Genomic DNA, 72,089 nt, shown 5'->3' with positions numbered 1-72,089 from the left:
TGGAGCTGAAGTTGCAGATGGTTGTGAGGTGCCATGTAAGTGCTTCAGATCAAACAAAGGTCTTCTGGGGGGTGGAGCTGGGGGAGAATGACAATTTATCATCAGTCCTTCCTGGGAGGGTATGTTTTCTCTAATGCAGGAGGAAGGGGCATGGGGATTCCCTTATGTGTCTGATATACACAAAAAGTGGTGCTATAGTGTCATTTGAAAATGGACCTAAGATTTTTTGATTCAAAAAAAGAAGCATTTTGAAAACTCTAGAACATATATTGGAGCTTTTAAAATAATTATAACTCATATGCAAAAAAAATGGAAGACAGAAAGGGAGAAAAACTAGAAAATAAGCCTAAAAGATTTATAAATTTGATCGTCAAATCTAATTCTGTCACAAATAATTTTAAGTAAAAATTATCAAAATATACTTTTAAAAGATAGAGTAACCATGCATAATTTCTCATCCCCTAAGTCCTGGCATATTAGAGGCAAGGGCAAGAAGACGTCGATAAATTTGAATATAGCCTGGTCTACATCGTAAATTCTAGGCCATGCTGATCTACAATATAAGACCCTGCCTGAAAAATTCAATAGATTAGATTTTCAAAGATGCAACTACATTCTATCTATCCATTTAAATAAATATAAAGATACACACGAACCAAAAGTTAAGAAATTGAGGATTGTGAGGGCTAGCAAGATGGCTCAGAGGGGAAGGTCTCCATCCACAGATACACTCACTCACAGATGAAAACATGCATGCATTCATATGTGCACACCACACACACATACATATGAAACAGAAAGACAAAACAGAGACACACTGAGATATTGTCAGACTCATTTTTCCAGAAAAAAACATAGGATACAGATGCCCCTGTGCCCATTTCTGATCTAATTTATTGTACTCATTTTTCTTAAATTGTGTGGCCTAGAGGAGCATGTTAATTTAGACTCAATGTTTATCAAATCTCTGTCCCAGAAGCAAACACCTTCTGACTTTAAACTTTGACATTCAACACATCAAGAACTGTATCACAAGTAGGCCTACAAGCTTTCCACCTCAAACAAGTGACAAGAAACTTTGTTCTAACTACCCTCCTCACTGTCCTCCCCCTTGGAAAAGTGGCCCCCATCTTTGAAGGATGCATTTTGTATCACAATTTGACGGTGGGATAAAATGGTTGGGTTTTATGCAGGTTATTTATTTCATAAACCCATTATGACATGGCCCTGAAACAAAGATGTATCTTGAGCATTCTTTCTGTCCCTCCTGTCCTGCCCTTCGCAGGCTTGGATACAGCTCCCTGTATTCCCATTGAACCTGTCACACAAGGGCTCTGAGGTGACCTGATAATCTAAGGATGGCACTCAGAACCTAAAGTGCATCACAGAAGCCCACAAGGACTGTGCCTGGTCCTGTGCCAAGGCTCAAACACTAGAAATAGCCTGTTCCATGAGGAAACATCTGTCACTCTGAGGGAAAGTTCTGCTGAGCCACATCTTCACTCACTAGTGTCTTAGGCAAGGTTGCCATCACTGAGAAGAGACACCGTGACCATGGCAACTCTTTTATAGGAAAACACTTAAGTGAGGCTCTCTTAAACTTCTCAGAGGTTTAGCCCATTATCATCCTGGCGGAAAGCATGGTGGCACTCAGGTAGACATGGTGCTGGAGACGGAGCTGAGCGTTCTACAGCTGCATCCTCAGACAGGAAAAGGAGACTGCCACACTAGGCCTAGCTTGAGCATAGGAGACTTCAAAGCCCACCTCCACAGTGACACACTTCCTCCCACAAGGTCACACCTGCTCCAATAAGGCCCCACTAGTGCCACTCCCTAAGGTCAAGCATCCACACATACGGGGGGTGGGGGGGCACTCCTGTTCAGACCACTGCAACTAGAAAAACTGTCTTCAAAAAGGTCAGGGCTCAGCAGCAGGTGGGCTCCCTCCAAACTCCTGATCTGGATATGTTGCTGATGAACATGTGACCAACAAGCACCTGTGAGTGAAGGCTGAAGGAATTGTCAACTTTACTCATGTGGAGCTGAAACTAAATACACCCATCTCCTATCTTACACTCTTTGGATCAAATCCATTATTATGTCACTTTATAAAAATAAACACGTTCCCACCCTCCACATCGCAGACCATAACCATAGGCTAACTCTGATGCCTCTTCTCACCTCCAAGACTTACGCATGTACATGCCGTGCATACACATACAATTAAATAATTTCTAAATAATTTTTAAAATTCTGCAAGACATCTTACGTACCTATAAGCTGAAAATATATCTAAGAGGTAGACGTGTCAGATGAAGTCACTGGACCTGCACATCTCTTTTTCTGCAGTGCCTGTTCTCCTCAGGGGTGGGGCTCTTCCTTACTACACTTCTCTGAAGTTGAGAAGCCTCTGCACACAGACAGGACAGACTTACAGGATTTGTTTTGTTTTGATTGACAAGTGCCAAGCTCTGGGTACCATCCTCATTGCAAGCATATTGGCACAGTTTTAGAAATCTCTTCACTTTAAATGCCTACATTTATTTCTGAGCTCTTTCTTTGAAGTACTATGTGGTTTAATTACAAAAGTGTCCTATCATATGGTCTCATGATATAAAACTGCTGTAACTAAAACCATTTGATTTGGTAGGAATGGTCTCTTCCAAAATAATGCTGTGAGAAAGGTTATCCACATGGAGAAAAATAAAATTAGACACCTAACCTCACCTGCATCCAAAAAATCAACCTGAAAGAATTGTAGTGTTAAAAATAAGCCTCCAGAGACTCGGCCTCCCACCAGTCAGGAGAGGAGGATCCATCTTGGTTCCGTACTCCAGGAATCGGACAGACTGAGGTACACAAACATAATCCGAGGCCAACACCGCGGTGGTCTGAGCCCGACGGGCGTTGGCCTGCACCCAGGCCCTGGGCGGGTCGGGGGGCCATCGGGGTGCCAACCCAACCAGGAGGTTTTTTGCCCAGGCCTGCGAGCGCGCCGCCGCCATTTTGCCTGCAGGACGACAGAGAGCTCAGGCGGGCAGACCTGTAACAGGCATAGCCTAAGGCTAACAAAGCGGGGGTCCAGGCCCCAAAAGGCACAGGACTGACCCCAAGAACTGGGCGGCTTGGTGGGCCATCTGTGAGTCAACCCGCCCAGGTGATTGTTAGCAAAGCAGACTCTCCCGGCGCTTTCAGGGAGCGCGGGCGCACACGCCCGCCATCCTAGTCACCTGGCAAACCCAATTAACAGTCAAAGCCGTAGGGGAACTTTGCTCGGACCTTGGCCTCCCAGGCTTTTGCCTGGACTCAGGGACTGGGCGGCCAGGCTAACCTTGTGTGCGATAGCCCGGTTGGCAGATCGGCTGCCCAGCGGAGTGAGCGGAACTCAGGGGAGGTCACAGTAGCATACACCGTCAGCACTCCCTGGGAGTGCACACGGGCTCCATCTGCTCCGCAGACACAATCTGGGGCAAGGCCTCAGGCAGAAGGCCTTAGCTCTACTCTCTCCGCTTCCGGATCCAGATCAGTCTGGGCGGCAGCATTACATCTCCAAGTCCTGCAAGTGGCTAGCTGGGCTTCCGGGCGGCCAGCTGGGAGAAGTCAGTGTGCTCCAGTGAATCCAGCGGGCCCCAGCGGGAGCCTTCGGGTGCCTGCTTTGGGATCTGAACAGCCTGGGCAGCAGCACACTGTCTACAAGCAGTGCAGGAGGTAAGCTGTGCACCAGAGGCCAACTGGGAAGGGGCAGCTTGCACTGGTGAGTCCAGCACTGACAAGATAAACTAACACCAGTGAGATCTAGATGGCAAAAGGCAAACGCAGGAACGTCACTAACAGAAATCAAGGCAATATGGCAACATCTGAACCCAATTCTCCTCTACCAACATGTCCTGGATACCCCATCACACCAGTAAAACAAGATTTGGATTTAAAATCACTGGTCATGATGCTGGTACAGGAACACATGAAGGTCATACGTAAAGAAATTCAGGAGACAATGGATCAAAAGGTAGAAGCCCTTGCAAGGGAAACACAAAAATCATTGAAAGAAATCCAGGAGAATACAAAAGCCAACAAGGAGGAAATGCAAAAAACACTTAAAGAAATACAGGAGAACTTTGCTCAACAGGCTGAGGTCATGAAAGACGAAACACAAAAATCTCTTAAAGAAATACAGGAGAACTTTGGTCAACAGGCTGAGCTCATGAATGAGAAAACACAAAAATCTCTTAAAGAATTACAGGAAAACACAAACATGCAAGTGAAGGAGCTAAGCAAAACCATCCAGGATCTAAAATCAGAAGTAGAAACAACTAAGAAAACTCAAAGGGAGACAACTTTGGAGATAGAAAGCCTTGGGAAGAAATCAGGGGACAGAGATACAAATATAAACAACAGAATACAAGAGATAGAAGAAAGAATCTCAGATGCTGAAGATTCCATAGAAACCATGGACTCAACAGTTAAAGAAAATGCAAAATGCAAAAAGCTTGTAACCCAAAATATCCAGGAAATCCAGGACACAATGAGAAGACCAAACCTAAGGATTATAGGCATAGAGGAGAGTGAAGATTTACAACTTAAAGGGCCAGCAAATATCTTCAATAAAATTATGGAAGAAAACTTCCCTAACCTAAAGAGAGAGATGCCCATGAATATACAAGAAGCCTACAGAACTCCAAACAGACTGGACCAGAACAGAAATACTTCCCGTCACATAATAATCAAAACACCAAATGTTCTAAACAAAGAAAGAATACTAAAGGCAGTAAGAGAAAAAGGCCAAGTAACATATAAAGGAAGACCTATCAGAATCACAGCAGACTTTTCACCTGAGACTATGAAGGCTAGAAGGTCCTGGGCAGATCTCATGCAGACTCTAAGAGAACACAAATGCCAACCAAAACTACTATATCCAGCAAAACTCTCAATCACCATAGATGGAGAAACTAAGATATTTCATGACAAAACCAAGTTTACCCAATATCTATCCACAAACGCGGCCCTAAAAAGGATAATAGGAGGACAACACCAATACAAGGAGGGAAACTTCACCCTGGAAAAAGCAAGATAGTAACCTTTCATCAAACCCAAAAGAAGTTAAGCATTCAAATTTAAAAAATAACGTCAAAAATGATAGGAAGTAACAATCACTATTCCTTAATATCTCTTAACATCAATGGACTTAATGCCCCAATAAAAAGACACAGACTAACTGAATGGATACGTAAACAGGACCCTACATTTTGCTGCTTACAGGAAACACACCTCAGGGTCAAAGACAAACACTACCTTAGAGTAAAAGGCTGGAAGACAATTTTACAAGCAAATGGTCTCAGGAAACAAGCTGGAGTAGCCATTTTAATATCAGATAAAATTGACTTTCAACCCAAAGTCATCAAAAGAGACCCTGAGGGACACTTCTTGCTGGTCAAAGGAAAAATGCAAAAAGAAGAACTGACAATCCTGAACATCTATGCCCCAAATGTAAGGGCACCCTCTTTTGTAAAAGAAACTTTATTAAAACTAAAAGCACACATTGCACCTAACACAATAATTGTGGGTGACTTCAACACTGCACTTTCCTCAATGGACCGATCAGGAAAACAGAAACTAAACAGGGACACAATGAAACTAATTGAAGCTTTGGACCAATTAGATTTAACAGATATATATAGAACATTCTATCCTAAAACAAAAGAATATACCTTTTTCTCAGCACCTCATGGTACCTTCTCCAAAATCGACCATATAATTGGTCACAAGACAGACCTCAACAAATATAAGAAGATCGAACTAATCCCATGCCTCCTATCTGATCACTATGGAGTAAAAGTGGTCTTCAATAGCAACAGAAACAACAGAAAGCCCACATACACGTGGAAACTGAACAATACTCTACTCAATGATACCTTGGTCAAGGAAGAAATAAAGAAAGAAATTAAAGACTTTTTAGAACACAATGAAAATGAAAACACAACATACCCAAATCTATGGGACACAATGAAAGCAGTGCTAAGAGGAAAACTCATAGCCCTGAGTGCCTCCAAAAAGAAAATGGAGAGAGCATACATTACCAGCTTAATGACACACCTGAAAGCCCTGGAACAAAAAGAAGCTATTTCGCCCAGGAGGAGTAGAAGGCAGGAAATCATCAAACTCAGGGCCGAAATCAATCAAGTAGAAACAAAGAGAACCATACAAAAAATCAACAATACCAGGAGCTGGTTCTTTGAGAAAATCAACAAGATAGATAAACCCTTAGCCAGAATGACCAAAGGGCACAGAGAAAGTATCCAAATTAACAAACTTAGAAATGAAAAGGGAGATATAACAACGGAAACTGAGGAAATCCAAAAAATCATCAGATCCTACTACAAGAGCCTATACTCAACACAACTGGAGAATCTGGAGGAAATGGACAATTTCCTTGACAGATACCAAATACCAAAATTAAATCAGGACCAACTAGACCATCTAAACAGTCCCATAATGCCTAAAGAAATAGAAGGAGTCATAGAAAGTCTTCCAACCAAAAAAAGCACAGGACCAGATGGCTTCAGTGCAGAATTCTACCAGACCTTCAAACAAGAGTTAACACCAATACTCTTCAAACTATTCCACAAAATAGAAACAGAAGGAACACTACCCAATTCCTTCTACGAAGCCACAATTACGCTGATACCAAAGCCACACAAAGATCCAACAAAGAAAGAGAACTTCAGACCAATTTCCCTTATGAACATCGATGCAAAAATACTCAATAAAATTCTTGCCAACCGAATCCAAGAACACATCAAAACGATCATCCACCATGATCAAGTAGGCTTTATCCCGGGAATGCAGGGTTGGTTCAATATACGGAAATCCATCAATACAATCCACTACATAAACAAACTCAAAGAACAAAACCACATGGTCATTTCATTGGATGCTGAAAAAGCATTTGACAAAATTCAGCATCCCTTCATGCTTAAAGTCTTGGAGAGAATAGGAATTCAAGGCCCATACCTAAACATAGTAAAAGCAATATACAGCAAACCGGTAGCCAGCATCAAACTAAATGGAGAGAAACTTGAAGCAATCCCACTGAAATCAGGGACCAGACAAGGCTGCCCCCTTTCTCCTTATCTTTTCAATATTGTACTTGAGGTACTAGCTCGGGCAATTCGACAACATAAGGAGGTCAAAGGGATACAAATTGGAAAGGAAGAAGTCAAACTATCATTATTTGCAGACGACATGATCGTCTACCTAAGTGACCCAAAGAACTCCACTAGAGAACTCCTACAGCTGATAAACAACTTCAGCAAAGTGGCAGGTTATAAAGTCAACTCAAGCAAATCAGTGGCCTTCCTATACTCAAAGGATAAGCAGGCTGAGAAAGAAATTAGGGAAATGACCCCCTTCACAATAGCCACAAACAGTATAAAGTATCTTGGGGTGACTCTTACCAAACATGTGAAAGATCTGTATGACAAGAACTTCAAGACTCTGAAGAAGGAAATGGAAGAAGACCTCAAAAAATGGGAAAACCTCCCATGCTCATGGATCGGCAGAATCAATATAGTTAAAATGGCCATTTTGCCTAAAGCACTATACAGATTCAATGCAATACCCATCAAAATCCCAACTCAATTCTTCACAGAGCTAGAAAGAGCAATTATCAAATTCATCTGGAACAACAAAAAACCCAGGATAGCTAAAACTATTCTCAGCAACAAAAGGAAATCTGGGGGAATCAGTATCCCTGACCTCAAGCAATACTACAGAGCAATAGTGTTAAAAACTGCATGGTATTGGTACAGTGACAGACAGGAGGATCAATGGAACAGGATTGAAGATCCAGAAATGAACCCACACACCTATGGCCACTTGATCCTCGACAAAGAGGCTGAAAACATCCAATGGAAAAAAGATAGCCTTTTCAACAAATGGTGCTGGTTCAACTGGAGGTCAGCATGCAGAAGAATGCGAATTGATCCATCCTTGTCTCCTTGTACTAAGCTCAAATCCAAATGGATCAAGGACCTCCACATAAAGCCAGACACTCTGAAGCTAATAGAAAAAAAACTGGGGAAGACCCTTGAGGACATCGGTACAGGGAGAAAGTTTCTGAACAGAACTCCAATAGCGTATGCTCTAAGAGCAAGAATTGACAAATGGGACCTCATAAAATTACAAAGTTTCTGTAAGGCAAAGGACACCATCAAGAGGACAAATCGGCAACCAACAAATTGGGAAAAGATCTTCACCAATCCTACATCAGATAGAGGGCTAATATCCAATATATATAAAGAACTCAAGAAGTTAGACTCCAGAAAACCAAACAACCCTATTAAAAAATGGGGTACAGAGTTAAACAAAGAATTCTCACCTGAAGAACTTCGGATGGCGGAGAAGCATCTTAAAAAATGCTCAACTTCATTAGTCATTAGGGAAATGCAAATCAAAACAACCCTAAGATTTCATCTTACACCAGTCAGAATGGCTAAGATTAAAAATTCAGGAGACAGCAGGTGTTGGAGAGGGTGTGGAGAAAGAGGAACACTCCTCCACTGCTGGTGGGGTTGCAAATTGGTACAACCACTCTGGAAATCAATCTGGCGGTTCCTCCGAAAACTGGGCACCTTACTTCCAGAAGATCCTGCTATACCACTCCTGGGCATATACCCAGAAGACTCCCCACCATGTAATAAGGATACATGTTCTACTATGTTCATAGCAGCCCTATTTGTAATTGCCAGATGCTGGAAAGAACCCAGGTATCCCTCAACAGAAGAGTGGATGCAAAAAATGTGGTATATCTACACAATGGAGTACTATTCAGCCATTAGAAACAATGAATTCATGAAATTCTTAGGCAAATGGATGGAGCTAGAGAATATCATACTAAGTGAGGTAACCCAGACTCAAAAGGTGAATCATGGTATGCACTCACTAATAAGTGGATATTAACCTAGAAAACTGGAATACCCAAAACATAATCCACACATCAAATGAGGTACAAGAAGAAAGGAGGAGTGGCCCCTGGTTCTGGAAAGACTCAGTGAAACAGTATTCAGCAAAACCAGAACGGGGAAGTGGGAAGGGGTGGGTGGGAGGACAGGGGAAGAGAAGGGGGCTTGCGGGACTTTCGGGGAGTGGGGGGGCTAGAAAAGGGGAAATCATTTGAAATGTAAATAAATTATATCGAATAAAAAAAAAAAAAAAAAGAACTCAAAAAAAAAAAAAATAAGCCTCCAAACAGTAAACATATTGAAAGAAAAAATATACAGAAATACTCCATGTTTTGTGGCTAGGAGTGATCAATCACAGGTCAAATCACAGGCAGCTAAGCAAACATGGTCAAATAAGATTATAACAAAGCAAAAATACCACACAGTGAAAAGTTCATTAATGTAATGAACAAGAAGGAGAAAATATTTGCAAATATTAATGTTAAAAGAAACACTGTTAAAATCTATCCCTTACTTCCAGGCAGTGGTAGTGCACGCCTTAAATCTAGCACTTGGAAGGCAGAGGCAGGCAGATTTCTGAGTTAGAGACCAGTTGATCTATGGAGTGAGTTCCAGGACATCCAGGGCTAAACAGAGAAATGCTGTCTTAAAAAATTTATCCCTAGTGCTAATTGAGGGTGTGTCCATTGTCTAATTGGCATGTGTATGTCTTTTGATAAATATCTGTTCATGTACTCTACCCATACTTAATATCTTTTATTTTCTTGCAATGGATGGAATTCCTTATATATCTGAATATTTATGAATATGCTCTTCTCAAAAATAAAAACAACTTGGAAGTATATAAAGATATATATTAGAAATATAGACAACAATGAACAAGAGTCTCACATGCAAAATTTCAGTGAAAGAAGTCAGGTACAGGCACGCCTTGGGCACAAACTTCACAGCCAGTCCCACAACACCCAGAGGAATTTTCACTCCTGGTCAGTCTAACACTCCTAGGATCATAGGATCAGAGGTGAGGAGGACACAACATCTACCCCAACACCAACACCAGGAGGAACTTGGACAAGCAAGGAATGCACCCAGGAACTCTGCCTGAATAGTGGCTTGTGTTCCTTCCAGACTGGGCTGGTGCCCTGAGCAGACCTTGGGCACAAACTCTGCAGCCAGTTCCATAACACCAGAGGAAACTCTACTCGCTGGCATTTAACTGGCCCAGGATCATAGGATCACAGGATCACAGGAGCTTGCTCGCACTAGGACCTCAAGGTTCCAGAGGCAGCTTGAAACCCATTAGCTCTGACACACCCAGGATCTCAGGATCACAGGATCACAGAATCACAGGATCACAGAGACAGCAGAACTCTGAGGAGTTCTGACACAAGCAAGATCACAGGAAGGACAGGCTCCAGTCAGATATAGCGAGGGCAGATAGCACTAGAGATAATCAGATGGCAGGAGGCAAGCATAAGAACATAAGCAACATCTGCAAGTGGCTGGACCCCAAGGAGCTGGCCAGACAGCTGTGTCAAGCCCTGCTCCAAAGCTTCAGCACCATGCATGAGCTGGTAAACTATGTCACAGTGGAGCACGTGGGCTGCCCTCAACTACAATCATGTGTACACCGATGAGAAACCCTTCCCCTTCCCAATCCTGGGCTGTGGCAAGGTCTTCGCTCGCTCCAAGAACCGCAAGATCCACAAGCACACTCATACAGGGGGAAAGCCTTTCAAATGGGAATTCAATGGTTGTGATATGAAGTTTGCCAATAGCAGCAATCAAAAGAAACACTCCCAATGTCCACACCAGTGACAAGCCCTAATACTCTAAGGTTCAAGGCTGTGACAAATCTTATACCCACCCAAGCTCACTGAGGAAGAACATGAAGATTCAATGCAAGTCCTACCCCCTTCTCTTGGAGATCTTGATTACTCATCTGTAGGGACCCCCTGGGTGACCCTTTGTCCCCTGTGCTGGACCCAACCAGGAGTTGATCCAGCACTCTGTCCCCTCAGCTGACCAACCTCAATGAGTGGTTTGTTTGCCAGGCCAACGGGACCCCAAGTCATCTCCACAAACCTTCCAGCAATGGAACCATCTCTGAGTCTGAAGATGAAGAAATGTATAAGAACCCTGAAGTCATGTGGATGATACGTTAGAATTATTATTAATAAGTGAGGCAGTGAGTGGGGGTCCTTGGACCATGTCCTAAGCTGAAACAATGCTGAGCCTGAGACAAATTGGTGACTCAGACTTGCCACTGGGTCTAATTAGCCCTACTTATTCAGTATGAAACCCTATGGTTTTTGTCCATTTAATTAATTTAAGATATTTGGTTTTTAGGGGTTTCTTTTGTTACTTGGGTTTTTTTTTCATCTTTCTCCTAAAAAAAAATAAACATAACTACAAAATAAAACAGGACCAGGAATGTAGCTCAGTGGTAGAGCACTTGCCTAACTAACATGCATGAGGGGCTAAGTTAAGTTAATTTTCTAGCACTGGAGGGGAAAAATAATAGCAAAAAAAAGCAACCAAGTTGGCCTATACATTTCTGGGGTGACAGGCCTGGTGTTAGATTCTATCAAGAGAAATGAGTGCAGAAATTGAGATATACACTGCCAATACAATGTGTGTGAGAGAGAGAGACAGACAGAGAGAAGCAGAGACAGAGACAGAGAGACAGAGCTTGAGTGAGCTTGAATGTGCTTACATGTACATGTGTGTACATGTGTGTGCATGTGTGTGTGTATTAAACATGGAAAAATATTAAGTCAGAACTTAACACATCAACCAGGTCCTCCCCATGTCCCAGAGTGCCTTTCAGATGCCTTCGGCACCATAATGAGGGTTGCTTTTGAGCATTCTGATAGAGATTTAATTCTGCAAAGGCCTCTTGATTATAAAACACACACTTGCTGCATTGACAACACATCCTGGACTGTGCCTGTATCCAAAAGTCTTTGTATAACAAACAAACAAAATTTTGATTTCTAATATTTATCCTTTTAATTCCTCTGCTTTTATTATCAACCTCAATGTAACATGATACTTTTATACAGGATGGTTCCTTCAGTATCTTGCGTGATTAAAGAAAAGAAAAGGGTCAGGCCAGGTGCAGCCCCCTTAATATAGCTCTGTATGCCATGCTTCTGTGACTGTTCAAGCAGAGACAGAGAGGAGCTGCTGAGACAGACAACTGGGAAGCTCTGATCTTTTATAAACCACAAGTAATTCAACTGCTTTCTCTTTTCTCTGCTGGGTTGTGTTGTTTTGATTTTAAATCGGGAATTTCAGATGCTTCCTCCTGGCGGTATCCAAATGTTTTGGCTAATAAAGAGTTATTGTTTTGACCATAAGCTCTTTGGGATGCCAACATGCACAGTGATATCTAAGGAAGAGTTAGTATTGCATCCTATCCATTTTTAAAAGAATTAAAAAAAAAACAGGTCAATTCCTCTTTTATACTTACTGTATTGACTTTTTAATTTTAAAAAAAAGGTCTTTATTTTTAATGCATTTTCTTTCATGCATGCCACAAGGACCAAATCTTCTTCTGTTTGTAATGACAGTGTGAAGTGCATGGTTTATTTTACAAGAGAAGTTATTGCTATACATGTTACAATTTTTAAAACATTTATAATTAACTGCCAAACGCTGATGATTGTGTGACCTTTGCCAGAACTCTCAAGCCAGGATACAAAGGGTTAAGGACCTAATACAATAACTGTTAGTTTATGTCCAGTTGGTACAATACATCTCCTGTGCAAACTGTAGCCCATCAGAAACACCATATACATATGCTAAAGGTACTAATTTATCCTCAGAGACCCTGAAGACATCTCCTACTCCATGATTTGTAGCAATTTTGTTTTGTGTGCTGGCAGTGGTTAATGAAGTCTTCTCCTTGTTAATAACTTGTCTGTGAATACTTTTATTTGTACAGTTTTTAATGAATTTATTTCTAGAGATCTTTATCTTTCTCTGGAAGAGTTCAAAGCACACCAAAGAAATATATTATACATTTTGGTGGAAGATTATCATTTATGATCCATTGTTTATTAAAGAAAGGGAAAGAAAGTGGGAAATATAAAATATGTTTGTAAGCTTACTTGAATGGACAAGGTAATGTGGAAAATCAAGACTCTTCCTGCACAGCTTTTTGCCTCGTGTTGATGAGATTATGTATAGTTTATAGATATATTAGTACAGTGCTTAGTGCTGTTACATGAACACCTTTTAATGTTGTCTTCAGATTGTTACAGTAAATGTGAAACATGTACACACTCCTTTACAAAGAGAGAAACATACAACTTGAATTTAAAATAATCCTGCATTTTAAAGGTTTATTTGATTTTTTTTGTTATTCAATTTCAAATAGAAAAGATAAGGTATGCACGTGGGTAGGATAACTTGCCCTTGAACATACAAGCCTACAGAACTCCAAATAGACTAGACCAGAAAAGAAATTCCTACTGTCACATAATAATCAAAACACCAAATGTAATAAACAAAGAAAGAATATTAAAATCAGTAAGGGAAAATTATGAAGTAACATATAAAGGCAGACCTATCAGAATTACACCAGACTTCTTACCAGAAACTATGAAAGCTAGAAGATCCTGTGCAGATGCCATACAGACCCTAAGAGAACACAGATGCTAGCCAAGGCTGCTATACCCAGCAAAACTCTCAATTACCATAGACCGAGAAGAGATATTCCATAGTAAAACCAAATTTACACAATATCTTTCCACAAATCCAGCCCTATAAAGGATAATAGATGGAAAACACCAATACAGGGAGGGAAACTACACCCTTAAAAAAAACAAGAAAATAATCCTTCAACAAACCCAAAGGAAGATAACCACAAAAACATAATTCCACCTCCAAAAATGAAAATAACAAGAAGTAACAATCACTTTTCCTTAATATCTCTTAACATCAGGAGACTCAATTCCCCAATAAAAAGACATAGACTAACAAATTGGATACATAAAAAGGGCTCAGAATTTTGCTGGATACGGGAAATGCACCTCAGTGAAAAAGACAGACACTATCTCAGAGTGAAAGGTTGGAAAACAATTTTTAAAGCAAGTGGTACCAGAAAACAAGCTGGAGTAGCCATTCTAATAGCAAATAAAATCAACTTTCAATGAAAAGTTATCAAAAAGGATAAAGAAGAACACTTCATACTGTCAAAGAAGATTCCACTTCACACCAATCAGAATGGCTAAGATCAAAAACTCAGGTAACAGCAGATGCTAGGGAGGATGTGGAGAAAGAGGAACTCTCCTCCATTGTTGGTGGGATTGCACGCTGGTACAAGCACTCTGGAATTCAGTCTCGCAGTTCCTCAGAAAATTGGACATAGTGTTACCTGACGACCCAGCTATACTACTCCTGGGCTTATACCCAAATGATTCTCCAACATATAACAAGGACACATACTCCTGGTTCATAGTTCATAACAGCCTTAATTACAATAGCCAGAAACTGGACAGAACCCAGATGTTCTCCAACAGAGGAATGGATATAGAAAAGGTGGTACATTTACCCAGTGGAATACTACTCAGCTATTAAAAATCATGAATTCAAAAAAAAAAATCATGAATTCATTAAATTCTAAGGCAAATGGATGGTACTAGAAAATATCATTCTGAGTGAGGTAACCGAAGCACAAAAGAACACACATGGTATGCACTCATTGATAAATGGATATTAGCCCAGAAGCTCGGAATACCCAAGATACAATTCACAGAACACATGAAGCTCAAGAAGGAAGACCAAAGTGTGGTTGCTTCAGACCTTCTTAGAAAGGGGAACAAAGTACTCATGGGAGCAAATTGGAGACAAAATGTAGAGCAGAGACTGAAGGAAAGGCCATCCAGAGACTGTCCCACCTGGGGATTCATCCCATACAGTCACCAAACCCCAACACTATTGTGGATGCCAAGAAATGCTTGCTGAAAGGAGCCTGGTATAACTGTCTTCTGAGAGGCCCTGCCAGAGCCTTACAAATACAGAGGTGAATGCTCACAGCCAACCATTGGACTGAACGTGAGATCTCCAATGGACGTGTTAGAAAAAGAACTGAAGGAGCTGAAGGCGTCTGCAACCCCATAGGACGAACATCAATATCAACCAACCAGACACGCCAGAGCTCCCAGGAACTAAGCCACCAACAAAGGAGTCCACATGGCTCCAGCTGCATACGTAGAAGAGGATGGCCTGGTCAGGCATCAATGGGAAGAGAGGTCCTTGGTCTTATGAAGGCTCGATAGATGCCCCAGTGTAGGGGAACGGAGGGTGGGGAGGCAGGAGTGGGTGGGTGGGTGTTGGAACGTCCTCATAGAAGCAGGAGGATGGGAATGGGATAAGGGGTTGTCTTAGTCTGGGTTTCTATGCCCGCAGGAACATCATGACTGAGAAGCAAGATGGGGAAGAAAGGGTTTATCTAGCTTACACTTCCACAGAGCTGTTCATCACCAAAGAAAGTCAGGAATGGAACTCAAGCAGGTCAGGAAGCAGGAGCTGATGCAGAGTCTGTGGAGGGATGTTTCTTACAGACTTGCTTCCCCTGGTTTGCTCAGCATGCTTTCTTATAGAACCCAAGACTACCAGTCCTGAGGTGGCACCACCCACAATAGGATCTCCCTCACTTGATTACTAATTCAGAAAAAATGCCTTACAGCTGGATCTCATGGAGGCATTTCCTCAACTGAAGCTCCTTTCTCTGTGACAACTCCAGCTTGTGTCAAGTTGACACACAAAACCAGACAATGCAGGGGTTTCCAGGAGGAGAGGAAACTGGGAAAAAGGAAAACGTGTGAAATGTAAATAAAGAAAATATCCAAAAAACAAAAACAGTCTCCCAAAAGAAGCTAGATGCAAAAGTCAGTCTGTCAGATGGGTAGCTATGCTGCCTGCTGCGAAGATTCCCACCAGACCCCCACTGAGGGCGTGGATTGGGAGGGGGTAAAAAAAAGAACTGAGCTGAAGCTCATGTTTTACTTGATCAGAGTTTTGTTTACAGGAACTTCTTCACAGAGCAAAAGATACACTTCAGATTTCCATGTGTTCCCTTTCCTGTTTCCACAATGGCCTTGACAAAACTCAAGAACAAACTGGATCAGAGTAGATGCTATAGAGAAAGCATCAATAATGGAGGAGCATTAAAGTGTGTGCGTGTGCACATGTACAAACACACACACACATACACACACACACACATACACACACACACACACACACACACACACACAACTTATTTATTTTCCTTTCTCTGTCATTAGACAGTACCCTGCTGCATAGCCCAGGCCGGTCGCACACTCATTTCCCCCTCCCCCTCCCCAGCACCATCAGTGCTGGACTCTGCTTTCTGTTCCCCAGTCTAGATGCATTGGGACATGTGACAGATTTGGTTGTAAGTGAAAGAGACTGAGCTGGAGGCTCCAGGTGACCATCTATGGCACATACTCAAAAACCCATCATTCAAACAATGCCATCCTTGCATCTGTATGGCAAGACGAGACTGTGGGTGACCAAATGTTTGGAGACAGTACCAGATACAAGGGTTCACAGGGCTTGGTTGATGCTTCTAAAAACCCCAAGTACATGGACAAGGAAAATGATGAGCTCAGGGCATTTAATTTCATCTTTGTGGTCTCCATAGTATACAGACATCTGTATCTTAAAATAAATGTCTGTCTCATAGACTCAAGACTGAGATTTTTGAAAATCAAACCACAGTTTTATTGTACCAACTATTATTTTTATGTGACCTCAGGAAACATTCTGTTTTAAGTTCTCCAAGATAACCCACAGGGACCCTGAGAAGTCTTAGTCCACAGGACCTGGCAGGAACCAAACCAATTCCCAGAGCCAGCTCCCCAGACAGGTCAAAGCATGCTCTTGCCTTTCCCAGATGGACTGGTTGATGCTTTTAAGAATCCTAAGAACAAGGACAAGGAAAATGATGAGTTCAGAGCATTTGATTTCATGTTTGTGGTCTCCATAGCATACAGATATTTGTGTCTCAAAATAAATATCTGTCTCACAGACTCAAGCCTGAGGTTTTTGAAAATCAAACCATAGTTTCTCCTTTCCCAGATGAACCATTTCACATTATTTAAGACATGCAAAGAGAATCAGACAGATTCATCCGTCCACACCTCCAACAAGTCCTTGCCAGGACAGCTGCCTTATTGCCCAACAGACTGTCCTACTGTCCATCTCACCACTTGATGACCTCGGGACACAGACAGTAAGCATCAGTACACCAGGTAAGAGCTGAGGGAGATAAAACAAAATCTCCTCTGTGCCTCATTGTGAGATGTGTGCATTGTGGATCAATCAACTTGTGTTTCTTTTAGGAAACTTGAAGGTCTAAAAATTAGAGTGTAAAATTATTACACAGCTGAGCATTCTTTCTATCATAACCACTCTGGGTATAATTTCATCACTGTGTCATAGTATATAACCATCAACTGGGCACAAGACAAGACTCATGCTTGCTGAGCAAACTTGGTTATGGATTGGAATACCAGCTTCTCTAAAGTTCTGTTTCTAAAGTTGTCCAAGTGTCTTCTGTCTAGCTCAGAATATTGGCAGTGGCTTGATGGTATAAGATTGTCAGCCCAGCTACTTCTGAGGCAGAGGCAGGGGCATTGCAAGTTTAAGGCTTTCTTGACCAGAGAGTGAACTCAAGGCCAGTTAACTGATGACTAACTCTGTAAGACTTTATCTTAAGCCATCTTCTCAACTGTACTCACAGATGTCAGTGGTTAGCCATCTGAGTTTTCAGGATCGTGAGTTGCTTTCTCTGGTTCAAGACAGCAGAGGAAAGACACGGCCTTTTCTGTATTTCACAGACCAAGTAGGGCTGGGACTGACTCTGCTGCCATAGGTGAAACTTGTCTCCAAAAATTGAAACAAATTGACACAGAAGATCAAACAAATTTGCTAAGCTGGTAAAACACACTGCTTTTGGAAATCCTCCAGTTGTAAGAGGGTTCTGCTGAGGAAGGAAGTTTCACATCCTTGTTAGACATGGATTCCTAAGGGCTGGGGTCACTGGGTAGGTGGTGGTGGGCTGTACAGAGAGCGCCTCACTAGACTGTATCTACATTCAGTCTTTTTGGAGATGTTTGGAGACATGAAGGAGAAAGCAGTGCATCTTCACTTGGAAAACTGAGGGGCAACAGAATGAGAACATAGCCTAGGTGTCTGAAGAGCAGGGGTCAGGGCATCACAGGAGACAAGACGACAAGGAAGAACTCAGACAAGGCAATCTAAGACAACTCCAAGTAGGGCCCACCCTGAGAGGAACACACCGCTATTCCCCTTGAGCTCAAGTAGCTCTCTTGACCCTCTCTAGCACATAGAATTACCCTAAATAAAAGGCACAATGATACTTTGTGAGAGAATTTGAGCTCTTCTCTTCAGACTTAACTCTGTTATATTTTGAAACCTAAGATCTAGATAAATATACAAATCAGAGACAGAGACAGAAACAGAGAGAGACAGAGACAGAGAGAGGGAGAGAGAGAATATATAGATATGCAGAAATAGATATATAAATATATATGAATATAAATATTGATATACAGAGAGAATTAACTACATACACACATATATATATATACACATAATTGTAAACAAATTTTAGTGAATACATGAGACTGCTTCTCACCCTCAAGGCCATGCAAAACTTAAGAGCAAGAAAACTTTGAGTCTCCTCTCCCACTTCCTGTTCCCGATTCAACTCTGTCCTCCTCTCCTTTCTTTCGCTTGTTCTTCTCTCCTCTCCCTCCCTGTATTCACTTTTACCCCTCCTCCTCCTCCTCCTCCCTAATCCAATTCCACCCTTAATTCATCAAAATGCCATTTTGTTAGGCTGATTCATCATCTTAGTTTTCTGATAAAAGCTATGTCTCTGTAGTCAACATGGACCTGCACACATGACTGGAACCTGCCCGTTGTTTCTCTTCCCTCCCTCAGCTGTGTGTGGCACTGCATCTGAACACAATTTCAGCAGACATGTGCAACCACACAACAGTGACTCACTTCATCCTCAGGGGCTTCTCAGATGTCCCACAGCTGAGATTGGTGGTCATCCCATTTTTCTTGCTCATTTATACATTTGGCCTCCTGGGGAACCTCTCCATCATTACAGCTGTGATGAGAGACAGTCGGCTCCACTCTCCCATGTACTTCTTCCTGAAGAACTTGTCTTTCCTGGACATGTGCTACACCTCAACCACCATCCCCAAGGCAGTGGTTATATCCTTCACAGGCTCAGGGGTCGTCTCCTATCTCGAATGTGTAGCACAGCTTTACATGATTTTTACATTTGCGTGTACTGAATGCTTTCTGCTCACAGCCATGGCTTATGACCGGTGCCTGGCCATCCTCAGACCACTGCTCTATGGAACCATCATGAGCCAGAAATATTGTTCTGCATTGGTGGTCACTGCCTGGGTAGGTGGGGCCTGCTACTCAGCCTTCCATACATTGAACACCTTCTCGCTTCCCTACTGTGGACCCAATGTGGTTGAACACTTCTTCTGTGACATGCCTCTTGTCATGAGACTCTCCTGTGCTGACTACCATCTCAGTGAGGAGGTGGGATTTGCTGTCAGCAGCTGTATTGCCATGAGCGCCTTCGCCCTCACAGTGGTCTCCTATATTGGCATTGTGGCCACAGTTCTTCGCATCCCCTCAGTGGATGGCAGGTGGAAAGCCTTTTGTACCTGCTCCTCTCACCTCACCACAGTCATCCTGTTTTATGGAACAGGAAGCTTTGTGTACCTGAGGCCTGCCTCTCAGTACTCCCCGACTCTGGGTCGCCTGGCATCTATTTTCTACTCTCTAGTCACACCTTCCTTGAATCCAGTTGTCTACTGTCTGAGGAACAAAGATATGAAGTTAGCTCTACAGAAACTTTATTGTGGGAGGAAGAACTGAGTCCTTGAAGACCACAGTGTCTGACTCTGATGGTTGTCAGAGCCAAGTGTTTCATCCACACACACTTTTCCATTCCTGTGATACTTGACATCTCTGAAGAAAGCAGTTCCAGATCATGCTGGAAGTCACCACAGTCCCTGAATTGATCTTTTAGCTCCAGAGAATTCTGCATCCTCTTCTTGCCTGCATTGGCTCCCAGACCCATGAGGACTCCCTGACATGTAAGATACCCATGTAAACAGTAACAGTGATAGAGTAAAAAATGTGTCTTAGCATGTTCTAAAAACAGTAAAACTGAATGAATTGAATCAAGTGAAAAATGTGTTCCTAGATAGATTCTTAAGATAGAAATACAAGAAGAAAAAAAAATGTCAAGAGACCTCTCGTCTGTATTCAGTGACAAAGCTGTTGCTGGTTGGTGATCCACTGACCTGCTTTCCAACTACCCGGGCTTATACTACAGGGTGGCTTAGACAGTCATTCACTCTCCTCCTCGTCTCTGTCTGCAGAACCTGAATTTAGACACAAGGATATGGCCAGCCAGCTGGGGCTGCTTGACTCCTGCTTCCCAGGCTCTGGAGCTACAGAAGAACTCTTAGGAACACTGGGTTTACTGAGTGACTTGGAAGTACCTTTATGGAAAATACTTGTTCCCCTTAACCAACTCCTGTTTCTCTGCCTCTCTTTTGCTGTGAATACCATACTTCTGTTAGATTTCCACTGGATATCTTCAACCAGGCAGAAGAGGGAGTGTCCTATGTCAGTGCTAAGCCTCATCACCATAATTCTCAGATGTGCTTTTTGGGTTTCGCACACTTTGGGCACAGCCATTTCCACTGCCAAAGTCACTGTCTCCCAACAGGCTCCACAATGGGATCTTCTTTTCCCACAGAACTTTGTCTCTTGGCTGAAGGCTTTACCAATGTGCATATGTAATGTTGGAGTCTGTCCTTCTATTTACAGTGAAATTCTTAAGTTTCTTTCCAATTACAAATTCGCTCAGATCAGTCCATGGGAATGTGGCCTCATCCCATACATGGTCAGGATTGCTCTTTTGCTGTTGTTCTCTGTTTGGTTCTCTTTTCTTTAGTTTATTTTTATTTTATGTGTATGGGTGTTTTGCCTCCTTGTCTGTCCATGCACCATTTTGTGCCTTAGCTCTGTGAATATCAGTAGAGAGTATCAGTTCCTGGAGCTGAAGTTGCAGATGGTTGCGAGGTGCCATGTAAGTGCTTCAGATCAAACAAAGGTCTTCTGGGGGAGCAGCTGATGCTCTGACCCATCTCTCGAGGCTCTTGTTTCTCATTATAAGACCCAGTATGTAGTCAAGAATGAACATCAGCTCAATTTTCTGCCTCAGATTCCCAAGAGGAGGGGTTATTGTGAGGACTCACAGGGTTTCCTGATCAAGAAGACGGCTGTGTCCGATTTTATTCATTTGTAAGAATCACGGAGTCCCAGCTCACTATCTTGGGGTATTTATTAAACTTTGATTCTCAAAACTGACATTAGTGTTGGTTACTATGAATCTCAACTCTAACATCTAAAATTTAACATTTAAAATAAATGGAAACTGACTTTCTTCTCAAAAGACATGTGACCACAATTTGTGATTAAACCTTTCCCTCTCTTAGATTATCATCAAGTTATACAGAAATCAGTATGTTTTCCCATGTAGTCAGTCTGACAGAATCCAATCGACATGGAGAATGTGAAGCACACAATTTATCATCAGTGCTTCCTGGGAGGGTATGTTTTCTCTATGCAGGAGGAAGGAACATGGGGATTCCCTTATGTGTCTGTTTTACACAAAAAGTGGTGCTATGGCGTCATTTGAAAATGGGCCTAAGATTTTTTGATTCAAAAAAAAGAAGCATTTTGAAAACTCTAGAACATATATTGGAACTTTTAAAATAAGTATAACTCATATGCAAAAAAAATGGAAGACAGAACGGGAGAAAAACTAGAAAATACGTCTAAAAGATTTATAAATTTGATCCTTAAATCTAATTCTGTCACTAATAATTTTAAGTATAAATTATCAAAATATACTTTTAAAAGAGTAACCATGCATAATTTCTCATCCCCTAAGTCCTAGCATTTTAGAGGAAAGAGCAAAAAAATGTCTATAAATTTGAGTATAGCCTGATCTACATAGTAAATTCTTGGCCATGCTGGTCTGCAATGTAAGACCCTGCCTGAAAAATTCAATAGATTAGATTTTCAAAGATGTAACTACATTATATCTATCCATTTAAATAAATATAAAAATACACACAAACCAAAAGTTAAGAAATTGAGGATTGTGAGGGCTAGCAAGATGGCTCAGAGGGGAGGCCTCCATCCACAGATACACTCACTCACAGATGCAAACATGCATGCATTCATATGTGCACACCACACACACATATATATGAAACAAAAACAGAACAGAGACACACTGAGATACTGTCAGACTCATTTTTCCAGAAAAAAACATAGGATACAGATGCCCCTGTGCCCATTTCTGATCTAATTTATTGTACTCATTTTTCTTAAATTGTGTGGCCTAGAGGAAGGAGCATGTTAATTTAGACACGTTGTTTATCAAATCTCTGTCCCAGAAGCAAACACCTTCTGACTTTAAACTTTGACACTCAACATTTAAAGAACTGTATCTCAAGTAGGCCTACAAGCTTTCCACCTCAAACAAGTGACAGGAAACTTTGTTCTAACTACCCTCCTCACTGTCCTCCCCCTTGGAAAAGTGGCCCCCATCTTTCAAGGATACATTTTGTATCACAATTTCACGGTGGTATAAAATAGTTGGGATTCACGCAGGTTATTTATTTCATAAACCCATTATGACATGGCCCTGAAACAAAGATGTATCTCGAGCATTCTTTCTGTCCCTCCTGTCCTGCCCTTCCCAGGCTTGGATACAGCTCCTTGTATTCCCATTGAACCTGTCACACATGGACTCTGAAGTAACCTGATAATCTAAGGATGGCACTCAGAACCTAAAGTGCATCACAGAAGCCCACAAGGACTGTGCCTGGTCCTGCACCAAGGCTCAAACACTAGAAATAGCCTGTTCCATGAGGAAACATCTGTCACTCTGAGGGAAAGTTCTGCTGAGCCACATCTTCACTCATGAGTGTCTTAGTCAAGGTTGCCATCACTGACAAGAGACACCGTGACCATGGCAACTCTTTTATAGGAAAACACTTAAGTGAGGCTCTCTTACACTTCTCAGAGGTTTAGCCCATTATCATCCTGGCGGAAAGCATGGTGGCACTCAGGTAGACATGGTGCTGGAGACGGAGCTGAGCATTCTACAGCTGGACCCTCAGACAGGAAAAGGAGACTGCCACACTAGGCCTAGCTTGAGCATAGGAGACTTCAAAGCCCACCTCCACAGTGACACACTTCCTCCCACAAGGTCACACCTGCTCCAATAAGGCCCCAATAGTGCCACTCCCTATAAACAAGCATCCACACATACGGTGGGGGGGTGGGCCCATTCCTGTTCAGACCACTGCAGCTAGAAACACTGTCTTCAAAAAGGTCAGGGCTCAGCAGCAGTTGGACTCCCTCCAAAATCGTGATCTGGATATGTTGCTGATGAACATGTGACCAACAAGCACCTATGAGCGAGGCCTGAAGGAATTGTCAACTTTACTCATGTGGAGCTGAAACTAAATATACCCATCTCCTATCTTACACTCTTTGGATCAAATCCATTATTATGTCACTTTATAAAAATAAACACGTTCCCACCCTCCACATCTCAGACTATAACCATAGGCTAACTCTGATGCCTCTTCTCACCTCCAAGACTTACGCATGTACATGCCATGCGAACACATACAATTAAATAATTTCTGAATAATTTTTAAAATTCTGCAAGACATCTTACGTACCTATAAGCTGAAAATATATCTAAGAGGTAGACGTGTCAGATGAAGTCACTGGACCTGCACATCTCTTTTTCTGCAGTGCCTGTTCTCCTCAGGGGTGGGGCTCTTTCCTTACTACACTTCTCTGAAGTTGAGAAGCCTCTGCACACAGACAGGACAGACTTACAGGATTTGTTTTGTTTTGATTGACAAGTGCCAAGTTCTGGGTACCATCCTCATTGCAAGCATATTGGCACAGTTTTAGAAATCTCTTCACTTTAAATGCCTACATTCATTTCTGAGCTCTTTCTTTGAAGTACTATGTGGTTTAATTACAAAAGTGTCCTATCATATGGTCTCATGATATAAAACTGCTGTAACTAAAACCATTTGATTTGGTAGGAATGGTCTCTTCCAAAATAATGCTGTGAGAAAGGTTATCCACATGGAGAAAAATAAAATTAGACACCTAACCTCACCTGCATCCAAAAAATCAACCTGAAAGAATTGTAGTGTTAAAAATAAGCCTCCAAACAGTAAACATATTGAAAGAAAAATATACAGAAATACTCCATGTTTTGTGGCAAGATGGGGAATAAAGGGTTTATTCAGCTTACACTTCCACAGAGCTGTTCATCACCAAAGAAAGTCAGGAATAGAACTCAAGCAGGTCAGGAAGCAGGAGCTGATGTAAAGGCTGTGGAGGGATGTTACTTACAGGCTTGCTTCCCCTGGCTTGCTCAGCATGCTTTCTTATAGACCCTAAGACTACCAGTCCTGAGGTGGTACCACCCACAATGGGATCTCCCCCACTTGATTACTAATTGAAAAAAATGCCTTACAGCTGGATCTCATGGAGGCATTTCCTCAACTGAAGCTCCTTTCTCTGTGACAACTCCAGCTTGTGTCAAGTTGACACACAAAACCAGATAATACAGAGGTTTCCAGGAGAGGAAACTGGGAAAAAGGATAACATGTGAAATGTAAATAAAGAAAATATCCAAAAAACAAAAAAAAAAAGTCACCCAAAAGAAGCTAGACGCAAATGTCAGTCTGTCAGATGGGTAGCTATGCCGCCTACTGCGAAGATTCCCACCAGCCCCCCACTGAGGGCGTGGATTGGGAGGAGGTATGAAAGACAATTGAGCTGAAGCTCATGTTTTGCTTGATCAGAGTTTTATTTACATGAACTTCTTCACAGAGCAAAACATCACAGACATTTACACTTCAGATTTCCATGTATTCCCTTTCCTCTTTATGTTTCTACAATGGCCTTGGCAAAACTCAAGAACAAACTGTATCAGAGTAGATTCTATAGAGAAGGCATCAATAATGGAGGAGCATTAAAGTGTGTGTGCGTGCGTATGAACAAACACACACACACACACACACACACCACTTATTTATTTTGCTTTCTCTGTCATTAGACAGGATCCTGCTGCATAACCGAGGCTGGTCTCACACTCATTTCTCCCTGCCCCTCCCCAGCCCCATCAGTGCTGGTCTCTGCTTTCGGGTCCCCAGTCTAGATGAATTGGGACATGTGACAGATTTGGTTGTAAGTGAAAGAGACTGAGCTGGAGGCTCCAGGTGACCATCTATGGCACATACTCACAAACCCATCATTCAAACAATGCCATCCTTGCATCTGTATGGCAAGACGAGACTGTGGGTGACCAAATGTTTGGAGACAGTACCAGATACAAGGGTGCACAGGGCTTGGTTGATGCTTCTAAAAACCCCAAGTACATGGACAAGGAAAATGATGAGCTCAGGGCATTTAATTTCATCTTTGTGGTCTCCATAATATATAAACATCTGTATCTTAAAATAAATGTCTGTCTAATAGACTCAAGACTGGGGTTTTTGAAAATCAAACCACAGTTTTATTGTACCAACTATTATTTTTATGTGACCTCAGGAAACATTCTGTTTTAAGTTCTCCAAGATAACCCACAGGGACCCTGAGAAGTCTTAGTCCACAGGACCTGGCAGGAACCAAACCAATTCCCAGAGCCAGCTCCCCAGACAGGTCAAAGCACGCTCTTGCCTTTCCCAGATGGACTGGTTGATGCTTTTAAGAATCCTAGGAACAAGGACAAGGAAAATGATGAGTTCAGAGCATTTGATTTCATGTTTGTAGTCTCCATAGCATACAGATATTTGTGTCTCAAAATAAATATCTGTCTCACAGACTCAAGCCTGAGGTTTTTGAAAATCAAATCATAGTTTCTCCTTTCCCAGATGAACCATTTCACATTATTTAAGACATGCAAAGAGAATCAGACAGATTCATCCGTCCACACCTCCAACAAGTCCTTGCCAGGACAGCTGCCTTATTTCCCGACAGATTGTCCTACTGTCCATCTCACCACTTGATGACCTCGGGACACAGACAGTGAGTATCATCCCACCAGGTGAGTGCTGAGGGAAATAAAACTAAATTTCCTCTGTGCCTCATTGTGAGATGTGTGCACTGTGGATCAATCAACTTGTGTTTCTTTTAGGAAAGTTGGAGGTCTAAAAATTAGAGTGTAAAATTATTAAAAAACTGAGCATTCTTTCTATCATAACCACTCTGGGTATAATTTCATCACTGTGTCATAGTATATAATCATCAACTGGGCACAAGACAAGCTGCATGCTTCTTGCTTAGCAGACTTGGTTACAGATTGGAATACCAGCTTCTCTAAAGTTCTGTTTCTAAAGTTGTCCAAGTGTCTTCTGTCTACCTCAGAATATTGGCAGTGGCTTGATGGTATAAGATTGTCAGCCCAGCTACTTCTGAGGCAGAGGCAGGGGCATTGCAAGTTTAAGGCCTTCTTGACCAGAGAGTGAACTCAAGGCCAGTTAACTGATGACTAACTCAGTAAGACTTTATCTTAAGCCATCTTCTCAACTGTGGTGAGCCATCTGTGTTTTCAGAATCGTGAGTTGCTTTCTCTGGTTCAAGGCAACAGAGGAAGGACATGGCCTCTTGTGTATGTCACAGACTAAGTAGGCTGGGACTGACTCTGCTGCTATAGGTGAAACTTGTCTCCAAAAAAGGAAGACAAATTGACACAGAAGATCAAACAAATTTATTAATCTGGTACAACACACCAGCTACTAATAGAAACTGTCAGGTCCTCAGAGGATTCTGCTGAGAAAAAAGTTTCACATCCATGTTAGTCATGGATTCCTGAGAGCTGGGGTCACATAGTCCCCAGCCTGAATAGCAGGAGTCAGGGCATCGCAGGAGACAAGATGACAAGGGAAACCTCAGACAAGGCTATTTTAGACAACTCCAACTGTGGCCCACCCTGACAGGAACACCCTCTGCTTGAGCTCAGGCAGCCCACTCGACCCTGTCCAGCACCTAGAAATCCCTGAAACAAAAGTCAGAATGATACTTGAGGCCAGGATTGGAGGTCTTTGCCTCAGGCTTAACTCTATTCTATTTGAAAACTAAGAGAGAGAGAGAGAGAGAGAGAGAGAGAGAGAGAGAGAGAGAGAGAGAGAGAGAGAGAGAGAGAGAGAGAGAGAGAGAGAGAGAATGTATTTCTATAGATATATAATTATGTAGATACATATAAATATAGATAGATACTGATACAGAGAGACTCAGCTACGGACATATATACACACATAAGTGTAAAAGCATTTTAATGAATACATGAGACTGCTTCTACCTGAAGCCATGCAAAACTTAAGAGCAAGGGAACTTTGACATCTCCTCTCCCCCTTCCTGCTCCCCATTCCACTATCTCCTCCATTCCTCTTCTGCTTTCTTCTTGTTGTTCTTACCTCTCTCTCCTTCCCTCTATTCTCTTGCCCCCTCCTGCTCCTCCATCATCAAATCCCCCTCCCCTTAATTGAGTCATCAAAATGCCATTTAGTTAGGCTGCTTCATTGTCTTAGTTTTCTGATAAAAGACTCCACAGTCAACATGAACCTCTACAGACATATTCTGAGCCTGCCTGTTATTTTTGTCCCCTCCCTCAGTTGTGTGTGGCACTGCATCTGAACACAATTTGAGCAGACATGTGCAACCACACAACAGTGACTCACTTCATCCTCAGGGGCTTCTCAGATGTCCCACAGCTGAGATTGGTGGTCATCCCATTTTTCTTGCTCGTTTATACATTTGGCCTCCTGGGGAACCTCTCCATCATCACGGCTGTGATGAGAGACAGTCGGCTCCACTCTCCCATGTACTTCTTCCTGAAGAACTTGTCTTTCCTGGACATGTGCTACACCTCAGCCACCGTCCCCAAGGCAGTGGTTGTATCCTTCACAGGCTTAGGGGTCATCTCCTATCTCGAGTGTGTAGCACAGCTTTATATATTTATCACACTCTGTGCTACTGAATGTTTTCTGCTCACAGCCATGGCTTATGACCGGTGCCTGGCCATCCTCAGACCACTGCTCTATGGAACCATCATGAGCCAGAAATATTGTTCTGCATTGGTGGTCACGGCCTGGGTGAGTGGCGCCTGCTACTCAGCCTTCCATACATTCAACACCTTCTCCCTCCCCTACTGTGGACCCAATGTGGTTGAACACTTCTTCTGTGACATGCCTCCTGTCATGAGACTCTCCTGCACTGATTACCATCTCAGTGAGAAGGTGGGGTTTGCTGTCAGCAGCTGCATTATCATGAGCGCCTTCGCCCTCACAGTGGTCTCCTATATTGGCATTGTGGCCACAGTTCTTCGCATCCCCTCAGTGGATGGCAGGTGGAAAGCCTTTTCTACCTGCTCCTCTCACCTCACCACAGTCATCCTGTTTTATGGAACTGGAAGCTTTGTGTACCTGAGGCCGGCCTCTCAGTACTCCCCGACGCTGGATCCCCTGGCATCTATTTTCTACTCTGTAGTCACACCTTCCTTGAATCCAGTTGTCTACTGTCTGAGGAACAAAGATATGAAGTATGCTCTACAGAAACTTTATTGTGGGAGGAAGAACTGAGACCTTGAAGACTACAATGTGTGGCTCTGATGGCTGTTGTTGGAGTCAAGTGTTTCACCCACACACTCACTCCTTTCCCTTCCTGTGATGCTTGCTATTGCTGATGAAACCAGTTCCTGAACATGCCAGAAGCCACCTGATTCCCTACCTTTCAGCTCCAGAGAATTCTCTATCCTCTTCTGGACTCCATGGGCACCCAGATGCATATGCCCTTACCGACACATAGATAACCATATAAATAGTGACATTTAAAAAAATGTGTCTCACAATTTTCTAAAAGTAAGAAAACTGAATGACTTTAGTTAAGTGAAAAATAAATACCTAGATATAGTCTTAAGATAGAAAGACAAAAGCCCGGCGGTGGTGGCACACGCCTGTAATCCCAGCACTCTGGGAGGCAGAGGCAGGTGGATTTCTGAGTTCGAGGCCAGCCTGGTCTACAAAGTGAGATCCAGGACAGCCAGGGCTACACAGAGAAACCCTCTTTCAAAAACACCAATTCCAAAACAAACAAACAAACAAACAAAAAGGATAGAAAGACAAGCAAAAAAAACTGTCCGCCACCAGAGCCCTCTGGTCTGTATTCAGTGACGAAGCTGTTGCTGGTTGGTGTTCCACTAACCTGCTTTCCAACTACCCAGGCTTATACTACAGGGTGTCTTAGACAGTCATTCACTCTCCTCCTCGTCTCTGTTTGCAGAACCTGAATTTAGACACAAGGAGATGGCCAGCCTGCTGGGGCTGCTTGACTCCCGCTTCCCAGACTCTGGAGCTATGGCAGAACTGTAGGAGCACTGTGGGTATTGAATGACTGGGAAGTACCTTTGTGGGACAGACTTGTTCTCCTTAACCAAGTCCTGGTTCTCGGCCCCTCTTTTGCTGTGAATACCATACTCCTGTGGGATTTCCACTGGATGTCTTCAACAGGCCAGAAAGGGGAGTGTCCTCTGTCAGTGCTAAGTCTTATCACCATGATTCTCAGATGTGATTTTTGGGTTTTGAACACTTCAGGAATAACCATTCTCACTGCCGATGTCACTGTCTCCCAACAGGCTCTCCAATGTGATCTTTTTTCCCCACAGACCTTTGTCTCCTGGCTCTGGGCTTTACCTTTATGCATATGTATTTAAGTTGGAGTCTGTCCTTCTGTTTACAGTGAAATTCTTAAGTTCCTTTCCAATTACAAATTCACTCAGATCAGTCCATGGGATTGAGGCCTCATCCCATACATGGTCAGGATTGCTGTTTTGCTGTTGTTCTCATTTTGATTCCCTTTTCTTTAGCTTATTTTTATCTTATGTATATGGGTGTTTTTCCTCCATGTGTGTTCATGCACCATTTTGTGCCTTGGGTCTGTGAATATCAGAAGAGGGCATCAGTTCCTGGAGCTAAAGTTACAGGTGGTTGTTAGGCACCGTGTAAAGGCTACAAATCAAACAAGGTCCTTTAGGGGAGCAGCTGATGCGCTTACCCATCTTTCCCAGCTCTTGTATCTTATTTTTAAGACAAGATCTCAAGTAGCCCAGTAGCCTCAGACTCAGTATGTAGGCAAGAATGATCAACAACTCAAGTTTCTGCTTCAGATTCCCAAAAGTAAGGGTTATTGTGAGGACTCACAAGGATTTCCTGTTCAGGAAGAAGCCTGTGTCCTGTTTTTTAATTTGTAAGAATCATGGATGCGCAGCTCAGTATCTTAGGGTATTTATTAAATTTATTAACTTGTTTCTCAAAACTTACAATAGTGTTGGACACTATGAATCTCAACTGAAACACCTAAAATCTAACATTTAAAATAAATGAAAACTGACTTTCTTCTCAAAAGGCATGTGACCATAACTTGTGATTGAACCTTTCTCTCTCTTAGATTATCACCCAGTTACACAGAAATCAATATGTTTCCCCATGTAGTCTATCTGACAAAATCCAATCGACGTGGAGAATGTGAAGCACACAATTTATCATCAGTGCTTCCTAGGAAGTAATGTTTTCTCTGATGCAGGAAGAAGGGGAATGGGGATTCTCTTATGTGTCTGTATTACACAAAAAGTGGTGCTACTGTGTCATTTTTAAATTGGTCTACATTTTTTTGTAAAAAGAAGAAGTATTTTGAAAATTCAAGAACAGATACTGGAGCTTTTAAAAGAAGTATAACTGACATACACAATTGGAAGACAAAAGGGGAAGAAAGTGGAAAATAATTCAGAAATGTTTATAAATAAGACAATTAAATCCAATCTGTCAATAATGATTTTAAGTATAAATTATCAAAATATACTGTTAAAAAACAGAGTAAGCTTCAATAATTGCTTGTGCCATTAATCCCAGCATTTTAGAGGCAAGGGCAAGAAGATGTCTATAAATTTGAGAATAGCCTTGTGTACATAGTAAATTCTAGGCCACCCTAGGATACAAAGTAAGACTCTGCCTTAAAAATATGATAGATATGTATTTAGATGCAACTATATTCTATCTATCCATTTAAGTAAACACATAGATACACACAATCTAAAAGTTAAGAAATGGAGGAATGTGGGGACTAGCAAGATGGTTCAGATGGTAATGGCCTCCATCCACAGATACATAATCTAAATAAGATGCAAACATGCTTACACTCATACATGCACACCACACACACATACACATGAAATAGGAAAACAGAACAGAAACACAGTGAGACAGTAACAGACTCACTTTTCCATAAGAAACATAGAAGATATACAGACGCCCCGATGTTCATTTCTGATCTCATTTATTGTACTCATTTTCTGTCATTTGTGTGGTCTGGAGGAACACATGAATTTAGACTCATTGCTTCTCAAATCTCTACCCTAGAAGCAAACATTGTCTGACTTTAACCTTTGCTACTCAACACTTAAAGAACTGTATCTCAGGTAGACATACAAACATTCTACCTCAAACAACTCACAAGAAACTTTGTTCTAACTATACTCCTCACTGTCCTCCCCCGTGGAGAAGTAGGCCCCATCTTTCAAGGATACATTTTGTATCACAATTTCATGAATGAATAAGATGGTTGGGATTCATGCAGGTTATTTATTTCATAAACCCATTATGACATGGCCCTGAAACAAAGATGTATCTCGAGCATTCTTTCTGTCCATCCTGTCCTGCCCTTCCCAGACTTGGGTACAGCTCCCTGCATTCCCATTGAACCTGTCACACAAGGACTCTGAGGTGACCTGATAATCTAATGATGCCACTCAGAACCTGAAGTACATCACAGAAGCCCACAAGGACTGTGCCTGGTCCTGCACCAAGGCTCAAACACTAGAAATAGCCTGTTCCATGAGGAAACATCTGTCACTCTGAGGGAAAGTTCTGCTGAGCCACATCTTCACTCATGAGTGTCTTAGTCAAGGTTGCCATCACTGACAAGAGACACCGTGACCATGGCAACTCTTTTATAGGAAAACACTTAAGTGAGGCTCTCTTACACTTCTCAGAGGTTTAGCCCATTATCATCCTGGCGGAAAGCATGGTGGCATGCAGGTAGACATGGTGCTGGAGACGGAGCTGAGCGTTCTACAGCTGGATCCTCAGACAGGAAAAGGAGACTGCCACACTAGGCCTAGCTTGAGCATAGGAGACTTCAAAGCCCACCTCCACAGTGACACACTTCCTCCCACAAGGTCACACCTGCTCCAATAAGACCCCAATAGTGCCACTCCCTATGACCAAGCATCCACACATACGGCGGCCATTCCTGTTCATTCCTGCCATCTACTGCAACTGAAAACAGCTGTCTTCCAGCAGGAAAGAGTAGGGCTCCCTCCTCTTACATCTTTTGGTCAAATCCATAATTATGTCACTTTATAAAAACGAACACGTTCCCAGTTCCCACATGGCAGACCATAACCATCTGTTCTCTTCTCCCCTCCAAAGGCTTATGCACGTACATGGTGTGCATGCACATACAATTAAATGCTTTTTAAAATTTAAAATTAGACAAGACATGTTGCCTTCATGTAAGCTGAAAACAATGTGGGACATAGGCATGTCTCATGAAAACAGTGGAACTGGACCTCTTCATCCACAAGCAAAGTCGGCCAGACTCAGAACAACATATGTTGCACGCTTTCCCTTGGAAGCGGAAGCTTGGTTTAATTGGTGTGTGTGTGTGTGTGTGTGTGTGTGTGTGTGTGTGTGTGTGTGTGTGTCCATGAAGGACAGAAGACATCATTGGATTCTCTGGGAATGCCGTTATAGGAGCTTCTAAGCTGTCCGGTGCAGGTACTGCAAGCTCTGCAAGTGGTTTTAGGTAGTGAAAATAGGGGAAATGTTTACAAAGAGTAACAAAACTTTGGCAAGGAAAAAGTAGAGCAAACAATATGGTGATGCAACTATGTTCAAATATATTATATTTGAATGAAATTGCTAGGAGACACTTTGAACAATCAATAAACTTCAAGGTATATATTATAAGAAAGAATACAGTGAATAATACCTTTTTGAGGGAAAATTTTATATGGTTTTATGTGTGTGGTATAAAATATAAACTGGCCAAATGGGGGTGGGGGTAGGGAGGATATTTGCAAATGGTAAACCTTTAATATCAGCAAACCCCAGGGAAATGAAAATTAAAACCACAATAAGGTGCCACTCACATGAGTGAACCTATCAGAACAGTAACAGAAAAGCTGACAAATGTTATTGAGAATGTGCACATGAGCAACATATTTACAAAGGGAGCTAAAAGTGGATCTATAGATGTCCATTATGAAAAATGTGAAGGTTCCTCAAAAAGATTAAAATGCAACCACTGTAACAACCAACACTTCCAATTCTGAGCATATAAATACAGGATTTCAGGTTAGTGTGCTGTTGATTTTTTTTCATGCTATAGTTATTGTAGGACTAAACATAGGAGTCAAGGTATGGAAATTATTCATCCATAGGTGGGAGGGGGGAATGTGAATAGCCACAATGAAATGCATATCACATATAGAAAACCCCGTCACTTTGGACAACACAGATTAACCTGAAGGACCTCATGCTAAATGAAATAGCCAGATAAAGAAACCTGCTTAATGGTGTCATCGAATGGAATGGATAAAGTCGAAGTTACAGAATAAAGTGGTAATTAGAACCCGCCAGTCAGCCTTGTTCTACCAACGATTGGTTAGTTGTACTGTCACTCAATGGATTCTATCCAATCACATCGAAGTCTCGGGATCTGCCCAATCAGGCTCTCGCTATGTTCTTGGGCTCTGCCATCCATATTGCTTCCGGTTTCCGCCGGCTGTGGTTATTTGGTTCTATGCTGTTTTTCGGTGAAAGGCACCGGGAGACTGACGTCTGGCACCGAGGTGAGTGCAGCTTCTGGGGAATAGGCAGGAGCAGGCTGGGGTCGGTCCTCATCCCCTCGGTGGTTACGCGCGCGATGGCGCTTGGCTGGGAACCTGTGCGGGTCTGAGCTCACTACCTGTCTCTCTCCGCGAAGCTTTGCTCAACGTGGTCCTGGCCCGGGGGCCTGATTCCTGCATCCATCTCCTGCAGCTCCTGAGCTTACCTCTCTCTCCACTAGGTGATCAAGTGTGTGTCCCCACGCCGCAATTCAAAAGGACTTTGCATACTGTCGCTGTAATGTTTTATTGTGCGAGCTTCACCAGAGAGGAAGGCATTTGAGAAGTCAGTCCTTCGACCAATAGGAGAAGGCGTGGTGGGTGAGGTTGGGGGAGGGGGTGGTCAATAGCTGGAATCCTACCAGGTGAGGGGTTTCTGACTTTGGAGTGCTAGTCAGCTAGACCACAGTTAACAGAGATATAGCCATCACTGGATTCTTGCTTCATCACCAAGAGCATCTCTACACTTCCGTGGGAGTGGAGACCTGTTGTGTCTGAGGGGGAAAGCACTAGCCCATGGAGAAGCGCATCTGTCTTATTGTGGTTTCAGCTCCTTTGGATCCACACCCAGAACTCTAGATTCCTGGAGCCTATGGTAGTTTTACTTCGAGTGTTCAGAAGAACCTTAATACTCTTTAAAGAGAGAGGGGGAGGGGGGGAAGAAAGAAAGAAAGAGAGAGAGAGAGAGAGAGAGAGAGAGAGAGAGAGAGAGAGAGAGAGAGAGAGAGAAGGAAGGAAGGAAGGAAGGAAGGAAGGAAGGAAGGAAGGAAGGAAAGAAAGAAAAGCTGTGAGAGGCAAACTTTGGAAAAACAAAGTCGTCTCAGCCAGTTGCCCTGGGGAAACTCATTTTAAAAACTGTACAGGTCACATTTATTGTAGCTTCACAGAGGAGAGCAAGGGAATTTGTGGGAGGGAGCTACACAAAGGCCTGACAGCCACTGAGATCAGCCGTTGAGACCAGCCGTTGAGAAGTATCACTACTAAAGTCCTACAGTAAATACACACTCAGTTTTCAGTTTTTCTCATGTAGTCTTGAGAGAAAACCATCTTGATTGTCTGAGACTTTTTCCTATAAAATTTAAATATGTCAAACTAATTTTCTGAATGTTACTCAGTGTGTTTATAGTTATCACTGTGGAGCAAGTACTGTGTGTTTGTATTAAACTGTACTGCTAAGCAATGTTGCTTAAGTATTTTTCTATAGTCTAATTTCTGTGACTTGGTAATGTTCATTAAACACCCATCCTTAAAACATTGCATGATTTATTTCAGAATAACTAAGTTCTGAAATATTCTGGAATAAGAAGCAGCAAAGGTTTCCATTATCCTGTGCATAACTGATGAGGCCCTGCCATTATAATAAAATGCTTGGTGCTCCTTCAGCAGGATTGTGGCAGTTTTGAATGTAACATACTATTTCCACTCAAGGAGACTTTTTTGTTGTAGCATTCTCCCTTGGTGGCTGTCTTTGCACATTGGAATCCAAAAGCAAAGCTCCTCTAGTGAGTTAATCTCTGTTGGCCTTCTCTTCCAGCTGTGGTTGGATGGTCCTCTCAGATCTAAAAAGAGTTAAGACAATGGATACATCTGAGGTATGTTGTACAGTCATGTCTTGTTTTACATTGTATCTTAGGACTTTTGACAATTAGAAGGGAAGAATAAAGTTAATGTAAGATAGATACATGCAGATGATAGCATTGGGTATGTTGGCAAAGCCACATTTTGGAGGCTGATTGAGTCATATGTAGATTTGGTCTCTGTTTTTTCTGACATGGAGGCACAAAGGTCTGTTTGTGGTAGGGTTTGGGTTGACTCAAAGAAAAGGTGCCAACTTCTCATGTCCAGTGAAGTCTAAATAGGCTCAGTGGACATGCATGGCGTGACTGAAGCTTCGTTCCCAGCCTGGCGACAAACATAGCATTCCAGAGTGTCAGTTTTCGAGTGCTGTAACACAGATCGGTGCAAAGGGGTTCTCTGCTGGCTAACGTTGTAAAGTTTCAGACAGCCTCTGGGAGATTCCCACCTATGTGTCCTGCGGCCCCTTCATTTCTCCCCCTTCATTTTTCTCTGCTTCTGTGTATATGCAGATGGTGACAAGATCCAAACATGGTTTAGTAATAATCTGTCTTTACCGATTACATTTTTTTCCTACTCACTGGACTCTTGGTTCAGATTCTCAACATCTCATCACAATTGAATGAAAACCCTTCTCTGCCAGCGGCCTATTTTAAGTCTTCCTCCCTGCTGCAAAGTTCTGCCCGTCATCTTCTCCCCGAAGGTCTTCATTTCGGTTTCTGCCCTGATGTTACTGCTGCTTTTTTTTTCCACCTCTTTTCTAAGTTCTTTCTCTCCTTATCACAGCTTATGCCTTTGCTCTGCTCAGTTCCCCAACTCATCCCACCTCAGAGGACTTCTGGATTACCAAAATATTTCCAAATATTTTGGTAGTTACCAAATATTTCCAAATATTTTGGTAGTTACCAAATATTTCCAAATATTGCGAATAGTTACCAAACTATTTCCCTGTATCAGCTTTCAGATCCTATGTTGATCTGCCAATCAATAGAGTCAAGCTCCCCTTGTCAAATCAGAAATCACATCCTCCTGTGTACACGATCTTAATACCAGCCTACCTGTGTCCTTGATGAGTACACTGAAAAGAGGGATTTTTTTTTCCTGAACGCTTCTTTTTATTCCCTTCCCTTCTTTCGTCTCTTCTCCCTGAGGTCTAACGTTAGGAGCTGCAATCCTGCTGGCTTTGCTTGGTGTTCAGTCTTGAACAAGTGGCAGCATGTGATGCCGTGGGTGGGAAGGAAGCGTGGTTGCCTAAAGACAAATGGATACTTCCGCACTCACACTGGAACTCTCCATCTCTGCCAGACCAGAAGGGTCTGTTTCCTCAGTGGTGACGCCCGAGTGCTGATGAGCTGTGCTGCCGACAGGCGGGCATGGTGAAAGCCTTGAGATGGGAGAAGAGAAGGCAGTGGGTCGACATTTGATTACAGGAGTCATGAGAACGGTCCCCAGAGCATAAGTGAAAACAGCAGTGCAGGTCTGAATAGTGCACAGACCTTGCTCATGGATTTACATCACTGCTTCCATGGAGTTCGTAGCTCATACAAAATCTATTCCTTGCTCAAAAGTATCTGGATATAGTTTTAAATATAGGAAACAGGAACAACTAAATTTCAGGATTCTCTACAGGCTCAACAGGTTCTCTGCCATTCTCCATAGACAGAAGCCAACGTGTAGGAGTCAGCAGGCAGAGGCGAGAGGAGCGCCATCACCCTTGCCTCCACTGACCTGATCTACACAGTGGCTCAGGCTCATAGTCAGCAGCTTAGAAGGAACATTACACTCAAAAATTGAGACTAAACACTTGGGAACAGGAGGGTTGACATGCTATCTGGATGATAGAAAGAGATAGAGGTATTTGTGTCTCCTATTAAACCTCATCAGAGGACTTCACATGTAGAGTACTTAGTAGTACGGCCTTTTTAAAGACATGGCCTTACTATGTAACCTTGGTTGGCCTGGACCTTGCACTGTAAGCCATGCTGGTCTTGAACTCACAAACCATCTGTTTCTGCTTCCCAGATGCTGGGCATAGATGTGTGTACCACCACAACCAGAGGCTAGTACTGTTGTTCATTTCCCTTCCCATGACCACATGCTCCACTGGCCTAACTGACTGGTATTGAGAAGGAGCCACAACCAGGAGTCCGCTCAGCTGTGGGACTGATTTTATCATGAGCATTTTGCTCCTTATGACTCCAAGACAATAGGTAGAAAGGAGCTTCAGGGCTGGTTTGGCTGAGAGTCATCTAGATTACCAAGAGGAGATTGGATTAGTCTTCAGTGGAGGTAATGAACTTTTTGTCTTGCTGTGACCAAATACCAGAAAAAAAAACACTTAGGGAAGGAAAGATTTATTTTGGCTCATTGTTTCAGAGATATCAGTCCTTCATGGCCATCATGGCGGTGATGGCAGGTTGAGGTGGCTCCATCAGTGGAGGTGAGAGTGTGAAGAGGAGCCACTGTTCACACCATGGCGGACCTAGAACCTGAGAGAGAAGTGGGAACCAGGGCAGGTATAACCTTCCAAGATACCCCCTTTCTAGACTACTTCCACCAGCCAGACCCTGCCACCCAAACCTTCCCACAGCCTTCAGAGTAGCACCACACACTTTGGATCACATGCTCAAGAGAGTGAGCCTGTAAGAAACATTCCATATTCAAACCATGAAAGGGAGAGTATGTCTAGAGTACAGGAGGTCCCTGAGGGCATCTCTTAGTATGACTATGCCATATTGTAGCCAAACCAACCTGTCAAGCAGGGCTACAAATATTCCAGATACTTCAAAATTAGGACTGTGTGCGTCTTTACTCTCCTAAAGAAACAAGGTCTGCTGAGACATTTGTTGAAGGCCTGGGAAAAATGAGTTGGTACTGATATATATATCAGTTATACATACATACATACATACATACATACATACATATATACGGTACACACACACCCATATACAACCAGCTATAGAAATGAAGACTGTAGTTATGTAGATTCTTTGTATTTTATAGCAAGTTTGCTTATGGCTGAGGATGTAGCTGTGGTAGACTACTTTCCAGGAATGTTTTTGTGCATGTTCACATATATAAGGCAAGTATTTTGTATGCTAACTTTTTTTAATAATTTTTCTTAGGTATATAATTGGGAAGTAAACTTTTTTTTAAAGATGTATTTGTTATATTTATATGAGTACACTGTAGCTGTTTTTCAGACACACCAGAAGAGGGCTTCAGATCCCATTACAGATGGTTGCGAGTCACATGTGGTTGCTGGGAATTGAACTCAGGGCCTCTGGAAGAGCAGTCAGTGCTCTTAAGTGCTGAGCCATCACTCCAAGCCCCAGGACGTAAACATTTTTAAAAGTGACTTGAGTCTTTTTGTAATGCTGTTTCTTTGTCTTGGGACCAAATTTCAATATGTTTGAATTCAGTTTTTCAGCTTGTATTATAGTTGTGTGTTTATTGACTCAACTTCCTTTTAGAAAGGTATCTCCTCAGTGAAAATGAGAAGGAGAACAGTTCCTTCTTGTTTTTATCCAGTCAGTAAAAACCAGAAACCCAGTTCAGTGTGCATGAGTCAGTATTTGTTCACAGTGTTCCCTGGTCCAGCCTCAGGACTGGGTCTTTAGCTGATGCAGTCTTCTTCTGGGTCCTCGGGTGTCAGAATCTGTGGTATAGGTTATGTTTTGGTAAACAACAACTCCGACTTTGGTGATGTTACATAAGCGAGGTGCATATCCCATCTGTGGCTACAATCGCTTCATAGAGGGGCCTTCTTGGAGTTTGCTGATCAGTGGGGGGAAAGCAGAAAACCACGTGTCAGCTGCAAAAGATAATCAGAGGTGGCATGTCACTTCTGCAGATGTTTCCTTACACCACGGCCACTGTACCCTAGAATCCTCTTCCACGTGCATGCCAGCACATCCCAGGTACTCTCTCTTTAGCACATTGTGTTTATTATCTTGTGTCTCAAAATAATGGCAGGAGTTCATTTAGTACACATTATGACTACTTTTGCTTCAGATATCTGGCACTTAGAAATGTCAGCCTACCCTGTACACAGTATAACAGATGGTAATAAGCTGTAGGGGCAAACCTTGAGATGCAACATCTTACAGTCTTGGAGTCTTAGGCAGGCTCAGTGAATGGTCTTAACCCCAAGCACTGGACACTCCCCTAGATGAAGCTCTGATTCTGCACCCTGGTAGCTCCTGGGCCACTACTCTCCAAGCTCCTGTCTCCTCTTTAGGAACTTCCCATTCTTTTTCCCAGGAAGTTTGGTCTTAGGCAATAATGAATCAAAGCTTTTCTTATGCATCCTGCTCAGAAAATAAGCATCCCTTTCCCTCTTTCCCGTTCACAACTCTCAAATACTGTTGTCTAAACCAGGTACTAGGCACCAGTTCAAAAAGGCAAACAGAGATGGCAGATCACATATCTCCTTAGGCAGTGTTAGCTAGTCTTGACTAAGGGAAAGTGAGGGAATGAAAGTATGTATTCTGTCCTGGGTCTGTGCATAACACCTTAATTAGCCAGTGTTCTTAAAGAAATTAGGGAGTGAATTATGATGGGAAGACGGGGTTTTACAGGTTAGCAAAACCACAGGAGAAAGGGATCTGTTGTTTCCTTCCCACAAGCACCCTCTTTCATATCACATAAAGTATCAGTTCCCAATCACTTGCCCATGTGGATAACTTGGAAACAAACTGGCATTTTTAACAAAAGACCAAAGAAATTAATGAAAACCCTATTCCTTTTATTCTCTGGTCTTGCTTTGCATTTCCTTCTGCAATAAGTTCCTAGTTCCTTATTTGAACCTCTTGTGTCTGCCTGTCTATCACTGACTGGCCTCTGACTCTTGATCTCCATGCCTCAGCCTTCTGGAGGTGGGATCTGTGGAGCTTACCACATTGCCTGGCTTTCTTTCTATATTCTTAGTGCAGTAGTGTATTTCCCAGACTGGAAATTGTGGCAAGATTCTTCCCCTCTGGCTCTGCCTCAGAATCATCCTCCTTCTCCTTTCATAGGGTGACTTTCAAAATCTCAAGGTGTTGAGCTAACTAACCATTTTTTACTGGCTTCTGTTGGTTAATATATTGCCTTATAGGATGCTACTGATACTTACTTCTGTTGGATTAAACAGTTCTTCTAAATATATATAGGTGCTTACAACTGTGCTTTATAGATAACTTACAGACAGCACTGACTCCTTGGTATTGTAGTTGTTGGAGTCAGATGCATTTAAGTTGGAAAGCAAAACATTGTCAGTTGCTTGCATTGGTTTTCTGCCTTTTGTATCTCACCCAGACTAACTTAGTATGTTTGTAAGGCATTTTGCAAATAATTTTTCTTCCATGATAAGAAAACTTGAATGTACATCTTATGTAAATGATACCTGTGGAGAGCAGCACCTCACATCTTCCTGTCTCTGACCGAAGGCTGAAGGCTTGGGTTGAGGAAAGTCGTCTCATTCCAGGGGCTGGTGTCCTTTGAGGATGTGTCTGTGGACTTCACCTGGGATGAATGGCAGGACCTGGATGACATGCAGAGGAAGCTCTACAGGGACGTGATGCTGGAGACCTACAGCAGCCTGCTGTCCTTGAGTGAGTGGAAGTCCCAGCAGTGCTCTTAGAAGGATGTCCCTTTTGGGTAAATAAAGGAGCCACTTCTAGGGATAGATTCTCTGTGCTAGTGACCGAACTGGGCCTTGTGCAGTACAGATAAGCACACGACACTGAGCTCAATCTTCCATTTGTTTACATTTCTTAAGATTTATTTTATTTTTATATGTATGGCTATGTTGTTTCCTTATATGTGTGTGACCATGTGCATGTAGTGCCCAAGGAGGTCAAAAAGAGGACATTGGATCCTCTGGAACTAGAATTACAGATAGTTATTAATCATCATATTGCTGACAATCGAACCTAGGTCCTCTGTAATCAGTAGCAAATATTCTTCATTACTGAAGCATTTCTCTAGGCTCCTATTTGGTGTTTGTTTGTCTGTTGAGGTAGGATCTCTATATATCCCTGGCTGTCCTGGAACTCACTGTGTAGACCAGGCTGGACTTGAGCTCACAGAGAGCCAACTGCCTCTTCCTCCCAAGTGCGGGGATTAAAGGTGTGCGCCACCACATCCAGCCCGTTTGTGTTTTTAACAGGCTTGTCATAGCTCTACACATTGATGGCGCTCTGCCTCCCAGTCTTACAGCATCAGGCTCAGTGAGCAGTTCTCCCTTCCTCTGCCTCACTGCAGTGGAGTAGCCTGAGCTATTCACTCAGTGAGAGCAGCAGAGGACAGAGAGAACATCACCTGTCACATTGGGCAGTGGAAGCTAACGTTTTGTGTTTACTTTTTAAAAAACTCTTCCTCTATACATGGCATAGTCATACACATCTTTGATAGGCATAGGCGACAGATTTCTGTGAGTTTGAGGCCAGCCTGGTCTACCTGATGAGTCCAAGCCTGCCAGAGCTACATAGAGACTCTATAAACAGAACACACACACACACACAACACACAACCTTCCCTGTTACTGCCCTTTGGTTTTTGTGCTTGATGAGTTTTTACCTGTGGGCCCTCACTAATATTCTTTCTTTGTACTAATTTCTGTTTTGGTGTTTTATCCTTCTCTGTCTCTCCCTTTTTTGGAACTTATGCTTTTCTTCCATTGCTCTTACCTCCTCTCCTCTTATCAAAAATGTGTGCCAAAAGGCTCACCAGCATTTTGCCACATACTCCCGGGTGTGCAGATTGTGAGTTTGAGCCACCATGTTCAGCCAGTCCTTACCGTTGACTTCTAGTTTTGTCCTTGTGGTCTAGAACACCCAGGGGGTGTTTCCATTTGTTGTTTTGTGGTACATTGAAGTTTCTTTTGTCCCCTAACATTTGATCTTTTCTGGAGAGTGCTTTGTTGACGAAGGCAGTGTGTGTTCCTTGGATATTGGGCGGAATGATTCCATAATGTCTATTAAGCATCTTGGGTCTCTAAGTAAAGCTTACATGCACTGTTAATTTACTTCTCATGACTTTGTGTTGTATAATATGGTCCTCCAGTGTGTGTGTGTGTGTGTGTGTGTGTGTGTGTTTGTGTGATATAAAATGTCTGTGTACTATATATGTAACTATGTAATATATATCATTATAATGGTCCTTGTGGATTTTTTTTTACACTGGTTTTAAAGTTTCTTTGTCTAAGTATAGCTAGCTGTTCAGTTTCAAGTCTGCATGTGTGAGCCATCATTTTCAGTCCCTCCGCTAGCCATCTCGGTGTATCTTCACGGGCACAATTATTTTTGCTCAGGTAGTGTATCATTAAGTCTGTTTCTGTTAGTCATTCAGCCAGCCTGCATCTTTTGATTCACAGATCACATTCTTATGAAATGATATTCTGGGGTTTAGTTGTTGCTCTTTTTCTTTATAGCCTCTATTCCTTTTCAATAAATCTTTGTCATTTTGTGATTTTCAATGTAGACAGGAATTATCTTCAACTTCCTTTTTGTGCATCTGCTCTGCACTTGAGTTTTTATCCTTTCCTGTGTTTCCATGATGGTATCCTGTGGAATGTCTAATGGGAACAGTAACCATTTCCTATCAAGTCACCTGAAGTAACAAAAGTTTTCACTTGTTCACATTTGAAAGCTTTCATTTCTCTTTTTGAACATTGTTCTGGTTATGGAATTGTTGCTTGGAGATCCTTCCTGGTACTTCCAATACATCCTCCCATTGTTGGCCTACACTCCATGGCCTATGAAGTTTCTACATTTGGAGATGTTTACTCTGCTGTAAATGGTTTGTATACTTCATGGCGTACAGTTTTGTCTGTTGCATTTTATTATATGTATATGTGTGCTGTGGGGTGTATGTGCAGGTCAGAGGACAGCTCGCTGGAGTCGGTTCATGTAGTTCCTGGGTTCATCCAGGTCCTCAGCCTTAGAGGCAAATGCCTTTACAGGCTGAGCTGACTGACTGCCTTCTCCACATTTTTTTCATTTGCGAAATTTCACTTTTTAAAGATACAGTCTCTCAGACAGGTATCCAAAAGTGCGCACACTTTTAGTTCCAGTGCTCCAAAGCCAGAGGCAAGTGGCTCTCTGAGTTCCAGGACAGCCAGCGCTATACAGAGAAACCTTGTCCTGAGAAACCAAGAGAGAAAAGATCTCTCTCTGCAGGCTTTCCTTCAAATTTCAGTTAGAATTATAAGAGCGTCCCACATGCTGACTCTCATGTTGTCTAGAGTTCTGACTTCGTTTTATAGGGTTTTTAAAATCATATTTAATCATGCATATCTGTGTGTGGGTTTGTGCATGCAAATGCAGTGCTTACATAGGGTGTAAGAGGAAAGTGGATCCTCTGGAGCTGGAGTTCACAGTTGTTCATGAGCGGCCTGATGTTTCTGTTTAGAACTGGACTCAGGTCCTCTGCAAGAGAAGCACTCGCTCCTGACTGCTGAGCCATCTCTCCAGTCCTATTTTGTACATTTCATAGTTGACTATAATACACCATAGGGAGTATCTGTTTGAGTTAAATCTGTGGATATTCTTAAAATGTTCTCACTGGTCCTGTCACTGCCTAAGACCCACAATAATATATATGTTAATTTTATGTGTATGGGTGTTTTGCCTGAATATACATGTCTGTGCTCATGGGTGTAGTGCCTTTGGAGGCCACCACAGGCATTGGGTCCCCTGGGACTGAAACAGTTGTAAACCTCCATCTAGGTGCTGGGAATTAAACCCAAGTCTAAAGCAAGAGCAACCAGTGTTCATAACCTCCAAGCCATCTCTCCAACCCAATGTCTCATCATTATTTAATGGCCTGACTTAGCAGTTGGTCAAAACTTATACAGTATTTCCTATTAAATAGATCAGTGTGATCCCAAACCTGAGTTGATCCTGAGGTTGGAGAAAGAAGCTGGGCCATGGAAGGAAGAAAATTCCCCAAACCAGAGGCTCCCAGGTCAGTGAGTGCACCTCTGGACAAAGATGCCAGGCTGAGGAAGCTCATCAGATGGTGGCTGTGTTAAGCTCACTCATCCAACAGTCAGTATATGCAGTCTGTAGGGAAGGCTTTTTCATGTAAATGCATGCCACTTGTATAAGGATTTCCTAAAGGAACAGGTAGAACACACACACACACACCACGGGATTTATTAGAGTGGATTACAGGCTGCGACCCAGGTAGTCTAACAAAGGCTATCCCAGCAGAAAGGCCAAGGATTTGGTACTTGTTCAGTCAGTGATACCGATGTCTCAGTAGTGTCAATGTGGTCCTGAAATTCCAGCGGATCCTAGAAAGCTGCTGTCTTCAGGATCCACTGGACTCCTGTAGGAGTAGGTTCTAAAACCAGTGAAGTAACACCTCAGCAACAGGACAGATGCACTTGCCAATAAGAGTAAGAGCACACAGGCTTCTCCCATGACCTTTCATTTAGGCCACCAGAAAGTTGAAAGTTTGGCTGAGATTTAGGGAAGGCCTCCCCACCTCAAATGATCCAATCAAGGAAATCCCTCAAGGATATGTGTGGGTGCTTGGGTTTTAGTTGATTCCAAAAATAGTCAAGTTGACAACCAAGATCGGCCATCACACTGCTCTCGCTGTTTTTGACATGTATTATGTTAGGCTTAGCAAATCCAGTTCATACCTTCACTTATTAATTCATTCCCTCTAATTTTGGTTTTTTTATTATCTCAGGCTAAACAAATTCTGTTCACTTTGTGTTGGTTCTCAGACATGTTTGTTGGTCTGCTCCATCTTATAGACAGGATTGCGTTTTCTTATGCCTGAGGCTGTTTGGCTGATGTTCTTATGAATCGAGAAGCTTATCAGCAGGCTAGAGAGCTCTGGAGTGTTGAGAAGCAGAAATGTTGGTATTAAAGGGGTCGTCACCCATCCCCCAAAGTTTTCCCAGAATAAAGGAAGAAAAAAAATAAAATCTAAAGAACACACAGTCTTAAGATTATTACTTTCTATTGATTTAATTTTGGATCACTGATTTCTAAACCTAATATACAATGCATAGGTGAACACGAACGCTCAAGAGTGCTTGTTATCTCATTAAGAATCCAATTTTGATATTAATGGTTTGGAACTAATGCTGCAAATGTAGGTCTCTGCCCGCTAAGGGGCTGATAAGAATATAAGAAGATGAAGTCATGTATATGAAGATAGAACTTGTGAGCCTGAGGAGCACCTGGCATACCTCAAAGATGGGTGCACGTGAAGCTCTCTGTGGCGCCGAGGAGACCTTAGACTTGAAGGTCAAATGCACCACAGATTGCTTGTTTCTGGGCTCATATATCTGTACTTAGGATGTGTACCTAGGGATTGTACTAAGTAAGTAGCTATCTAGTTTTCCTGGTGGAAATCAGTCTTACTCAGCATATTCAATGAATTTATACAGCAAAGTCCATTTGATTTGAAAGTTTGGTGAGTCAGAATTCCAAAGCCCAAACAAAGACCTGGAGAAGTGTGATTGTATCACTCAGCATGTGTGTGTTCACACAGATGGGAAAAGGCCAGTCATTAATGTCAGACCTGTGCAGAAATCTCACACCTCCAGTATTGTGGTATGCCTTGGCTTATAGAACCAAATGTTTGTAGTTTTCATATTCATTATATAATTCAGATTAAATTAGGAATATTGAGAATCCATACTACTGAATATAGAGTGAGATCATTAGTATTTGAAAAACACTGGAGATGTCTGCATCATTTCATCAAGAAATTCTTTCTTAGATAACAGACAAGAACACTGCACTTGATGTATATGGGTACTAACCAGAAAGCCTTCCATTTCTTTATTTCCTTCTAGATATACAGAACGTGGATGACAGGAATGAGGTCAGCCAAGACAGCCAAAAGATACGCGGATGCAATCTGGTAATTGCCAAGAGCAGCGCATCAGCTGAGAGGGCTACAGCAGGAAAAGCACTGAATAGTTTGCACCATGTTTTAGATCTGTCTGTAAAGAACCGCACATCTTCTGGAACAAGCCCTGGGGCACTTAATAGTAGGGACAGTGTGCTTCTTCCTAGGAAGCCCAGTGAGATGCAGGCTAGAGAGGAACTTGATCTTCCTGATGTAACCAGGTTGTCCCCCAGACTTCCTGAGCCGCTCAGTCTGTGTCCCAGTACTGAATGTGAAGAGCAGCATCTTCAGGACTGTGGGCCGAGCGAAGCCTTCCACGGGAAGCCAGTGTGGTTACAAAAACCATTCTCTATGAGAGATCCCTCCAGTAAGTTGAGGGACTACAGGAAAGAGTTAGAAAAGTTAGCTCTTCCTGCCAAAGGGGAAACTCGGCCACAGGTGCAAACTTTTGAATGCAAAGTGTGTGGGAAGTTATTCTATAAAAATTCCCATCTCACACAGCATTTAAAAATGCATAAAGAAAAGAGATGTTATAAAGGTAGGAATTGTGAACCAATACTCAATATACAACCAAAACTCCCAAAACATCAGAGCTTTGGTGTGGGAGAAGAGCCTTATACATGTAATGATGATGAGAAATACATTTGTCCAAAATCAGAAAAAGGTGTGCAGCAGAAAATCATAGTTGATGGAAGGATTGTGTGTGGGAAGACCGTGTACTCAAAATTAAATTGCAGCGTTCAGCAGAACCCTCACAAGGATGTGAAATCCCATGAGTACAATATATCTATCAAAACAATTAGTAAGTCAGACTTCCATCAGCTGGAGACACCTCACAGATACAAGAGAGTGTATGAATGTCATGCATGTGGCAAAACCTTTAGTCATACACCACATGTCTACTCACACTCGGGAGCTCACGCGACTGAGAAACCCGATGAGTGTGAAGACTGTCGGCAGTTGAAGCTCGTAGTGAGCCAGCCAGCTCACACACAGGAGAAACGCTATGTGTGTAATGTGTGTGGAAAAGCCTTTTACAAGCGAGCCCACCTACACGCACATCAGAGGACCCACACAGGTGAGAAGCCATATGACTGTAAAGAATGCGGGAAGTCTTTTAGACTGAAGTCATTTCTTGTTGTACATCAGAGGATTCACACGGGTGAGAAACCCTTTGCGTGTGATACGTGTGGGAAAAGGTTCAAGCAGAGGACGAGTCTCTACACACACATAAGAATCCACACAGGTGAGAAGCCCTACCAGTGTAAAGAGTGCAGGAAGTCATTCATTCTCAAGTCATACCTCACTGTGCATCAGAGAACTCACTCGGGGGAGAAGCCCTATGAGTGTGACGTATGTGGGAAATCCTTTAAGCAAAATTCCCACCTTCATGCACACAAGAGAACTCACACAAGTGAGAAACCCTATGAGTGTATTGTATGTGGCAAAAGTTACAAGCAGAGTCCGAGCCTCTACACACACAGGAAAATCCACACCAGTGAGAAACCCTATGAGTGTAAACAGTGTAGAAAGTCATTTAGTTTGAAATTCCACCTCACTAGACATCAGAGAACTCACACCAGTGAGAAACACTATCAGTGAGATGTGTGTGGATGAGCCTTGAAGCGAGTTCACGCCTGTGCCCATTAGAGAACTCATCCGGGTGGGAAGCCCTCTGAATGGGAAGAGTTGGTCTGCAACAACTCTCTACCACTAATCCTCTGCCCACCAGGGATTCAGTGATGAGAACCTGTCAGGATTGTGTATGTGGAAAGGCCTGGCAACTGGTTCACTCATCAGAGAATTCATACAAGTGACAGACCTTTATAATTAAAAACTAAGAAAATATTTCAGCCAAAGATACGTAAAAGAACTCACAAACATGAGAAACCTTAAGAGCATATAAATGTAAAAAAAAAAAAAATCTCAACCATAAAATCCAGCTTGTCCATCCAAACACATACAGTTGGGTGTAATATGAAAAATAGACAGTTGTGGGTAACGTAAAAACACACAGTTGGGCATAATGTATGTAGAAAAGCCTTTCTCCACATGCTATATCTCTGTAGTCATTAGGCAGTTTACACCATATAAAACCTCTGTGAATGTAGAAAATCCTTCAACCATAGGTCATTCTTCACCACATACCAAAGAAGACACATGGGGCCATCTTCATAACTGTTGTTCATGTGCAGAAAACACTTACTTGAGACAAACCTGCGTGTCCACCTGAAAACTCAAAACTGAGAAACCCTATGACTGTAAATATGGTAGGAAATATTTCAACCATAAGCCTTCTGTTGCTGTGCATGAAAGAAGTCACGTAGGTGAGTAACCATATGTACACGGTGAGTATGATGTAAGCGGAGAACCCTTTGGGAGGTGTCAAGTCTATACATTGAAGAACTTGCACTACTGAGGAACCCTAAGAGAGTAGTCTACACGGAAAGGCCTTCTTCAGTAGGCAGACCTCTCTGAACATCTACCAGAAGCACATGAATAATGTGTATGAGAAACTTACTGTATGGGTGTGAGAAACATACCTTCACTCATGCCAGTGTAACCACTGTATCTGAAAGAGCCACACAAGCCCTCAGGATACATTTGAATTAGCACAGGGGAGACACTGTAAGACAGGTAATAATGTGGGAAATGTTTCTGAGTAAGAAGTTGTGCAGCACAAGTTCCCACAACAGAAGCCAGGAGGCAGAGTGCCATGTGCTTCTGTCCCTGCACTCGCAGACTGTGTGTGCAGCCCATCTCTGTGCTAACCTCCTAGTAGAATACAAATGTGTGTGCTGTATTCATTTCTACCCCACTGTCCCCAAATCTTAAAACAGACTCTCCCTTGCCCAACATCCGTAGTTGACCCAAGAGTAGATAACCTCTGACATGTTTGAGAGCCTCGTATAGAAGGACACTGTGGCTTAGGAATGTGTGTTGTCCAAAGCTGTGGTCCTCTTTCGTTTCTGCCATCTTGAAAGTGTATAAAAGAGAGATCTTCACCATCTGTTATGCTCAGACCCACAGCCGTCAGTTCACTCTAAAAGGTGGTTGGGACAAATAGTGATTGTCTTGTTAGAAAATGCTCAGGAGAGAGGACCTCATTGCCGCCCAGCATTCTCATGGTGCTTTGTGGGGAAGACGAAATCTTGATAAGACTTCCACACATCCCGAGTGTGTTCCCAGTAGGAACAGCACAGAGTGCCCATCCCGTGTATGTGTGAGACCTTTCAATAAAATTTCCAGTTGGGTTTCAAAATTCCTTGATCTGGGAAAGTTATCACTATGGAATCTGTATATTAAGTTTTTGGAGAGAAATGTTAAATCTTGTATTCCAGTGGTTTTAAAAAATCTGCACACCAGGAGAGGAGTATTGGTGAGACTGCCTATCGGTGGGCATCAGTCTCTGTCTGGGACATTCGTGATGTAAGTAGAGTTTCAGAGTGGCCAATGGCACATACAGGGATATAGCTGGACAGCCTGCAGTATGTTGGATGATATACTCATGTATGTATGGTTCATGTCACATCAATCATGTTCCATGATGAAACTCAGCGGAAGAGACTCTCCGCTGAGAGTTATACATGGCTTCGTGCTAAACATGGTGTAATGTATGTTGATCTTTCCCGCATTTGGTGCTGTTCTGGCCTGTTAACTTCCTCCTAGATTCACACGTTGTATTAGACACTTCCTTAGTCTTGTAGCACATCTAAATGTGTATGACAGTTATTACTGGCTCAAGGAAATAAAGATACTGTTTTTCTAACATGACATCTCGGAGTGGGCCTCTGCATCTGATAGGGAAAGCATTTACAGAGAAGAGCTTACACATGAAAGGATGTTTGTTCACAGCTAGTGTGTGAGTTGATTTTGGACTGTTGTGAACTATAGTGCTCATCCCCTTCCACTCTCAGGTACTTTTCTCCTTGAAATGGGGCATCAGCATAGGTGTGAGTATTTGCACCAAATGCTCTATAACTGAGATTTCTTTAATTTCCATTAAAAAATAGAACCTGTCTCAATGTGATGTGCTGAGATTAGATAGAATACTTGCCATGTAACATGGAACATGATGAAAGATATATCCTGTAAACATTACAGTAAATTAATTTACAAGTGTCTTATAAGTTGGTAGGAAGCTACAACAAAATGTTGAGAGTTCCATGACATATCTTAGAATGTACCAGAAAGACAAATGGAGATGTGGAAGAAGTAAGCCTTCCATTGTACACTGACCTGTGGAGGCAGAACTTCAGAATCCAAATAATCCTTTATTAGTAGATCCCATTAATTATCAATAGTGTTGTGTAGAACCACTGGAAAGGCTGATATGAGAACTAGGGGAGGTATCTTTTGTGGGAGGGTGGTTCATTTACTAACAGGATTGTGTTTCTCTTGGGCCATAAGAAATAGTCACCAAGTTAAAAAGCAACATAAGAATTCTTGGAACAGTGATGCTTGCACAAAATAATAGCACTTGGGAGGGAATGTCAGTGTTGAGTTTAATACCTGTGTAGGGAGTCACTCCCAACCCATACACTACTCGAGCACACATATATATGCACGCGCACACACACACACACACACACACACACACACACACACACACACTTGTACCTATGACTCTGGTTTGACTTAAGCATCTCTGCCACCACGCCTGCCAACCTCCCCAGTAGTAGACCTAGTAGATAGTCGCATAAATACTATTTTATGTGCAGATTTAAAAGGGAAATGGTAAGGCATGTGGGGAAAACAACATTGCCAAATTAAAAATTATTGTTCCAGAGAACAGTAAATTATAGTTCACAATGGTATTTTAGATTCAAAGCAAAATAAGTACTGTGGAATATTAAAACAGTCAATAATACAACATCCCTAAATTTGTATTTAACAGTACTTCATAGTATATAAAGGAAAATGTTCGAGGAGGCAAGCTTGGAACTAGAGTTCTGTATTTAGAACAGTAGGACTAGAGGAGACATTGAGAAAGTATACAATATTTCTCAATACAGAAAATATTTCTTATATGGAAGGCATGGTAGTTCTACTTGAGCAGACTTTGACTATGTGGAATCCCAATACTGGGCAACCAAAGCAAACTACAATACTTCCTCATAATGGCTGTCTTAAGAGGTCCCCATCTTGCCTGTCCAGCACCTGTCAATCTTCCCTTTGCTCCTGGTGCCTGGCCCTCTTCCCCAGGAGGTCTGCAGGGGAAGCAGATTTTTCCCTAGCACAGTCTCCCTTGCCTTGTACCACAGCCAAGACATGTATGGTGGATTGAATGAGAATGATCCCCCTGGGCTTCTGTATTTGAATGCTTACTCACTGGGGAGTGAAACTGCTTGAGAGGATTAGAAGGATTGGGGGCGTGGCCTTGTTGGAGGAAGTGTGCTGACTCAGGTACTGCTCGCTCACTCAGTCCAAATCTATCTTACTCGGTTAAAGTCCAAGGGAAACATTTCTGTTCCCAGTGTTGATCACATCTACATTACTGTGAGAAAGCACCCAAGGTAATCAACTTAGGGAGAAACACTGATTTTTTTTTTTTTTTTGCCTCATATTTGCAAAAAATCCAATTGATGGATGACTGTCTTTTCTGTTCATGGCAAGGCAGTTAAGGAGGGAGACATGCCAGAGGTATGTTTTCACACCTTGGAAGCTAAAAGCAAAGGGGAGACAAACCTAAGAAAGCTAAAGGAAGATGGGGCTTCAAAGTCGCGTGTTTGGTATGTTTCCTCTCTTTGAGGCCTGCCTTCTACAGATGTGCCAAGTACCAGTTGTCTTCACAGAGTCTGTGGGTATATTAAAGCATTTATACCAAAGCCTCCATAATTGATAGGGCTTAGAAATATCAGATACAGAAGGGGTTGCTATAACTACCTATTTATCTCTCACATAAAAACTGACGAGATTACACTGAGAAACCCACCTGTGTTCATTGCGTTCAAGATGAGAATGAGGGCTGCAGGTGGCTCGGTGGTTCAGAGCACATGTTGCCCTTGCCTAGGGTCTGAGTTTAGTTCCCAGCACCCACATTGGGTAGCATACTCTACCTCCAGCTCTAGGGGGATCCTGTGCCTCTCGCCTCTGGGGTCCCTCCCACATGAGTGCAGACATTCAAGTACCTTCAGAAGCCAGGAGTGGTGGCACACACCATTAGGCCCAGCATTTGGGAAGCAGAGGCAAGTGGATCTCTGTGGATTGAAAGCCAGCCTGGTCTATAGAGGGAGTTCCAGGACATCTAGAGCTAAATAATAGATCCACTCTCAAACCAAAACCAAAAAAAAAAAAGAAAAGAAAAGAAAAAAAGATTTGTAGCTTTGAGACTAGAGAAATGGCTCAATGACAAAGAGCTCTTACAGAGGACTCGGATTGGTTCCAGTACCTGTACTTAATGGCTCAAGATTGCCTATAACTCCAGTTCTAAGGGATCTTGTGCCTCCGTGGGTACTGGATGCAAGTGGTGCACATAGAGACAAGCAGGCATGTATATATACATAAATTTTTAAAAAAAGAAAGTTAAGTTTTGGCCTGGAGATATGGGTCAGCAATTCAAAGCATTACTGCTCTTCCAATGAGGACCTGAGTTGAACTCCCAGCACCCACACTGAGTTGCTGACAAACACCTCTAACTCCAGCCCTGATGGCAGGGAGAGACTCAACTGGATGCCTCCAGCCTCTTTGAGTACCTTATGCATATGCACACACCCTATCACACGCATAATTAATAAAAACAGGTTTTAAAATTGTACATTCAATATATGCACATCTGACTATTACAGAGGAATTAAAAATAAACATGTATAGGTAAACAATAGAGAATGGACTAAAGTAATAAAGTTTAAAGATGCATAATAAGTATGTGTTGAAGCTGTAAAGCATCTATTATATTGTTTGGTTTTGTGGGTATTTTTCTGTAATGAAATATGCATGCTCATGTAAAATATACATACATTTATAAAAAGCAAAGTACAGTCAAGTGTGGTGGTAAATGTCTATAATCCCAGAACATGGCACAAGCCTAATAGCCCTATAAAGACTGGAAGATAAGCCCGGTATTACCTTCAGTGTTATCTTCAGCTACATACTGAATTTGACATCAATCTGGGCTGTGTGAATTATCTCAAAAGCAAACAAAGTTGACAGTGTTAGTGCCTAAGAACTTAATTGCTGGGCCAGGTCAGAAGCTCAATGGTTAGAATGCTGTTCAAGGATTTGCAACGCTCTGGATTTCATATCTACCCATTGAAAGTGTTCTCTATTAAAGAGCAGGAACTGGAGGGGTTGCTCGGTGGTTAAGAACACTTGTTGCTTTTAAAGAGGACAGGGGTTCAGTTCCCAGCACCCACATGGCTATTTATATAGCTATGTTTTGCTACATTCAAGGGCATTTTGGCACCTTCTTCTGATCTCCTCTGGCACCAGACTTGCAAATGCTGCAATTACACACATACAGGCAAAACACTTATACACATAAAATATAAGTCTTAAAAACAAGAACAACAAGGTCTTGGATACCTTTTAGAATAGGCAAGACCAAAGTTATTGAGATCAAAGTTATTATTGCACACATGTTCGCTGTGTGATAATTCATTGAGCTTCTCCTAGGTGGAAAGCACAGTTATTTTGTTTGCATGCTATACATTAAAAAAAAATCTTCAGTGTTATATATGTCTCAAAAAATCCCATGGCAGTTTCTCAGAATAATGAAAGAATCCAGTGCTGTGTCCCTGTTTGCCTGTCCTGTCATCAGAAGGATGGTAATTGTCTCCAAATCTTAAGCCTTGGGCAGCCCATAGACTCACCAGTAGCTAGTGCAGTTTTGTAAGTGGTACGCTCACATTTAATTTTTTTTAAATATGCGTGTGTCTGTGCAGGAATGTGTAAGTGTGAATGAAGGGGTCCACAGACACCAGAAGGTGTTGTTGGGTCCCCTGGGACTTGAGTTACAGTGAGTAATGAGTTCTCTTGTGTGGGTTCTAGAGCAGAACTTGGGGTCTTTGTGCTCAGATAGGTGCCTTTACCAATGACACATGTCTCCAACCCCAAATCTGCTTTTTTTCTGTTTTTTTTTTTTTTTTTTTTTTTTTTTTATGATACAACATTTCCTTGCACTGTCCCAATACCATGATGCTCACCAGGCCCACAGTGAGAACAGCGTCGTTCACACAGCAGGGCACCGATGGAACTGGATTCAGTCAGGACAGGTTTTGACCCAGAAAGCACTCCTAGGTACTCACTCGGCCTCTCCTTCATCTCTCCCAGGCACTGGTCTCCTCCAGTGACATCAAACAAAGCACCGCCTGGAGATAGTTGTTGCAGAATAAGGTGAAGCATTGTCAAGGGTGAGAGCAAGGGAGTGAGCGAGCCTCCATTAGAAAGACTCCATCTACACCACATACTGACCGTTTCTGGGGCAACTCCCCAGAGTTCTATCCAGGAGGCTGACAAGCTTATCTGGATTAACTTGTAAGAATGGGGCAATTGTATGCCTTTGGTGTTGTATTTTACTTTTGAGACAAAGCTCTTACTTTGTAAACTTGGCTGTCCTTAAAAAAATAAAATTATATAATATAAAGTTATATTATATCTGTGGCCTGAAACTCACAGATCTGCCTGCCTTCATACCTCTTTAGTGCTTGAACTAAATATGTGGACCACCACCCAGCCTGTATCTTTGCTTTTGTAATCTTTGAAGAAGTTTCAAATCTCACACTTCTACCCGGAGTCAAAGGGATGGCTCAGGTCCTCCTCTTCTGAATTTAAAAAAAAGAAAAAAAGAAAAAAGTGAGATTTAAAAGAAAGTTATGATGAAACATAGGAAAACAGCCTTCCCTTAATGAACAAGCAACAATTCTCTTCCATTTTTCTTCCTTTCACATGGAATTTTAGATTTTGAAGAGGGGCAGTTGTGTCCATGATCCCTATTTTCATGTGGCAGTTTGAATTCTAAGGGTGGTTGTGGTACTTTGGTTTTCTTTAACTTAGCACGTGCCCATCCACAAAAGGCCTGATAACGCCTGTCTAACTAGCTAACTGCCTAATAAATAGGTAGTTTTTGTATGGGTGTTTTGTCTGCCTGTCAGCCTGTGAATGTGTGCATAATGCCCATAGAGTTGGGAGGATTCTTGATCGTGAGCTGCCATATAGGTGCTGGAAATTGAACCTGGGTGCTCTGGAAGAATAGTGCTGTTTAAAAAAAAAAAAAATTAGATATTTGCTTTATTTACATTTCAAATGGTATCCCCTTTCCTCATTACCCCTCGGGAAACCCCCTATACCATCCTCCCTCCCCCTGCTCATCACCCACCCCCCATATTCTAACTTGCATTCCCCTATTCTGGGGAATCAAGCCTTCATAGGACCAATGGCCTCTCCTCTCATTGATATCTGAAATAGCCATCTTCTGCTACATATGTACCTGGAGCCGTGGGTCCCTCCATGTGTACTCTTTGGTTGGTGGTTTAGTCCCTGGGAGCTCTGGGGATACTAGTTGGTAGTAATATTGTTCCTCCTGCAGGGCTGCAAACCTCTTCAGCTCCTTGGGTCCTAAGAATATTGCTCTTAACCACTAAGCCATGTCTCCAGAATTATTATTTGTTTGTTTGTTTGTTTGTTTGTTTATATTCTCCGCCCCGTCACCTTTCTCTCGGTCTCCTTTTTTGTCCCCCATGAAACAGGGTCTCTGCCTGGAATTCAGAGATCTGTCACCTCCGGGCTGGGATTAAAGGTGTGTGCCGCCACGCCCACCCAGCTAAAACTTTTTTTTCTTTTGGCATAAAGCAGTTGTTTCTGGGTTTAGCCTCACGAAGCATTCACTTTAGAGCTTTGGTGTATTCCAAATGCAACGATGTCACTAGCGAGTGACCGGGATGCCCTAAACTGTATAAGCCCCAAAGACGGTCTCACCGGCTCTGAGATCCGGGCGGCTCCCGCGAACTTCCGGTCTATTTCCGGCGTCGCCATCTTGCTTCCGGTTTCCAAGGGGGTTGGATTGTGGCCTCAGTCCTGCGCCAGCCTGTCTGGACATCTACGCGTTGTCAGACACCAGCCTTCTGGTGAGTACAGCTGGTTTCTGCCTGCAGGGGCGGGCGCTGTGCCGCGTGCAGATGGCGCGATCCCGGGAGTCCTGTGCGAGCTGAGTTCACAACCTCTGTCGCCCTCGGTTCTGGCGTGGCAGAGCCGACCCTCCTTGATGCTGCAAGGAGATTTGTCTTCAGCCTCCTTGTCTTCATCTCGCCTCCTCCTAGTCCTGACCCCGGTGCCACAACTGCTGAGTCTAGTGTCCCGTCGTCTAGCAGTGACAGTCCTAGATCCTAGAGCAGCCTGACGTGTGGGGAGAACCTGTGCTGGGGCATCTCCTCTCCTCTCCCTTATCTGGAAGGCTCTTAAGAGTATTGGCTTCTGTGGAGAGAGCACGGTAATTGCACAGACTTTTTACTGCAGCAAAAACAAACGTTCTGTTCACCTCAGGCAGGCACTTGGGAGTGACCAAAGGAAGGACTCCACCACGGTCCAACTTGGTGATCAGTTGAGTTTATTGGGCTTACTTATTCAGTGAGGCTGAATGACTACCACCACCACCACCACCCAGACCACCACCACCCAGACCACCACCTCCCAGCCCAGTATATATGCTGACTCATGGAGCCTCATATTCAGTAAACTTTTAATTTCCTGCATACTCTAGCTCACTAGGAAGGTGAGAGATACCATGGGAATAATGGTTGGAATCCCAGATGAAGGTCCTTAACTATCCCCCTCCTACTTTAGAGCGTAACAGCTCCATTACCACTATGGTAGACCTGTGTTACTTGGCTTATTTCATTGACAGGGACTTCTGATCAGGCTCTGCTCCAAGATGGAGAGAGGTGATCCTGTTGTGCCCAGAGGAAAGCCACAGTACTATGGTGAGCTGTGGAGCGTGCTGTTTTGCACAATGTGATTTCATTACTTGTGAAAACAAAGTGATTCCTGGATCCCATGGTAATTATACTTTTCATTTCTTCAGGATCCTTGATTAAAACTTAGATGTATGAACAGGGCATGGTAACACAGAACTTTAACCATAGCCTGCTAGCATGGGCAACCGCATTCAAAAACTATACTTTTGTCACACCGAGGCCCTGCTGGCCAAAGCACAAGAAACAGCAGAGATAAGGGGCATTGTGAGAGGGAGATACACCATCTGTGGACACCACAGGCAGGATCTGGTTAAACAGTGTTTCCAAGGTACTGCAATAAATAGGAGTTGTGTTCATTTACAGGTACAGTCCTGGACCAAAGGCTTAGATTGCACAAAGCATTTTGTCCCTGAAACTTAAATATGGGAACCAAGAAATGTGGATGGAGTTCTGTATGGTACTTGTGCATTGATGGGAAAATAGGAAATCCTGTTCAAGTGTTTTCTGTATCATGTTCATGATTAACGTCATGCTCATTAAATGTCCGTTCCTAAACCACTGCAGTATGTATTCATGACAATAGTTACCAAGCAAGCAGCAACTGCTTTCACTAACCTCTGGGTAAACAATAGGTTTAACTTCTCATATAATTATGTTCTTTCCGTTAGATCTGTCGTGGTGGCTCTCACCTGTACGACTCTGTTCCCACACCGGAGGCATCTTTGTCCTGTTCTGGTTTTTTGACTCAGCAACTATGTAGAGATATTGGAATCCACAAACGAGGCACAGCAACAGCCTGCAGCTTCTGTTGCCCGTCTTTTCCAGCAGTGATTGCAGGGTTCTCCATGTGCCTCGGAGAGCAAGGAGAATGCGCCCAGTTGTGGTGAGTGGTGTTACAGCTCCTGACTTGTCCTTACACTGCGGTTTAAATGCTTTGTGAGATAACTAAAGTAGAAATGGAAAATAAGCATGGGAAACATACACAACCATAATAAGATTATAATGTTGATATAGCTACAGTGTATAAATGGCGTTAGAGTCATTTGAACTGTGCAGTTGGTCACTGGCTTTTCTGGCCCAGAGCCATTTGTGGTAAAGTTTGAATGGACCCCGGGAGGAAAATGTGATGATTCTCAGGGCCTCGTGAGCACAGGCGCATTGAGGAATACAATGCTTCACTCCAACCCAGGGCCGAGCACAGTGTTCACACTTGTCATGGTTTGCTGCTGCTCAGACACGTGTTTCAACAGAATGTTAAATTATAGCTAAATGATAACATGATTCTCTAGCTGCCTTTCTCGAAACTTCTGCCACATTTGAAGCTACTATCTGGGTTCTTGATGTGAATTTTTTTCCATTTCAGGTTTTTGTGCATGCACTCGTATGTGTGTGTGTGTGTGTGTGTATGTGTGTGAGAGAGAGAGACAGAGAGAGAATGAGAATATTTTTATTTATAGACATGGACAGATGTACGTGTGAGTGCACATGTGTGCCTGTAGAGGTCTAATATGATGTTACATGTCTTTCTTGGTTACTTTTCTTTATGTGTCAGGGCCTCACAGGTCTGGCTGGTCTAGCCTGCCAGCTTACCCTGAGAATCCTTCGTCTCTGCCTCCCAATTATTAGTATTATAGGCTGCCACTATACCCGCCTGGCTTTAATGTGGGTTCCAAGGATCAGGACTCCGGTCTTACGCGTGTAGCAAGCACTTTTCCTCCGTGTAGCAAGCAGTTTTCCTTAACAGCCCTTTCAGTTTCTGTCATAACCCCACTGATACTTAACATCCGGTCGTCCTTGTATTCTGCTTTCTATCCCTTCCGTTTCCGCTGTAGACTTAGTGCTTCAGGCCTCTGTGGTTTGACGTCCTTAACTATTTCCATGTAGCTTGTCCCTTTTGCTCAACTTTAAGGTCATAAGTTGGACTCCTGTGTTGATGTGCAAAGGCATTCCAAGCTCCCCTTGCCAAATGAAACACATCCTCTGTTCTTTCCCTGCATATGGTATTGATAACAACAAACCAGATGGCTTTTGCCGTACACTAGAAGGTTTTTATTTCTTTTTTTTTTTTTCTGGACTCTCCTTCATCCCTCGTTGTCCTTTGCTTCCTAAGGACCAGCATTATGAGCTGCAATCCTGCTGGCTCTGTTATTCATTCTTGAGCCAGATGCATGCAGCATGTGATGCTGTGGATGGAGAGGAAACGTGGTTACCTAAAGACAAATGGATACTTTCTTATTCACACTGGAACTCTCCATCTCTGCCAGACTGGAAGGGTCTGTTTCCTCAGTGGTAACGCCCAAGTACTGATGAGACATACTGCTAACAGGCAGGCATGGCGAAGGCCTTGAGAGTACGTGGGAGAAGAAGGCAGTGGGACGCCATTTGAGTCATGAGAAAAGCGCACAGACCACAAGTAAAAGCGGGAACTCAGATCTGGATATTACGTGGTGGTAGATTATGCAGTATTATCAGTTTCTGTCTCAAAAATATCTCAATATGTTATCAAAGAGCACCAGAATTTTAATGGAACCACTCATTTCACAGGCAGCAAGCATAGCTTGGGCAGACTTAAATTCACAGGTTTTGCCCTTGTCTCTGCCTTCCTGAAGCTTCTACCCTGATACAGAATATGGGGATTGACCCTATAAAGACACAAGATGCAGAGCCAGGTACGTTACCATGCCTGCAGGGCAGCAGCAGAGTTCTGCACACAGCAGTATGTGCACTGAATTAGGGCCAGTGCAATGATGGATATCTTCCCCACAGGCAGAAGCCAGAGTGTGGGAAGCAGCAGGTAAAGATGAGGAGAGTTCCACAGGCTCATCCCCATACCAATCTGCCCAGTGGGCTGGGATCATGGTCAGCAACCTGGAAGGCACGTGGTTGGAAAATGGAGGCCCGAAACATCTAAGGGGCAGGAATGTTGGCATACCATGGTAAATACTGGAAGGAAGGAAGATGTCTGTGTGTCCTTCTCCACCTCACCACAAGGTGATCTCAGCAAAGGTCCTAGCACGTGGAGCCCAGGGATTGGGAACTCTTTGGTTTCTATTCCAAGTGACCTTGCTCTCTCCTGGCCAGGGTGTCTTAGCTGCAGAAGGGCAGTACATCTCCCAAGAGCCACAGTTCAGATTCTGTTGAGCCTGTGGGTCTGACTTCAGTCTGGACAGTGTTGTTCCTCTTGCCCTGAGGTGAATTCAGAAGGGAGTTGGTGTGCTGACAAGGCTGGCGAGCCAGACTGTTGTGCAGCACGGAGAAGCCTGAGGGGGGAGGTCTCTTCTGGCCTTCAGACGCTGGCCATTCCTCCTTCCTTGTTCCCAACCTAAAAGTTAGTAGGTTTTGTGTTTTTCCTGTTTTTATCACCTGGTAAACACTGTGCCCATAGAAGCCTGCTAAGACTTGGCTGCCCACACAACCTCCTGTCTTTATATCAGCTTCTTCCTCGGCCCCAGCTCAGATTTCCTGTGTGCTGCTTTGTACTGTCCTCCTTTTGTTGCTTAGAAATGATTTTACTTTTTCAAATTTAAAGGTTTATTTTATATAATGAGTGTTTGCCTGCATGTATGCATGTACAATGTGTGCGTCTGAATCAAATCATCTGGACTTGAAGTTAGAGATAATTGTGAATTAGCATATAGATGCTAGGCACTGAGAGGGGTGGGGCTTTGTAAGAGCAGCAGGCCCTCTTAACCACGGAACCATTTTTCCAGGCCCTAAAATAATTATGTTTAACATTTGTGTGTGTGTGTGTGTGTGTGTGTGTGTGTGTGTGTGTGTGTGTATCAGAAAGCAACTTGTGAAGATCAATTTTCCTATCACTCATTAATGGCTATGTCATAGGCCTCCACTGTGCCAATTTCTATGTTGTTTCCTGGTTTAAAATGTTCAGTTTTCACCCAGGAAACGTGTTGGTCACTACCTACAAGTTTTGAGGTTCCTCAACTCAACTGTAGGTTTTATAGTACCTAAAAAAAAATTAGAGAATTCAGAAATGTCACTGTACCCATGGTTAGCATTTACGCCTAAGGAAGGTTTCACTATAGTCGACAAGGTCCAAGTGTCACCTTGTAGAAACTCCTACTGTCTTCTGTCAGTGGCAACAGTACCCAACAGTTGCCACAACCATTTGTCACACAGTGAATCTCCTCCTACCTAATATGTATATGTAGAGTCTTTCTTGGGGTTCAGTCACGTAGATGTTTGCCCTTAGTCTCCTGCCTAGCAAGTATCAGTTCAGCTGATAGTGCCTGGTCCTAGCCTGTGCCCCAGATGCCTGCCACCATCAGCCTAGAGACTATCCACAAGGCCCAAAGGTAAGGTGAGATTCGTGGTCCCCTAGACAGCTCCCTACTGCATTCTTGAAAAAATTTCTAAATTCTCTACGGTGCCCAGTGCATAGTAAGTACTGTGTAACTCATTCTTACTCAACGGAGGGAGAAAACCATCTGCTTCTGTCCTGACCAGACAGCCGCTTTCCGTGAGTATTTTCAGTTTCAGGGTTCAAGTGCGTGGTTGCAAACGCAGTGACTGCAGAGCAAGAGCAGTGCACCGTTCTTTGCTCCTGCCTCCCCGACACCGGGTCTGGTCACTTCGTAATAGCTGTCTTATAATAGCCGTTTGGAGGTAAAGCTTAACATTCATTTTTGTTCATGTGTGCACCTGTGTCAGAGAATAACTTGCAGGAGCTGGATCTCTCCTTCTGCCATGTGACATAGGGACCAAATTCAAGTCACCAGCCTTGGTGGCAAGCCTTCGCCCACTGAGTCATTTCACCAGCCCAGAAGTAAAGTTTCGTTTCATTTACAGAAAGCAATTAGTTTTCTTGTGACTATTGTTTCTTTTGTCATGTATTCAAATCTCTTGACTTCTAGTTATATCATTATTAAACTATAGTTTCTTTCAGAAAGGCTTTTTTCTTTCCCAAAATATGCATGTGTGTTCATTTATGTTCATGTTCGTGTTTTGAAACAAAGTCCCTCATGCGTCCTGGGATGATCTTGAACTTGAAATCATCTCGCCTTTACTTTCCAAGTGCTGGGATCACAGATAAGAACCACCATACACCTTGAAGTATACTAAGAAATTATCTAAGATCGAACTTTCTTGTTTTCTCAGAATAAAGTTTAAAGTCTTGTGCAGTTCTCAATGTCTGCATCTTTTCCTCAGTTACTGAATACAAGTATGTTTTCCATTTGTTTCGTGCCCTAAGTTGCTTTAAAGCAATTTAATCTTAGTTTGATGAAGCTAGCTGCCTCTGCAATTTCTAATTTTTTATTTTCTTTGTAACCGCTTGCTGTAAGCTCTTGTTTGTCCAATTGCCTGTCTAAGGTCATTGTAGCTCCTGCCCACCGCAGTGATCGTCACTCCCTAGTTTCAGTCTACCCCGAATGTAGACCAGGCTTGCCTCAGACTCAGAGATCCCCACCTTGGCCTGCGTGGATTAAAGGTGTACATCAGTACACTTGCCTGTCATTATAGGACACCAGTGATGCGGATTTCTTCTCAGATACCAGCAACTCTTCTAGGAAGGATGTATAAGGCTACCTATGGAAATGAATTTGGAAGTATATTATGAATAACAATTTTGTAGTTGAGGTATGTATTTAAGTAGAAAACCAAAGGAATAATAATAATATGAATATATTTACTACCTTAGTCACTCATCACCAAGCTAAGAAGTTTGTCTTTTTTGGGGGTGGGGGGAGCATCCTTCCTTAATAAAGAATCTCATCTAAGAAGATCCTGTGGAGAGCAGCGCCTCACATAGTCCTGTCTCTGACCTAAGGCTGAAGGCTTGGGTTGAGAAAAGTCGTCTCATTCCAGGGGCTGGTGTCCTTTGAGGATGTGTCTGTGGACTTCACCTGGGATGAATGGCAGGACCTGGATGACACGCAGAGGAAGCTCTACAGGGACGTGATGCTGGAGACCTACAGCAGCCTGCTGTCCTTGAGTGAGTGGAAGTCCCAGCAGTGCTCTTAGCAGCTGTTCCTCTTTGGTGAATACAGGAACCACTTCAGCCAGTGGGGGGTGGTTGTTGGTTTTGTGTTTCCTCTGTGCCTGTGCCCATGCCCGTGCCCGTGCCCAGAGCCCTATGTATTCTGAGAAGGGCAGAGCCTCCAGGCCTTTTACTGATGCACAGTGACTCCACATTTATACTCAGAGTTGTCATTTGTGCAGTCTACATGATGGTGTTTTATACATCTGTGAACTTAGATATATCATTTCTGTCTGTTGAGAACACGTAAAACCTTCCCTCTTATTCTCTTTCTAGTTATTTATTTAATGTATATGAATATGTTGCCTGCTTTTATGTATGTGTTCTGTGTGTGCCTGGTGCCCAAGGAGATCAGAAGATGATGTCAGATCCTCTGGAACTGGAGTTATGGATACTTGTAAACTGCCATTTGTGTGCTAGGAACCAGATCCAAGTCCTTCGCAAGAAAAACACATGTTCTTACCCCCTGAGGCATCTCTCAAGCCCTGTAAAAGCCTTCCTCTTCCTTTCAAGTACTTGCTGTCCACTGCAGTTAGCTTTGTGTGCTGTGGAGCTGTGGGAGTTATGTTTCCATCCTGCTGTTTCCCTGCAGCTGACAACCATCTTCCCTCCTTCCCTCAAACAGTTCCTAGGCTCCCATGGCTAGATGTTCGTTCTTTAGGTTTCAGGCTGACATCAGCTTCCAACCATAATGATCTCCCTCACTTAATGTGTGTCCTTCAGTGGTCTTATGGGAGAAACTTAGGGCCTTTTCCTTAGCTGGATGAGCTCACCCTCTCTTTATATAGCACATTTTCTTATCAGTTCATCTGAGGGTGGACGACACTAAGATAGAGTCAGTATCATGTCTTCTGCATGTGATGCTGCAATAACTACACAGGGTTCTCTTTAGAAAGAGATGTCCCATGTGTGAGTGAGTGTGTGTGTGTGTGTGTCCTATAAGAAGCAAATACTTTGTGATTGGATAGTCCGACTTACTCCCTGGTTGAGTAAAAGGACTCCCAGTTGATAGCTGGTCTAACTCCTCTCAGGGCACTCTGAGGACACTACAGCTGGTTGTTCTCTCCCCTGAAGGGAGATTACTGTGCATTACAAGCCAGCACAGTTTCAGCGTTTCTAACTGACTTCTGCTCTCGTTGGCTTTAGTGAATTCTGGTGACTCTGCAGTCCTGTTCTCCCAGGGAACAGAAGGGGAGGACTTCCCTTGTGGTCTGACAGGTGCTTTGACTGGTACAGACATTAACTTCATTTACAACGTGAATTCCTGCTTATGTACAAAGCTGCCAGATCCAATCACTTGGAGAGCTGGCTAAGAGAGTCCCTTCTCTTAGCCAGCTGTGTCCCCCGGTGGTGTTCCAAGAAAAGGCTTCTCTCCAGTCATCTCTTCTTGCCTAATTTTAGTGGTGTAAGGTGATCTGGTAATACCAAGAATAGAGTAGCAGAGACTGGACCTGAATCCAAGAAACCAAAAGATTTTTATCATTAAAAAAAAGAAAATTAACTCTTACTGTTATTGCTCTGTTGCTATTTTGTTTGTACTAAATTCTTATCCATTTTTTTCTCCTTAGCTCCTGCTTTCCTCTACTTCCTGTTATGGGGTTCTTTGGGGGGAGCAGGGTGGGAGGGGTACTTCAGAGCACACAGATTCCCATCTACTGATCTTGCCAACTCATGCAGTGTCCAGCAGGGGAAGTTTAGATTTTTGTTAACTCAATGTATTTTTAAATTTTTCACTTGTTTTTGTTTTGTTTTTTTTCCCCTTGATACATGTGGTCAGGCAGAATAATGCTTTTATTCTGTAGGGTTTTTTGTTTTTGTTTTTGTTTTTTTTTTTTAATGTCCTCAACACTGGTTATAAATGCCATGTTCTCCTAGAGTGTTCATACTGGTCCTATCATTGCTGAGAGTCTGAAATCAGTATTTTATAACTGAGGTACAACTTGTGCAATAATTCCTATTAATAGATCAGTGTGATGCCAAACCCGCATTGATCCTGAGGTTAGAGCAAGGAGCTGGGCCATGGAAGGAAGCAGATGCGGCAGACCAGAGCCTCCCAGGTCAGTGAGTGTGCGCAGTGCTCCAGCCCCAGTGAGTGCTCCAGCCCCTAGTGAGTGCTCCAGGCTTGTGAAGCCTCCCAGGTCAACGAGTGTGCACAGAGCTCCAGCCCCTAGTGAGTGCTCCAGGCTCGTGAAGCCTCCCGGGTCAGTGAGTGTGCGCAGGGCTCCAGCCCCTAGTGAATACTCCAGGTTCCTCAGTGCTCAGATGCTGGATATGGGCAGTTCTTTTTATTCAGTTTTGCCATGTCCAATCTTGAGACTAACTTCTTAATCTGATGTTTGTTGTATCATGTCCAAGGGAAGCTCACATTGGCAAATGGACCCTCCTTTCCTGTTTTTGCTATGTATTTCCATAGGTCAGCAAATTCTGCTCACTTCTTAAACATTTCGTTAAGTAGTTCTTCTAAATCTCATCCTTTTCCCTTCTGTTTTTACATAATCCTTCACTTGAAGCATTTGTTCATGGGGTTATTAATGTACTCATCACTTTTGAGTCCTCCTAGACTTTGGTCTGCTCTGTGGGACCAATAGTGGTAATCCAACAAACTTGCCCTGTTTAAAGAGCATGATAACCACGAAAATAGGTTTCCTTAGATGGATAAATGAATGAAAAAATATATGGTGGTTCGATGGCCAAAGAGTTTTGAGGAGATTTTTTTAAAATGTAAAATTCAGATTAACTTTGAGACTTACAAATTTGGTACATAATTCATAGATTGATAGAAGTTCTAGCCTTCAGAGTGGTTGGGATTTCATTAGCAATTCTGAAGTAACAGTATTTCTAAGTCATTATTGAAAATATAGGTTTCAGGTACTCACCTGCAGAATTCTAACATGAAAAGAGATGTTCAAAATCAAATAATTATACCAAGATACCAGAAATTCACGGAACACCTGTAAAGGCTCCAAGTAGGATAGACCAAGGTTTGGTGTGACATCCAGGAGATCTCAGGCATGGAGGCCAAGGAGCGGGCCCTGCTGAGCGGCTCCTATTTGATGAGGAAATTGTATGTAGTTGTCCTTCAACCGTTTTCACTGGAGAACTTAGGCTAAGTCAGCAGATTGGTGCAGCACTGCTATGAAATTTTAACCCAGTGGAAGGAAGCTCTGCAGGAGCAGCAGGTGCTCTTAGCCTCTGAGCCATCTCTCCAGACCCTGGTTTGTAATGACATCATCAGTGAGGTACTGCGCCACTTTTGTAGTAGTGTTCTGTCAGAATGGCTTCTGTACTGTTCATGTGGGGCCACTTTTATTTCCTTTCAGCTCTGCAACCTGTGAAGAGCCTGAAGGAAACCAGAAGGGACAATCGAAAGAGACATTTGAGCCACCTGGTAATCACTGGCAGCACATCAGCTGAGGAGAGGGGCCAATTTGGGGAAATACTTAATATGAGTTCAAACCATGTTTTGCACCTGGCTGTTAAGAATAGGAGCTCTTCTAGAATGAGATCTGAGGTGCTTGATCCGTGGGAAAATGTGTATCTCCCTGGCGGGCCCATTGAGGTGCAGGCTACAGAGGAACTTGATCATCTCAGTTCAGTTAAGATCCCATGCAGACCTCCTGCACCTCCTAGTCTGGATCTCAGTGTTGAAAGTGGACAGCGGCACGCCCAGTGTGCTCAGGCTGGCGAAGCCTTAGATGTGGACGCTGTGTGGACGCATACCGTGTCTCCTGAAGACAGCTCGACGGACGCCTTTGATGAGTTGGCTCTTACTGCCCGAGAGGGGACTGGCGTAAGGGAAGAGACTTTTGATTGTACCATGTGTAAGAAGTCATTCTCTGACCAGTGTAACTACACTCAGCATTTAAACCCACACCTAAAAAGCCAGTGTGCTAAGTGTACTGACGGGGAGCCAGCATCCCGTACCAAGGCAGGCCTTCAGCACACTCTGCACACATGGGGAAAACCCCGTGGATATAACAACGACAAGAAATGTGTGCATCAGATGCCGAAACTGAGGGCTGATCAGAGTGTTTTCTCAAGTAAAGAGAGTGATTGCGTGAAAACATTTTGCCCAGACTCAACTTTCAGTGTGCAGCAGAGACCACACACAGGTAAAAAGCCCCCTGAGTCCAATACATCTGTAAAAACCAACAACCAGCCTCGTAGACGACACAGATGTGGGAGAGCCTATCAGTGTAAAGTGTGTGGGAAAGCCTTTAAACACACACAAAATCTCTATTTACACCACAGAACTCACACTGGGGAGAAGCCCTATGAGTGTAAAGAATGTAAGAAACTATTCAGTGTAAAATCAAATCTCAGCGTACATCAGAAAACCCACACCGGCGAAAAACCCTATGAGTGTAACATATGTGGTAATGCCTTTAAAAGGCGGTGTGACCTCACTATTCACCAGAGAGTCCACACAGGCGAGAAGCCCTACGAATGTAAGGAGTGCAGGAAAACGTTCAGCATAAAGTCAGGGCTCATTGTACATCAGAGAATTCACACAGGTGAGAAACCATATGAGTGCAGTGTCTGTGGGAAACGTTTTAACCAGAAGTCAAATCTCTCCACACATGAGAAAATCCACACAGGTGAGAAACCCTTTGAATGCAAAGAATGTAGCAAATCATTTAGTGTCAAGTCATATCTCACTATACATCTGAAAACTCACTCCGGTGAGAAACCTCATTCATGAAGTCTGGGGAAGCCTTCTGTGAGAAGCCAAACCTCCACAGGTGTCCTAGTGCAGACACAGGTCAGCAACCCTGTGCACACGGAATGTAGGAGAAGGGTAAGCCGGTTTTCCTCCCCACAGACTGCAGAGAGGAGAAGAGTGATGCACCCTGTGCACGTAAGGTTGCAGAGACTCTGTGAGTCTTAAGTTGGATCTCATGGTTGGTTAATCAGTGAACTCAAAACCCGAGAAACCTACTAGTGTGGGATCTGTTCAGAAGACTTCTGCCAGATGTCAGACTTTAGCTATTGGAGAAACTGCAGGTGAGAGACCCTCTGACTGTGAGGCCTGGTTTGGCCAGTCTGCAGTAAGACTGGAGAATCCCTACTGATAGAAGCCCTGAGGGTGGCTGTGTGGAAAAACCCTTAGAAGTCACATCTCTCAGAAGCTTGGGCTCCCACAGGTGAGAAACCCTGTGACTGCAGCAAAGCACGTCAGACATCTGTCTTCTCTCCGTGTGTGTCACTGAGGCTCTGTCAGTGTAGTCTACAGAACGGTCACCTGCCACATGCCAAACCTAGTACACATCAGAGAACCCTCACCACTGAGAGGCCTTATGGTTGCCAGGACTCGGAAGCATTTCCAACAAATGTGTAGCGGGGTCCTCAGGTAGAAAAGCCCTGCAGTGGAAAAGGAAGTCCCAACAGCAGATAGCTGACTGCACTTCACACACACAGCTGAGAAGCAGGTGGTGCATGCAGTGTATGTAGAGAAACTTTTTCCTGTTTGTCAGATCTCAGCAGTCCTTAGATGAGGAGCCCTTCAGCTGTACGGCATCCTTTACTGCATACCAAAGAAGGAACGCAGGATAAGCCATAGCAATTTAATGTGTGCAGAAACTGGGTTCTGTAAAACAAAGACATCTGCCGCCACTAGAGCACCACACAAACACAAAACCCCATGAGTATAAAAACTGAACCAAAAAAAAAAAAGAACAAAAACCTAGTAAATTTAAAGAATGTAGAAAATATTTTATATTTTTGGGTTATGTGCAAGAACTCATAGGTAACACACATGAGTAAGTATAACATAAATGTGTGTGCATCAGAAAACCCATCACAAAGTGTGATAGATAGACAGACAGATAACATTTTGCCCAGTGGAAAACACTCTGGAGAGCTCAGAGGCTGGAAATACCTGGATGTAATGTATAAGAACAACCCTTTTATAGGAAGTTGACTTCATGTAGGAGAATTCACAAGAGAGGGGATGCTATTAGCATGGGAAAGCGTATCTAGAATGGTTAGTGATATGCAAAGATGTCACATATCATATGTGAGAGGTCCTATATGCACACGTCTTGTGAGCTAAGATTTGCTTTTCTTCTTTTACCTGGGGCCTGGCAGCCTGTGTGTGCAGAGTTATGGAGAGAACATGTCCTAAGTTTTATCAGAGTGTTAACATTTGTAATGAGTCATTTCTTTCCAACCTCAACCCTGAATGTGTCCTCATGGCCTGAAAGGCAGTTTATCTTGAATAAGAGGGTATAGCAATTGACACTGATTTAAGGACATGTCTTATTGGAGAGAGCGAAGGCTTCATATGTGTTTATAAATCTCTCATTTGTATGAGTGATATAACATTCTATACGAGCTTTTTGCAACATGATGCAAAATCATTGTAACCCATTTTAAAAGCATTTCAGACAGAATCTTTCATGTTAGAAAGTTCACTCAGGAGAGGACCCTTCTTGTCACCTGTATATTTTCAAGCCATTTTGTGGATAAAAAGAATCATGAAATTTCAATAAATTCTAAATGCCTTACCTGGCACCAGCATTACATTAAAAAGATAGTAAAGCTTTTTTTCATGTGTAGAATATATGTATATCCATAAAACATTAAAATTCAAATGTATCAGAAATTATTCATTAAAATGACATTGTCACTTTCTGGGAAGTGTTAGAGTACTAAAATTATGTTTGAGCTGGGTGTAGTGGCATGTGTCTTTAATTCCAGCACCCAGAAGGCAGAGGCAGTAGGATATCTGAGTTTGAGTCCAGCCAGGTTTTCATACAGAGTTTGAGGCCAGAAGGGCTACATAATGAGACCCCCAACTTCATAAAGCAAAAAAAGCAATTGTTGACTGTGCCATGTGATGGATTTGGTCTATATCTGGGGACATTCATGTTTGTCACAACCAAAGTTTAAAAATTGCAGCTAACACTAGTGGCTACCTGGACTGCAGCTGAGCTGCCCAGAGGGCATGGTTGTCCTTTCCCCAGGAGGCACAAACAGGTATCTACTTAGCCCAGATAGGACACTAAGAACAGACCAAAGAAACAGTTCTGTCAAGCTCCAGTCTGGTGAATCCCGTGAGTTTACTGAGCTTACAGAAGTGCGGTTGCAGCGGCTGCATCACTGAAAAGCCCACCCCACCGTCGGGGTGACTGAAAAGTGGAATGCTTGCAGGAAGCTCAACAGGCTCACACCTTGTCAGAAAGCCGCCCCTCCCCAGCAGCCCTTCCTGTTTTATAGACTTGGAGAGTAAATGAGCATTGTGTATCTTGCATATTTGGGGGAGGGGACTTCGTGAGACTTAGAGGCTTATTTCTGAGTCTTAATGAGCATTTCCCCAGGATAGAATGTTTTCATTCAGGGGGTACTGCTACATATCAGGCACAACAGACCCTGCTACACATAAGGTTTGTGCATATGATTTTACCACATTGTCAGGGGTTCTCAGTATGCAGAGGCATGCAGGAAACGCACTTTTTGTAAATTTTTTATGATTTATATTAAGGTTTTCCTCATTAAATTTTATCCTAGGCTATTTCCATCTTGTTAACCTCCGGTTTGTATTTTCTTTTATTTATTTATTTATTTATTTATTTATCATATGAAAGTACACTGTAGCTGTCTTCCACTCCAGAAGAGGGCATCAGATCTTGTTATGGATAGTTGTGAGCCACCATGTGATTGCTGGAATTTGAACTCAGGACCTTCAGAAGAACAGTCAGTGCTCTTAACCAATGAGCCACTTCTCCAGCCCCTAGTTTGTATTTTCTTAATCTTTTAAAATATAACTGTATATGATGTTTGTCACCAACTATCTGCCAATTATAGATGTGGTTAGTGTTTTTCTAACATGGTGATTTCTTAAAGTGAGCCAATATTTCTAAGAGAGTATTAGGGTAGGAAAATATGAATAAAGATATTTTTTCACAGCCTTAGACCTTTGTGAAGAAATGGGACTCATTGCCATCCTCTGTGAGAAACAGTCTTGGAATAATTCCTTGTCGTTATTCTTTCTCATGCTTTCAAATTAGGCACCAACCTAGCTCTGAGTGTATGCTGTGTAACCAAAGTAAGTGTGTGTGTGTGTGTGTGTGTGTGTACATGCGCTGCGCGCGCGCATGCATACATAAGAGCATAGAGCCTGCTTCAGTCAACAGCATGGCTTGCCAAGGGTAGATACAGTCAGTGCTGCTCCCTGGAACTAGTAGACAGTCTAACATCTCGACACAGTAATGAGAGTTACAGTTCACAAGTATAATTTGGTACGAAGTTGCAACAAAATGTCCCTTGACCACACAACACCATCTTATACTTTGCCAAAGTGTGATTTGGCTTTGGTCTCTCTTCTAGATACTTACTCAGAGATTTATCTCAGTTGTACTTCTTGTAATTAGATGAGATTAATCTTCCAATTTTTTTTAAAAGTAAGAATGTGACCTAACTGTGTCTATTAGCATACTGGAATGGGATGAAGTGGGGGGGTCTCAAAACACCTCAGGCTAATCAAGAAGACAGGTGGAGACATGGAGAAAGTCTGTCTTCACTGCACATCAGCTTGTAGTCATGATTTCTGGTGGAGAATTGTGTCCCTCAAATATGGTTCCAATTTTTGCCATTGTAAAAAGCTTTCCAACCAGTATGAGGGTGCC

General features: G+C 42.8%; 3 protein-coding genes and 1 pseudogene across 3 annotated transcripts; all 4 read left to right on the top strand.

The window, feature by feature from the left end:
- The first annotated feature begins 9,831 nt into the window (after window positions 1-9,831).
- Window positions 9,832-11,122, top strand: LOC127694416 (zinc finger protein ZIC 5-like; annotated as a pseudogene).
- Window positions 11,123-19,001: 7,879 nt separating this feature from the next.
- LOC127694415 (olfactory receptor 1019-like) lies at window positions 19,002-19,928 on the top strand. Its single transcript, XM_052195948.1, has one exon. It carries the CDS (start codon window positions 19,002-19,004, stop codon window positions 19,926-19,928), a length of 927 nt encoding a protein of 308 aa, XP_052051908.1.
- Window positions 19,929-27,829: 7,901 nt separating this feature from the next.
- On the top strand, window positions 27,830-28,756 carry LOC127694414 (olfactory receptor 1019-like). Its single transcript, XM_052195947.1, has one exon. It carries the CDS (start codon window positions 27,830-27,832, stop codon window positions 28,754-28,756), a length of 927 nt encoding a protein of 308 aa, XP_052051907.1.
- Window positions 28,757-34,005: 5,249 nt separating this feature from the next.
- On the top strand, window positions 34,006-69,144 carry LOC127694413 (uncharacterized). Its single transcript, XM_052195946.1, has 10 exons — window positions 34,006-34,083; window positions 35,654-35,711; window positions 41,165-41,291; window positions 44,554-44,646; window positions 46,502-48,156; window positions 56,366-56,824; window positions 58,228-58,350; window positions 63,291-63,417; window positions 65,427-65,519; window positions 66,783-69,144. The coding sequence occupies exons 2-10, from the start codon at window positions 35,664-35,666 to the stop codon at window positions 68,162-68,164; spliced, it is 4,107 nt and encodes a 1,368-aa protein (XP_052051906.1). The 5' UTR covers window positions 34,006-34,083; window positions 35,654-35,663; the 3' UTR covers window positions 68,165-69,144.
- The last annotated feature ends 2,945 nt before the right edge of the window (window positions 69,145-72,089 follow it).

The sequence above is a fragment of the Apodemus sylvaticus genome, chromosome 10, assembly GCF_947179515.1.
Source record: "Apodemus sylvaticus chromosome 10, mApoSyl1.1, whole genome shotgun sequence".
Classification (NCBI taxonomy): domain Eukaryota; kingdom Metazoa; phylum Chordata; class Mammalia; order Rodentia; family Muridae; genus Apodemus; species Apodemus sylvaticus.
The sequence above is the reverse complement of the archived record's forward strand: the minus strand, read 5'-3'. Positions and strand labels throughout refer to the sequence as shown.

Bases quoted from the DNA above. Each gene is read 5' to 3' on its own strand.
- LOC127694415 (XM_052195948.1), top strand. From the start codon at position 19,002: ATGTGCAACCACACAACAGTGACTCACTTCATCCTCAGGGGCTTCTCA.
- LOC127694414 (XM_052195947.1), top strand. From the start codon at position 27,830: ATGTGCAACCACACAACAGTGACTCACTTCATCCTCAGGGGCTTCTCA.
- LOC127694413 (XM_052195946.1), top strand. From the start codon at position 35,664: ATGGTCCTCTCAGATCTAAAAAGAGTTAAGACAATGGATACATCTGAG. The intron at 56,825-58,227 runs GTGCCACAACTG...GCAACTATGTAG, and splicing joins TCCTCCTAGTCCTGACCCCG to AGATATTGGAATCCACAAAC. The intron at 65,520-66,782 runs GTCAGTGAGTGT...ATTTCCTTTCAG, and splicing joins GGCAGACCAGAGCCTCCCAG to CTCTGCAACCTGTGAAGAGC.